The sequence below is a fragment of the Ascaphus truei genome, unplaced genomic scaffold (assembly GCF_040206685.1).
Source record: "Ascaphus truei isolate aAscTru1 unplaced genomic scaffold, aAscTru1.hap1 HAP1_SCAFFOLD_1603, whole genome shotgun sequence".
NCBI classification, from domain to species: domain Eukaryota; kingdom Metazoa; phylum Chordata; class Amphibia; order Anura; family Ascaphidae; genus Ascaphus; species Ascaphus truei.
The window spans coordinates 11,565-75,678 of NW_027454494.1; the positions used below are offsets into that span (position 1 = coordinate 11,565).

A 64,114-nucleotide genomic window follows, 5' to 3' on the forward strand; every position below is an offset into this window, starting at 1 on the left:
CTCTGCTACATCACACCGATTCACTCCCTCTGTTACATCACACCGATACACCCCCTCTGTAACATCACACCAATACACTCCTCTGTTACATCACACCGATACACTCCCTCTGCTACATCACACCGATTCACTCCCTCTGTTACATCACACCGATACACCCCCTCTGTAACATCACACCGATACACTCCCTCTGTTACATCACACCGATACACTCTCTCTGTTACATCACACCGATACACTCTCTCTGTTACATCACACCGATACAATCTCTCTGTTACATCACACCGATACACTCCCTCTGTTACATCACACCGATACACTCCCTCTGTTACATCACACCGATACACTCCCTCTGTTACATCACACAGATACACTCCCTCTGTTACATCACACCGATACACTCCCTCTGTTACATCACACCGATACACTCCCTCTGTTACATCACACCGATACAATGTCTCTGTTACATCACACCGATACACTCCCTCTGTTACATCACACCGATACACTCTCTCTGTTACATCACACCGATACACTCCCTCTGTTACATCACACCGATACACTCCCTCTGTTACATCACACCGATACAATCTCTCTGTTACATCACACCGATACACTCCCTCTGTTACATCACACCGATACAATCTCTCTGTTACATCACACCGATACACTCCCTCTGTTACATCACACCGATACACTCTCTCTGTTACATCACACCGATACACTCTCTCTGTTACATCACACCGATACACTCCCTCTGTTACATCACACCGATACACTCTCTCTGTTACATCACACTGATACACTCTCTCTGTTACATCACACCGATACACTCCCTCTGTTACATCACACCGATACACTCTCTCTGTTACATCACACCGATACACTCTCTCTGTTACATCACACCGATACACTCTCTCTGTTACATCACACCGATACACTCCCTCTGTTACATCACATCGATACACTCTCTCTGTTACATCACACCGATACACTCCCTCTGTTACATCACACCGATACACTCGCTCTGTTACATCACACCGATACACTCTCTCTGTTACATCACACCGATACACTCCCTCTGTTACATCACACCGATACACTCCCTCTGTTACATCACACCGATACACTCCCTCTGTTACATCACACCGATACACTCCCTCTGTTACATCACACCGATACACTCCCTCTGTTACATCACACCGATACACTCCCTCTGTTACATCACACCGATACACTCCCTCTGTTACATCACACCGATACACTCTCTCTGTTACATCACACCGATACACTCCCTCTGTTACATCACACCGATACACTCCCTCTGCTACATCACACCGATACACTCCCTCTGTTACATCACACCGATACACTCTCTCTGTTACATCACATCGATACACTCTCTCTGTTACATCACACTGATACAATCTCTCTGTTACATCACACCGATACACTCCCTCTGTTACATCACACCGATACACTCCCTCTGTTACATCACACCGATACACTCCCTCTGTTACATCACACCGATACACTCGCTCTGTTACATCACACCGATACACTCCCTCTGTTACATCACATCGATACACTCTCTCTGTTACATCACACTGATACAATCTCTCTGTTACATCACACCGATACACTCCCTCTGTTACATCACACCGATACACTCCCTCTGTTACATCACACCGATACACTCCCTCTGTTACATCACACCGATACACTCCCTCTGTTACATCACACCGATACACTCTCTCTGTTACATCACACCGATACACTCCCTCTGTTACATCCCACCGATACACTCCCTCTGCTACATCACACCGATACACTCTCTCTGTTACATCACACCGATACACTCTCTCTGTTACATCACACTGATACAATCTCTCTGTTACATCACACCGATACACTCTCTCTGTTACATCACACTGATACAATCTCTCTGTTACATCACACCGATACACTCTCTCTGTTACATCACACCGATACACTCCCTCTGTTACATCACACCGATACACTCTCTCTGTTACATCACACCGATACACTCCCTCTGTTACATCACACCGATACACTCCCTCTGTTACATCACACCGATACACTCCCTCTGTTACATCACACCGATACACTCCCTCTGTTACATCACACCGATACAATCTCTCTGTTACATCACACCGATACACTCCCTCTGTTACATCACACCGATACACTCCCTCTGTTACATCACACCGATACACTCTCTCTGTTACATCACACCGATACACTCCCTCTGTTACATCACACCGATACAATCTCTCTGTTACATCACACCGATACACTCTCTCTGTTACATCACACCGATACAGTCCCTCTGTTACATCACACCGTTACACTCCCTCTGTTACATCACACCGATACACTCTCTCTGTTACATCACACCGATACAATCTCTCTGTTACATCACATCGATACACTCTCTCTGTTACATCACACCGATACACTCTCTCTGTTACATCACACCGATACACTCCCTCTGTTACATCACACCGATACACTCCCTCTGTTACATCACACCGATACACTCTCTCTGTTACATCACACCGATACACTCTCTCTGTTACATCACACCGATACACTCTCTCTGTTACATCACACCGATACACTCCCTCTGTTACATCACACCGATACAATCTCTCTGTTACATCACACCGATACACTCCCTCTGTTACATCACACCGATACACTCCCTCTGTTACATCACACCGATACACTCCCTCTGTTACATCACACCGATACACTCCCTCTGTTACATCACACCGATACACTCCCTCTGTTACATCACACCGATACACTCCCTCTGTTACATCACACCGATACACTCCCTCTGTTACATCACACCGATACACTCTCTCTGTTACATCACACCGATACACTCCCTCTGTTACATCACACCGATACACTCTCTCTGTTACATCACACCGATACACTCTCTCTGTTACATCACACTGATACAATCTCTCTGTTACATCACACCGATACACTCTCTCTGTTACATCACACCGATACAATCTCTCTGTTACATCACACCGATACACTCTCTCTGTTACATCACACCGATACACTCTCTCTGTTACATCACACCGATACACTCTCTCTGTTACATCACACCGATACACTCCCTCTGTTACATCACACCGATACACTCCCTTTGTTACATCACACCGATACACTCCCTCTGTTACATCACACCGATACACTCCCTCTGTTACATCACACCGATACAATCTCTCTGTTACATCACACCGATACACTCCCTCTGTTACATCACACCGATACAATCTCTCTGTTACATCACATCGATACACTCTCTCTGTTACATCACACCGATACACTCCCTCTGTTACATCACACCGATACACTCTCTCTGTTACATCACACCGATACACTCTCTCTGTTACATCACACCGATACAATCTCTCTGTTACATCACACAGATACACTCCCTCTGTTACATCACACCGATACACTCCCTCTGTTACATCACACCGATACACTCCTCTGTTACATCACACCGATACACTCTCTCTGTTACATCACACCGATACACTCCCTCTGTTACATCACACCGATACACTCTCTCTGTTACATCACACCGATACACTCCTCTGTTACATCACACCGATACACTCTCTCTGTTACATCACACCGATACACTCCCTCTGTTACATCACACCGATACACTCTCTCTGTTACATCACATCGATACACTCTCTCTGTTACATCACACCGATACACTCCCTCTGTTACATCACACCGATACACTCCCTCTGTTACATCACACCGATACACTCCCTCTGTTACATCACACCGATACACTCCCTTTGTTACATCACACCGATACACTCCCTCTGTTACATCACACCGATACAATCTCTCTGTTACATCACACCGATACAATCTCTCTGTTACATCACACCGATACACTCCCTCTGTTACATCACACCGATACACTCCCTCTGTTACATCACACCGATACACTCTCTCTGTTACATCACACCGATACAATCTCTCTGTTACATCACACCGATACAATCTCTCTGTTACATCACACCGATACACTCTCTCTGTTACATCACACCGATTACACTCCCTCTGTTACATCACACCGATACACTCCTCTCTGTTACATCACACCGATACACTCTCTCTGTTACATCACACCGATACAATCTCTCTGTTACATCACATCGATACACTCCCTCTGTTACATCACACCGATACAATCTCTCTGTTACATCACACCGATACAATCTCTCTGTTACATCACACCGATACACTCTCTCTGTTACATCACATCGATACACTCTCTCTGTTACATCACACCGATACACTCCCTCTGTTACATCACACCGATACACTCTCTCTGTTACATCACACCGATACACTCCCTCTGTTACATCACACCGATACACTCCCTCTGTTACATCACATCGATACACTCTCTCTGTTACATCACACCGATACACTCTCTCTGTTACATCACACCGATAAACTCTCTCTGTTACATCACACCGATACACTCTCTCTGTTACATCACACCGATACACTCTCTCTGTTACATCACACCGATACACTCCCTCTGTTACATCACACCGATACACTCTCTCTGTTACATCACACCGATACACTCTCTCTGTTACATCACACCGATACACTCTCTCTGTTACATCACACCGATACACTCTCTCTGTTACATCACACCGATACAATCTCTCTGTTACATCACACCGATACACTCCCTCTGTTACATCACACGATACACTCTCTCTGTTACATCACACCGATACAATCTCTCTGTTACATCACACCGATACACTCTCTCTGTTACATCACACCGATACACTCCCTCTGTTACATCACACCGATACACTCCCTCTGTTACATCACACCGATACACTCCCTCTGTTACATCACACCGATACAATCTCTCTGTTACATCACACCGATACACTCTCTCTGTTACATCACACCGATACACTCCTCTGTTACATCACACCGATACACTCCTCTGTTACATCACACCGATACACTCTCTCTGTTACATCACACCGATACACTCTCTCTGTTACATCACACCGATACACTCTCTCTGTTACATCACACCGATACACTCTCTCTGTTACATCACACCGATACAATCTCTCTGTTACATCACACCGATACACTCTCTCTGTTACATCACACCGATACACTCTCTCTGTTACATCACACCGATACAATCTCTCTGTTACATCACACCGATACACTCTCTCTGTTACATCACACCGATACAATCTCTCTGTTACATCACACCGATACAATCTCTCTGTTACATCACACCGATACACTCCCTCTGTTACATCACACCGATACAATCTCTCTGTTACATCACACCGATACACTCCCTCTGTTACATCACACCGATACAATCTCTCTGTTACATCACACCGATACACTCCCTCTGTTACATCACACCGATACACTCCCTCTGTTACATCACACCGATACAATCTCTCTGTTACATCACACGATACACTCCCTCTGTTACATCACACCGATACAATCTCTCTGTTACATCACACCGATACACTCTCTCTGTTACATCACACCGATACACTCCCTCTGTTACATCACACCGATACATTCTCTCTGTTACATCACACCGATACAACACTCCCTCTGTTACATCACACCGATACACTCCCTCTGTTACATCACACCGATACAATCTCTCTGTTACATCACACCGATACACTCTCTCTGTTACATCCCACCGATACACTCCCTCTGTTACATCACACCGATACACTCCCTCTGTTACATCACACCGATACAATCTCTCTGTTACATCACACCGATACACTCCCTCTGTTACATCACACCGATACAATCTCTCTGTTACATCACATCGATACACTCCCTCTGTTACATCACACCGATACAATCTCTCTGTTACATCACACCGATACACTCCCTCTGTTACATCACACCGATACAATCTCTCTGTTACATCACATCGATACACTCCCTCTGTTACATCACACCGATACACTCCCTCTGTTACATCACACCGATACACTCTCTCTGTTACATCACACCGATACACTCTCTCTGTTACATCACACCGATACAATCTCTCTGTTACATCACACCGATACACTCTCTCTGCTACATCACACCGATACACTCCCTCTGTTACATCACACCGATACACTCCCTCTGTTACATCACACCGATACACTCTCTCTGTTACATCACATCGATACACTCTCTCTGTTACATCACACCGATACACTCCCTCTGTTACATCACACCGATACACTCTCTCTGTTACATCACACCGATACACTCCCTCTGTTACATCACACCGATACACTCTCTCTGTTACATCACACCGATACACTCTCTCTGTTACATCACACCGATACACTCTCTCTGTTACATCACACCGATACACTCTCTCTGTTACATCACACCGATACACTCTCTCTGTTACATCACACCGATACACTCTCTCTGTTACATCACACCGATACACTCTCTCTGTTACATCACACCGATACAATCTCTCTGTTACATCACACCGATACACTCCCTCTGTTACATCACACCGATACACTCTCTCTGTTACATCACATCGATACAATCTCTCTGTTACATCACACAGATACAATCTCTCTGTTACATCACACCGATACACTCCCTCTGTTACATCACACCGATACAATCTCTCTGTTACATCACACCGATACAATCTCTCTGTTACATCACACCGATACACTCTCTCTGTTACATCACACCGATACACTCTCTCTGTTACATCACACCGATACACTCTCTCTGTTACATCACACCGATACACTCTCTCTGTTACATCACACCGATACAATCTCTCTGTTACATCACACCGATACACTCCCTCTGTTACATCACACCGATACACTCTCTCTGTTACATCACACCGATACACTCCCTCTGTTACATCACACCGATACACTCTCTCTGTTACATCACACCGATACACTCCCTCTGTTACATCACACCGATACACTCTCTCTGTTACATCACACCGATACAATCTCTCTGTTACATCACACCGATACACTCCCCTCTGTTACATCACACCGATACACTCTCTCTGTTACATCACACCGATACAATCTCTCTGTTACATCACACCGATACACTCTCTCTGTTACATCACACCGATACAATCTCTCTGTTACATCACACCGATACACTCTCTCTGTTACATCACACCGATACAATCTCTCTGTTACATCACACCGATACACTCCCTCTGTTACATCACACCGATACACTCTCTCTGTTACATCACACCGATACAATCTCTCTGTTACATCACACCGATACACTCTCTCTGTTACATCACACCGATACACTCTCTCTGTTACATCACACCGATACAATCTCTCTGTTACATCACACCGATACACTCTCTCTGTTACATCACACCGATACAATCTCTCTGTTACATCACACCGATACACTCTCTCTGTTACATCACACCGATACAATCTCTCTGTTACATCACACCGATACAATCTCTCTGTTACATCACACCGATACACTCCCTCTGTTACATCACATCGATACAATCTCTCTGTTACATCACACCGATACACTCCCTCTGTTACATCACACCGATACACTCCCTCTGTTACATCACACCGATACAATCTCTCTGTTACATCACACCGATACAATCTCTCTGTTACATCACACCGATACACTCCCTCTGTTACATCACACCGATACACTCCCTCTGTTACATCACACCGATACAATCTCTCTGTTACATCACACCGATACACTCCCTCTGTTACATCACACCGATACACTCCCTCTGTTACATCACACCGATACACTCCCTCTGTTACATCACATCGATACAATCTCTCTGTTACATCCCACCGATACACTCCCTCTGTTACATCACACCGATACAATCTCTCTGTTACATCACACCGATACACTCCCTCTGCTACATCACACCGATACACTCCCTCTGTTACATCACACCGATACACTCCCTCTGTAACATCACACCGATACAATCTCTCTGTTACATCACACCGATACACTCCCTCTGTTACATCACACCGATACACTCCCTCTTTTACATCACACCGATACACTCCCTCTGTTACATCACACCGATACACTCTCTCTGTTACATCACACCGATACACTCTCTCTGTTACATCACACCGATACACTCCCTCTGTTACATCACACCGATACACTCCCTCTGTTACATCACACCGATACAATCTCTCTGTTACATCACACCGATACACTCCCTCTGTTACATCACACCGATACAATCTCTCTGTTACATCACATCGATACACTCCCTCTGTTACATCACACCGATACACTCCCTCTGTAACATCACACCGATACAATCTCTCTGTTACATCACACCGATACACTCCCTCTGTTACATCACACCGATACACTCCCTCTGTTACATCACACCGATACACTCTCTCTGTTACATCACACCGATACACTCTCTCTGTTACATCACACCGATACAATCTCTCTGTTACATCACACCGATACACTCCCTCTGTTACATCACACCGATACACTCTCTCTGTTACATCACACCGATACACTCCCTCTGTTACATCACACCGATACACTCCCTCTGTTACATCACACCGATACACTCTCTCTGTTACATCACACCGATACACTCTCTCTGTTACATCACACCGATACAATCTCTCTGTTACATCACACAGATACACTCCCTCTGTTACATCACACCGATACAATCTCTCTGTTACATCACACCGATACAATCTCTCTGTTACATCACACCGATACAATCTCTCTGTTACATCACACCGATACACTCCCTCTGTTACATCACACCGATACACTCCCTCTGTTACATCACACCGATACAATCTCTCTGTTACATCACACCGATACAATCTCTCTGTTACATCACACCGATACACTCTCTCTGTTACATCACACCGATACACTCTCTCTTTTACATCACACCGATACAATCTCTCTGTTACATCACACAGATACACTCCCTCTGTTACATCACACCGATACACTCCCTCTGTTACATCACACCGATACACTCCCTCTGTTACATCACACCGATACAATCTCTCTGTTACATCACACCGATACACTCCCTCTGTTACATCACACCGATACACTCCCTCTGTTACATCACACCGATACACTCTCTCTGTTACATCACACCGATACACTCTCTCTGTTACATCACACCGATACACTCTCTCTGTTACATCACACCGATACACTCTCTCTGTAACATCACACCGATACACTCCCTCTGTTACATCACACCGATACAATCTCTCTGTTACATCACATCGATACACTCTCTCTGCTACATCACACCGATACACTCCCTCTGTTACATCACACCGATACACATCCTCTGCTACATCACACCGATACACTCCCTCTGCTACATCACACCGATACACTCTCTCTGTTACATCACACCGATACACTCTCTCTGTTACATCACACCGATACACTCCCTCTGTTACATCACACCGATACACTCCCTCTGTTACATCACACCGATACAATCTCTCTGTTACATCACACCGATACACTCTCTCTGTTACATCACACCGATACACTCTCTCTGTTACATCACACCGATACACTCCCTCTGTTACATCACACCGATACACTCTCTCTGTTACATCACACCGATACACTCTCTCTGTTACATCACACCGATACACTCTCTCTGTTACATCACACCGATACACTCCCTCTGTTACATCACACCGATACACTCTCTCTGTTACATCACACCGATACACTCGCTCTGTTACATCACACCGATACACTCCCTCTGTTACATCACACCGATACACTCCCTCTGTTACATCACACCGATACACTCTCTCTGTTACATCACACCGATACACTCCCTCTGTTACATCACACCGATACAGTCCCTCTGTTACATCACACCGATACACTCCCTCTGTTACATCACACCGATACACTCTCTCTGTTACATCACACCGATACAATCTCTCTGTTACATCACACCGATACACTCCCTCTGTTACATCACACCGATACACTCCCTCTGTTACATCACACCGATACACTCCCTCTGTTACATCACACCGATACACTCCCTCTGTTACATCACACCGATACACTCCCTCTGTTACATCACACCGATACACTCCCTCTGTTACATCACACCGATACACTCCCTCTGCTACATCACACCGATACACTCCCTCTGTTACATCACACCGATACACTCCCTCTGCTACATCACACCGATACACTCCCTCTGTTACATCACACCGATACACTCTCTCTGTTACATCACACCGATACACTCCCTCTGTTACATCACACCGATACACTCCCTCTGTTACATCACACCGATACAATCTCTCTGTTACATCACACCGATACACTCCCTCTGTTACATCACACCGATACAATCTCTCTGTTACATCACACCGATACACTCTCTCTGTTACATCACACCGATACAATCTCTCTGTTACATCACACCGATACACTCCCTCTGTTACATCACACCGATACAATCTCTCTGTTACATCACACCGATACACTCCCTCTGTTACATCACACCGATACACTCTCTCTGTTACATCACACCGATACACTCGCTCTGTTACATCCCACCGATACACTCTCTCTGTTACATCACACCGATACACTCTCTCTGTTACATCACACCGATACACTCCCTCTGTTACATCACACCGATACACTCGCTCTGTTACATCACACCGATACAATCTCTCTGTTACATCACACCGATACACTCCCTCTGCTACATCACACCGATACACTCCCTCTGTTACATCACACCGATACACTCCCTCTGCTACATCACACCGATACACTCCCTCTGTTACATCACACCGATACACTCTCTCTGTTACATCACACCGATACACTCCCTCTGTTACATCACACCGATACACTCTCTCTGTTACATCACACCGATACACTCCCTCTGTTACATCACACCGATACACTCCCTCTGTTACAACACACCGTTACACTCTGTTACTGTACATCACACCCATACAATCCTTCTTTAACATCACCCTGACCCCTTTTAGGGTAATGATGGTACCCGATAAATCATACTCACTACAGAGGATCTGGGTCACACAGACTGGGACTATGGAAGGTTTTTTTGTCCTCATCTTGTTCAGGAGGTAGAATCACGTACTGCCTCCTCTGAGACCGTGAATCAGGCAGGATGCGGCTACCTGTAATAATTCTCTGTGGTTTTGATGGAACTAGGTCAGTGACTGGCTGGACACTACTTGTCATTTTACAGGAACTGTCTGCCCCCGTGATATATACATCCATCAGCCATCCTGTGGCCTCTACATATTCCTACGGTGCCCGTGTTCCCACCTTGGTTTGTAACTCTTCCTGTCTTCATGAGTCGGCCGCCACCAGATTCTGTTGCCCTCTAGTTGTCCTTTGCAAGGGAGGTCCAACAATGTTTTCTCAGGTGTTGCTCTTCACCTGTTTATTTTTATTCACTGACAAACCTTTCCATATACAGTATAAATATTAACAGATGTCCCTTTGTGTCATATGGCAAATAAGGACAATCTGACTCACAAATCTCTGTTACACCCGGGCACACAACGGGACGTTACCTAAAACAGGAGCGGGCGTGATGTCCCCTGTGGTTAACGTGTATCCTCAAAGCTTTGAGGGATACACTACTACCCCTATGCAGACCAGCTATGCGCCCATTTGAGATTTAAATAGTGGATCACCTTGTTCATAGGTTTTCAGTATCCACTATCCCTAGTTATAGTTGGAATTCCACTTCCCACTATACATATAAATTATGATCAACAAGTTAAGAGACCCCGGGCAATTTTTAAACTGATATTCGTCGATATATGTTCGAATCTATCATTGATATTTTAAGTATTACAAATAAAATGACAAAGTATTAACCTTCTCACTATGCATCCAGAGACACTAACGTTTGGGGATACCCGAGTGCTTATACGTCTGGGATTTTTCTCCTCTTTTGTTACAACGTTAATGGGTGGACATCAGGCAGGATGTGAGGTGTTAGGCACAGAGGGGGTTGCTACAGTATTATATATTGTGAGTTTCACCTTGTTCCGGGTATTCTTTTCAGCATACCACGTGGTAGAAGCCCCAGCCTCCCTCCCTGGGTTTGGGTATAATTTGAAGGGGGTTTATTTAGTTTCGTGGTGGTAAGTTTGTTGTGGAAACCTGGCCCGTTTTGCCCTTTTAGTGGAGGTCGGTGGACCTCTTGTGTTGTGGTCATGGGGGAGGCAGTTCCACACGTGGCTAATGTGGCAGGTATGCGAGTCACGTCCCGAAGTAAAGTGTATTTACAGTGTCATTAGGCTTGTGGCAACGGTGGCAGTTTGGGGTTCGAGCCACGGGTATCCCGTGGGCTTTGTGATTCGGTGTTAAGAGCAAACAGGTACAGTAGGTTCCCCGGGGAAGTGTTTAAATGATGATAAGTTATGTATTGGTTGTTATGTGGTAATAATAAATGCTGTGACAATTTATATTCACTACTTCTTCTGTTTGTTCAAGGTTGGGAAGTGGGGACAAAATCCGAGTGTCACGAGAGACCAGGACAATTGACCGGATCAAGGCACCAGACCGGACAAAGGAGTCAAATAAAGGATATTTATTCCGTCCGGACCCAGCACAATACACAAACAAAGCTATAACTCACCAAAACAGGGGTTACTGCTGGAATCTTAGCTAATTAGGTGCTGGGCGCTGCTTCTGTAGGCTTACCAAGGGGTACTTCCACCTCCGTAGGGGTCTCAGGTCTTCCAGACTTTGGGGATGCAGTTCCCAGAAAAGCACTTTTAAATCTCCCTGTAACAGGGACTTAGCCCTGTTTAAATAAAGCTGCCTCAGAGCTCTGAGTAATCCTGCAGGGAGCTGGTTAATTGCTGCCAGTCAATTAGCCAGTCTCCACCTGGCTAATCAGAGCAATAAAAAAGCCTTCGGTGGCAAACTGCAGGACAGAGAGACTCCTTAGCACACAACTGTGCTGACACAGGACAGAGAAACTTCTTAGCACACAAGGGTGCTGACACAGGAGAGCAGAGAATCCTGCAGAAAGACTCTTTAGCACAGAACCGTGCTGAGAAAGGAGAGCAAAGACAGAGGAGAGAGTCTTGAAGCACACACCAGGGCTCTGTGCTGACAAGAGACTTCCTGGGAGCAACAGGACTGACACGCCTGAATCTGGAGACGCCGGACCAGCACACTTAGATAAGACTTATATATGGCTCCCTGATAAATATCTTATATGTTTTTGGACTAGGAACTGGCTTATCCAGCCAGTCACAGATAGTTAGGGCATGTACTATCTATTTAGTCTCCAAAGTGGAGTAGGTATTTGTTTATTTTGTTTTTGTATGCTGTACAGAGTTTAAAGGAACAAGCTTAATAAAGCCATGTTTTAATTTCACCCAAACCAGTCTCCATTAGTGTACCTCTGCACACATCTCTTAGGCCGTGATTATACCAAAAAACGCCGGCCGCGACGCAGTGCAGCTCAAAAACAAAATGCGTAAATCCAATCAAAGTAAACATACCTGTAGCGGCGTGCGCACCGCCTGGAGCTGCAGGGCAGGGGACTGGTGAAGAGACAGAGGAATTTGTTATTGGCAGGCGACGGTCACGTCACGTGAGCGGTTCAACCAATGAGGGTGAACCACTCATGGCCACGCCTCCTTGCCTCATCTCCTGACTCCTTCACTGCCGAGGCTCCTTGATCAAGATGCTGCTCGGCGGCAGCGCAAGGTGACGTCACAGGATAGCGCTGCCGCCCTGCAGCTCTTGGTATAATCGAGGACTTTACACTCCCGCTCGCCAGCTTCAGTCTCAGTATCTTCGGCAAAGCTACACAGAGATAGCCAAGAAACCAAAAGTCCCAGTACGCAAAGCAAGTTTCAATTTCCCGCTCGGATCGGCACCAAGCCTCGTTCTGGGGTGTCTCCAGGAAAAACCTCGGAGCAGTCCGCTAAGTCAGCTTACATGTTGACTCCAGGATCCTGAAGCTCAGATCGGACCCCTTTACATAGTTTCCCTGTGTCTACAGAAAAGCATGGAAGATGGGGTTGCGACCAATCACAGCGCAGATGCTGTGTGGGGACCAATCACAGCACAAAGGCTTGCCTGTGTTGGCAGGGGTGTGACGGTTCAGCCAGGACGGTCCCCTTCTCAACTGGCGAGAACCTGAATCCCTTGGTGTGGTTAAGTGTATTACTAGCCTAGCACACCAAGGGAACAATGAAATACATTTTTACAGTGCACCAAACGTTACATGCAGAATGCAGGCATACATTGTAAAGGTTTTGGGGCCAGACCAGCAACAATAAAATAAATAACCCGACGGATAATGTCAATGGGTGGGCTTAATCTTTAAATATGCTAGCCATTTTGCCCCTATGGTCACAGCGAGGCTGGGTAAATTAAGATGTTTTTACATCCAAACAGAATAGTTTTATGTTAGAACTGGTGCTAAGTTTCCACCAACAAAAACCACAAACAGGCGGTCATGTCTTCCTCCAGTGTTATTTGGTTTCTGAGATGAGAAACATTCTTAACATACAAGGGGGGCTCCCCAGACCACTTTCCAACTTCCTGTGGGGTGAGCGTTCTGCTGCAGAGATCAATGCCTGCTGTTGTAAGTGGATTAAGCTCTTGACCCTTATACCCTCGACTATAGCCCAGTCTGTGCTATTCTTTGACCCCTTATACACAACTCTTGCCCATCCCTTTTGATAACCCACCCAAATAAATACAGACACATTGGTCGGGTACAAACGGTCACAGCCTTTTATTAATCATAAACTGATTGAGTGGGGGTCTTTTTATATGTATTGAGAGGTCTTTTTATATGTATTGGGGGAGTGGGGGTCTTTTTAATATGTATTGGGGGAAGTGGGGGTCTTTTTAATATGGAATGGGGGAGTAGGGGTATTTTTAATATGGAATGGGGGGGTTCGGTATGTATTTTGTGGTGGGGGATTGAGTGAGTGGGGTAATTGATGGAAGGTTGGGGCGAGTGAGAGGGGATGAGGGAGGGAGGGAGGAAAAGAGGGAGTGGCAGGGGAGATAAATACATGCAGATGGGAGGGGGGTGAGTGAGGAAGAGGGAGTGAGACGGAGGGGAGAGAAAGACATGGGAAGAGGGGATGAAATAGAGGGGGATCGTGAGGTGTGAAATGGGTGGGGGGAGGCTCGCACTACCACTGACTGTGGGGGGTGGGGCCTAGACGTGACTCTAGTCCTGGGCCCCGGAAAATCTGTCAGCGGCCTTGGTCGTACACCTCTACTTTCTCGTGATGGCGGTTTGTTACATATACTGTGGATTTTGATATATTGTTGAATAAATGTTCACATTGCATATGCGTGAACCGTAAACAAAGTTGGTCCCTTCCGTTAATACACTTTGGTCAGCAGAGACTGACCCTTAAACATGTCACTGCCAGCAGAGGACATCGAAATCCGCTGCCCCATGGCACTTGCATGTGGAGGCCGCCTCCTTTCTGCCGCCCTCCTCCTCCTTCCGATTCGCGGCATCAAATTATGCCGCGGATGTCACCAAAGTGATGTCACACTGCGTCTCGTTGCCATGGTAATCAAACAAGCCTCCTCAACGACGTCGTCCACCACCTGCTGCTCATCTGCTGGGCTGTCCTACTGCGTTCCACTCCTACTGGACTGCTGCTTCTTTACCGGTCCGGAAGGAAAAGAAGCAGCCCCCCCCCCTCCGTATAACATATCTCCCTTCCCCTGCCCTTTTAGTCACAACACAATCTGGTAAGAAACCAGCGTGGGAAGCCATGCTGCCTCTTCAGCTAATGTCTTGGGGCTTCTCGTTCTAGAAGACAAAGGAGAAGGGAAGGGGGAGAAGGGAAGAGAGAAGGCAGGGGTAGAAGGGAAGAGAGAAGGAAGGAGGAGAAGGGAAGAGAGAAAGAAGGGCGACCAGGTAAAGGTATTACGTTAGATGGGCTAACACCCCCCGTAAGGAGCGAGGAGGGAGGCGTGGGCGAGAGCAGGTGTGTATATGGCTGGGTCCAGGATTACAATAAAATTAATGTGGTTACAACAATATTGCTGGGGGTTGGTGAAAATATTAAATACACTTACACGGCCATGTGCAAGCGGACACGGTAATGTGGTTTCTTTAAGCAATTCCAGTCACTCCCAACAACAGGTAATGGTGGTTTAGAGGGTTTTGAAATAAATATATAAATATATCTGTACTCACACGGCCATGTGTGAGTCCTTGCAGGAAATTGGTAACTTTGGGGTTAAATTAACCCATCTGCATCTCCCCCCAGTGTAGACTCTTCTTTGTTTGCAACCAACGTGGGATTCTAACTCCAGTCTTGGGCATCAGATGGGGACTCTCCCCAGTGGTGGTAGTAGGGGGGGGAGTAGGTAGAGAAAGTGAGGCACGTTGTCAGTGGGGTTTAAAACACATTTATTAGTTTTAAAAGCAATTGGTACAACAAGACTCACATACATACATAGTGGTTGGACCCCTGGCCTCCTCGTGCAGTCCAGGATACAGTTTAAGCAGCCGTTATTGCCAATCACGCGTCCGTGATGCAGGAGGAAAAAAAACAAAACTTTTTCTCCTTATCTGCAATGGCTGCCTGGTTGATCCGGCTACGGGAGCCACGTTGGGCCAAATTCAGCAGGAACTTTAGAGCTACGCGTTTCGTCGAATCATCGACTTCCTCAGGCTCATATTCTGACGTGGAGGGGGTCTCTGAGTTTTATAAACCCCCTGTGTAATCAAAGTCTAATTGGGGCGGGCTGTGTTTAATAAAGCCCTAATTACAAAGTTTTTTTTTTTTTTTTTTTTTTTTTTTTTATGTTTTTTTTTTGTTTTTTTTTTTTATAAACGAGATTTACATAATTCATGTTCTGTAATCACACTGTCTTGCCTTTTAGAATTGGTTTAAGTTAAAACATTCTTGTATACTTAAATTAATATCCCTAACCATCAGGGGTTAATAGATGACTGCAATAAAATACATACTTGTTGATTATTTAATGAGATAATTTTATCAGAGTATTGTCAAATTTATTTGTAAACTTCACACACATTTAAACAATTTTATACAAATTCTACTAAAATTAAAATTCACAGGTATTTTGGTTTTAAGACCTCCAATGGGGTCCATCTAATCATATGTCAGAATTGGTCATCTGGTGATAATAGTTCAAAGTGTACTTGCTCCTTGAACCTCAACATTTAGATAAAAAATTCTTACCATGTAGATTTATAAACACATATAAATTAGTTAGAACATTTTGGCTATCAAAAGTGCCCAAATCCTTTAATATAAAAAGTAAATTACCCATCCCCGTCAGGGTTATACATTGGTTAAAAAACAATTATAAATGGATCATACGCAATATGTTCCATTTTAAAAATTAATCACTTTTGTAATAGTCGCACAAAATATTATTATCATTCTAAATCTAAAAGCTATGAACTAAAAATCTAAAAACAAGACTGACAACTAAAAACTAAAACTAAAAAGGGAACTGACGCTGGACAAAGAAAATCTAGGGAACTAAAGGGAGCTGTAACAGAATGGAACTGTAAATGAATGGAACTGTAAAAGAAGAAGGGGAGAGGGGAAATACAATCAAACCCACATCTAATCCAATTTTCTTATGGTTCTAGATAGGGGTAAAAAGTTCCTCCCTCATAACTCTATATAGTTTAATGAATGCCTCAGTAGCCCAGTAAAATTTAATTAAATTTATTCAATTGAAAGCGGCGATATCGAGGTCGACGTTGAGGCCTGAGGGGGACATGGATTTCAAACGGTATATCCAAAACGTCTCCCTCTGCCGTAAACGTCTCAATCTATCACCCCCCCTCCAATTCTCAGGGACCACTTCTAATCCCCTATAAAGTAGTCCTGAGGGGTCCCCCCCATGTTTCTGGATAAAATGAAGGGGCACACTATGGGTGGTCATTCCCCTTCTTATATTGCCCAAGTGTTCCAGTATGCGGGTCCTAAGACTTCTTATGGTCCGGCCCACATACTGGAGTCCACATGGGCATTGGAGCATATATACCACGTATTTGGTTTTGCATGTGATGAATTGTTTGGTCTTGAACCCTTCGTTTGTAACATTTGAGCTGAATTCTATTTTATCAGTCATCGCATGCTTACAGGCCTTGCATTCAAAACACTTAAAAAACCCCATCGGTTTAGGTAACCAGTTATTGTTTTTAATCTCAGTTTCCTTCCTGTATACGCTGGGCACTAATTTGTTTTTAATGTTCTCCGCCCTTCTGAAGATAACACGGGGTGTTTCTGGCAGATAGTCTTTTAATAGTGTATCTTTGCACAGCACGTGCCAATGTTTCATTAAAATCTTTTTAATATTATGGGCCTCGTTGTTATATCTTGTTATAAATGGAACGATGTTATTGGTGGTGTCTCTTTTTTGCTTGGGTACCATCAGTTCTTCTTTATTTAAATTCAGAGCTCTCATATGTGCTTCTGCAATTAAATCCTGTTTATACTGCCTTTCTTCGAATCTGGTTTCCAGAACTCCTGCTTGTTCTCTATATATCTCAACCTCTGAGCAGTTCCGTCTAATTCGTCTGAATTGTCCGAACGGAATATTCTTTAGCCATTTTTGATGGTGGCAACTGCTGTTTAGTAAAAAGTTATTAGCATCAACTTCCTTGAAATAGGTCTTGGTTTTGAGAATATTCTTCTCAATGTAGATGGTTAGGTCAAGGAAGTTGATGCTCTCTGTACTCATCTCTGATGTGAAACTCAGATTAACCTCATTGTTATTAATATAGGTCAAGAAGAGTTTAAGATTTTCCTCGCTCCCCTGCCAAATGATGAGCACATCATCGATGTATCTCTTCCAGAGGACCAGGTTTGCTCCGTATGGGTTTTCCGACCAGATGTTGGTCTCTTCCCAATGTGCCATGAAGGTGTTGGCATAGCTTGGAGCAAACCTGGTCCCCATAGCGGTCCCGCATTTTTGCAAGAACATGGACCCATCAAACCAAAATACTGCACCGACACACTTTATTCGAGCAAATACCCAGTATGTACCTGGCAGATACCTGGAATGTGCCGCTCCTCACCTCTGACAAGCCCTGTTGCGTTTGCCTTCCCAGCCTGGGTTCATGCCTGGCTGACGGGCGGCTGATCTGTTAAATGATAATGATTAGGATTTAATAGGCTGCAATGCTTCGCGTGTCTACCAGATGGCATAAATTCATGAATTGTAATGCAGTATATATATATATACTGTGCAGTATTGCAGCCAGCGGGAATAAAATGCTTCAATCCCTGCTTGGAAAATACCTCAATGCACTCGGGCAGAAAACAGTCACAAACCTCAATACACCCGGGTATACCCGAATTCGTGGGACTAGCCGAGCTCGAATAAAGTGTGTCGCCAGTGTAGGTTATGAGACAGAATAAACCTTATTCCATCTAGTAGAAAACATTTTTGTTCCTGTGGGACTGATGGGTCTTTCTCCAGCGCAAATGCCACCGCTGCACACCCATCCTCATGCCTTATTGATGTGTACAAAGACGTCACATCACAGGTCACTAATATGTAGTCTTCTTGCCACTTAATTGTTGATAGTATGTTTAGGACTTCTAAAGTGTCCTTTAGATAGGCTTTTGCGCTAGTCGCGTACTTCTGTAAGTATATGTCAACATATTCAGAGAAGTTCTGTGTCAGAGACCCGATACCCGATATAATGGGTCTACCTGGTGGTCTCTGACGGTTTTTGTGGATCTTGGGTAAAAAGTAGAACACTGGTTTTACTGGTTCAGATTTGAAAAGATAGTTGAACTCCTTTTCACCCAAGATCCCTACGTCCCTTGCTTCACTCAAAATCTGTTTTAGTTCCTCCTGGTATGCCTTTGAAGGATCTTGTGTCAACCTCTCGTAGGTTGTCTCATCACCTAGAATACGGAGACACTCAAAGAGGTAATAACTGGTGTCCATAATAACGACACCACCCCCTTTGTCTGCTGATTTAATTGTAATGCTAGTGTCTTCGCTGAGTGTTTTTAGAGCTTGCTTTTCCTCCTTTGTTAAATTTTCTCTATGCTTACCCTTTTTGGATGCAAGTTTTTCAAAATCGTCCATAACAAGTTTGTTAAACACCTCCAGATATTGCCCTTTGCAATGGGCTGGATAGAAGTTCGATTTATTCTTAAGGTTAGAGTGTATGAACACATCCTTGGGGGTAGCTACAATTTCTGATTCCTTCGTTGATTGATCTTGGCTACACCCTGGGGTACTTTTATTTATAAAAAATCTTTTTATCGTTAATTGCCGTAAATATTTTTGTGCATCGATAAAAAGATCGAAGCCACTAGGCCCCCGTGTAGGCGCAAAATTAAGTCCCTTCGCGAGTACCTGTGTTTGCACTTTGTCTAATGTTTTTGAACTTAAGTTAAAAACCCCTTTTAGCGTGCTGCTTTCTTGCTCCCTACATTTTCTTCTTCCTCTCTTCCCTCTCTGTCTCTTTTCCTTCCTTTCCCTTCCGGTGTCTCCGGTACCCCTGGGTCGTCCAGGCAAGAGAACCTGTTTTTTATCTCCACTGTTCCCTGTGGTGCCTGTTCTAAAAAAGAAACCCCAGCTCTGGGGCCTTCTGTGCGTTCCCAAATAGGGTTACTGGGTTCCTCATATTTGGTTCTCATTTCCCTGTGATCTCTTTCTTCTCTCCTATTCTCATACCTTTCCCTCGACAGTACCTCTCTGGAACGTCTTGGTGATCTTTCTCTCCTCGGTGAACGATCCCGCCTTACTGAACGGTCTCGCCTTGGGGAACGTTCCCATCTATAGCTACGGTCATCTCTGGTATACCTGTTATCTCTGTTATATGAATAATGGTCGCCTCCTCCCCTGCTATAGTAATTGGGATATCTTCTTTCTGTCCCCCCTGTGTGATCTTTATCATACCTTGAGGAACCCCCTTTTTTGTAGGTGTTCGCGGGATATTTCTCCCTCCGTCTATCTTCATGCTGATACCTAGACGTGGGTTTTTTATCATGAACATTCCCGCTACTATCTCCTGTTATGTCTTTTCTAGGTTTTATAGTTACAGGTTTGGCGGGACTTTTGTTAGTATCTAGAGGTTTAGGGGGTACTTTTTTGTCTCTACCTAACGTTGAGTTACTTCTATCCCTCTTATTCGGTTCCCTTGTCATCGATTTATCCCATTTTCTTTGCTTTCCCTCCTTGTAATCCTCCTCGTCCCTTGCAAATTTTTTATTTTTATTTATAAGGACACTTCTTTCTAATGAATCCAATTCTGCGGAGAGTTTACTATTCAGGGTATTGAAGCTGGGACAATTCATAAGGGGCTCCAAAACGGCCTTAATCTGATTTATTTCTTTGTCTAACCTTTCCAGAGTTAACTCATGATGGGATATGAGCAACTTCATTAACTCTATACTGCAAGTGTCTTGTATTTTCTCCCACATGCAGGCATACTCTATTTCTGTGAGTTCAAATGAGGAAGGTTTAGAGACTCTGAGACCTCTAGGGATCCTTGCAACCCTTAAATATTCTTCTAGATATGTTTTATCCAGAAGGATACGTACTTCTTTTTTCATTATTTTATCTAATTTCTCGAATTCAGCTTTAACTATGTCAGAGGTATTGATTTCTTCTTTGACGCTTAATTTGCTCTCTATATCATTAGATCTCAGTGCCCTTTTTACGAACACACTTTGTGTAATGACAATTGGTGTGCTGTCTATGGGGGTGGTTGATTCTTCCTCCACCTCCATATCAGCCATGTTCATAAATATTAAGCTATAAGGTGGCAGCCAACGGTGATGGATATAACAGAGAGACAATAGGAAAAAACCTGGCGCTTACCTTAAGCTTAATATATGAGGTGTGCTTACAATGTGGCAGTAAAAGGGTTCCGGATTAACCCTTCCCTGGGGTTGCAGCAGAGGGGAACTCCATGCTGGCTCAAAGCATCTGTCATAGAGCCGTGGTCTAACTTACTGCCACATTGTAAGCACACCTCATATATTAAGCTTAAGGTAAGCGCCAGGTTTTTTCCTATTGTCTCTCTGTTATATCCATCACCGTTGGCTGCCACCTTATAGCTTAATATTTATGAACATGGCTGATATGGAGGTGGAGGAAGAATCAACCACCCCCATAGACAGCACACCAATTGTCATTACACAAAGTGTGTTCGTAAAAAGGGCACTGAGATCTAATGATATAGAGAGCAAATTAAGCGTCAAAGAAGAAATCAATACCTCTGACATACTAAAGCTGAATTCGAGAAATTAGATAAAATAATGAAAAAAGAAGTACGTATCCTTCTGGATAAAACATATCTAGAAGAATATTTAAGGGTTGCAAGGATCCCTAGAGGTCTCAGAGTCTCTAAACCTTCCTCATTTGAACTCACAGAAATAGAGTATGCCTGCATGTGGGAGAAAATACAAGACACTTGCAGTATAGAGTTAATGAAGTTGCTCATATCCCATCATGAGTTAACTCTGGAAAGGTTAGACAAAGAAATAAATCAGATTAAGGCCGTTTTGGAGCCCCTTATGAATTGTCCCAGCTTTAATACCCTGAATAGTAAACTCTCCGCAGAATTGGATTCATTAGAAAGAAGTGTCCTTATAAATAAAAATAAAAAATTTGCAAGGGACGAGGAGGATTACAAGGAGGGAAAGCAAAGAAAATGGGATAAATCGATGACAAGGGAACCGAATAAGAGGGATAGAAGTAACTCAACGTTAGGTAGAGACAAAAAAGTACCCCCTAAACCTCTAGATACTAACAAAAGTCCCGCCAAACCTGTAACTATAAAACCTAGAAAAGACATAACAGGAGATAGTAGCGGGAATGTTCATGATAAAAAACCCACGTCTAGGTATCAGCATGAAGATAGACGGAGGGAGAAATATCCCGCGAACACCTACAAAAAAGGGGGTTCCTCAAGGTATGATAAAGATCACACAGGGGGGACAGAAAGAAGATATCCCAATTACTATAGCAGGGGAGGAGGCGACCATTATTCATATAACAGAGATAACAGGTATACCAGAGATGACCATAGCTATAGATGGGAACGTTCCCCAAGGCGAGACCGTTCAGTAAGGCGGGATCGTTCACCGAGGAGAGAAAGATCACCAAGACGTTCCAGAGAGGTACTGTCGAGGGAAAGGTATGAGAATAGGAGAGAAGAAAGAGATCACAGGGAAATGAGAACCAAATATGAGGAACCCAGTAACCCTATTTGGGAACGCACAGAAGGCCCCAGAGCTGGGGTTTCTTTTTTAGAACAGGCACCACAGGGAACAGTGGAGATAAAAAACAGGTTCTCTTGCCTGGACGACCCAGGGGTACCGGAGACACCGGAAGGGAAAGGAAGGAAAAGAGACAGAGAGGGAAGAGAGGAAGAAGAAAATGTAGGGAGCAAGAAAGCAGCACGCTAAAAGGGGTTTTTAACTTAAGTTCAAAAACATTAGACAAAGTGCAAACACAGGTACTCGCGAAGGGACTTAATTTTGCGCCTACACGGGGGCCTAGTGGCTTCGATCTTTTTATCGATGCACAAAAATATTTACGGCAATTAACGATAAAAAGATTTTTTATAAATAAAAGTACCCCAGGGTGTAGCCAAGATCAATCAACGAAGGAATCAGAAATTGTAGCTACCCCCAAGGATGTGTTCATACACTCTAACCTTAAGAATAAATCGAACTTCTATCCAGCCCATTGCAAAGGGCAATATCTGGAGGTGTTTAACAAACTTGTTATGGACGATTTTGAAAAACTTGCATCCAAAAAGGGTAAGCATAGAGAAAATTTAACAAAGGAGGAAAAGCAAGCTCTAAAAACACTCAGCGAAGACACTAGCATTACAATTAAACCAGCAGACAAAGGGGGTGGTGTCGTTATTATGGACACCAGTTATTACCTCTTTGAGTGTCTCCGTATTCTAGGTGATGAGACAACCTACGAGAGGTTGACACAAGATCCTTCAAAGGCATACCAGGAGGAACTAAAACAGATTTTGAGTGAAGCAAGGGACGTAGGGATCTTGGGTGAAAAGGAGTTCAACTATCTTTTCAACTATCTTTTCAAATCTGAACCAGTAAAACCAGTGTTCTACTTTTTACCCAAGATCCACAAAAACCGTCAGAGACCACCAGGTAGACCCATTATATCGGGTATCGGGTCTCTGACACAGAACTTCTCTGAATATGTTGACATATACTTACAGAAGTACGCGACTAGCGCAAAAGCCTATCTAAAGGACACTTTAGAAGTCCTAAACATACTATCAACAATTAAGTGGCAAGAAGACTACATATTAGTGACCTGTGATGTGACGTCTTTGTACACATCAATAAGGCATGAGGATGGGTGTGCAGCGGTGGCATTTGCGCTGGAGAAAGACCCATCAGTCCCACAGGAACAAAAATGTTTTCTACTAGATGGAATAAGGTTTATTCTGTCTCATAACCTATTTTGGTTTGATGGGTCCATGTTCTTGCAAAAATGCGGGACCGCTATGGGGACCAGGTTTGCTCCAAGCTATGCCAACACCTTCATGGCACATTGGGAAGAGACCAACATCTGGTCGGAAAACCCATACGGAGCAAACCTGGTCCTCTGGAAGAGATACATCGATGATGTGCTCATCATTTGGCAGGGGAGCGAGGAAAATCTTAAACTCTTCTTGACCTATATTAATAACAATGAGGTTAATCTGAGTTTCACATCAGAGATGAGTACAGAGAGCATCAACTTCCTTGACCTAACCATCTACATTGAGAAGAATATTCTCAAAACCAAGACCTATTTCAAGGAAGTTGATGCTAATAACTTTTTACTAAACAGCAGTTGCCACCATCAAAAATGGCTAAAGAATATTCCGTTCGGACAATTCAGACGAATTAGACGGAACTGCTCAGAGGTTGAGATATATAGAGAACAAGCAGGAGTTCTGGAAACCAGATTCGAAGAAAGGCAGTATAAACAGGATTTAATTGCAGAAGCACATATGAGAGCTCTGAATTTAAATAAAGAAGAACTGATGGTACCCAAGCAAAAAAGAGACACCACCAATAACATCGTTCCATTCATAACAAGATATAACAACGAGGCCCATAATATTAAAAAGATTTTAATGAAACATTGGCACGTGCTGTGCAAAGATACACTATTAAAAGACTATCTGCCAGAAACACCCCGTGTTATCTTCAGAAGGGCGGAGAACATTAAAAACAAATTAGTGCCCAGCGTATACAGGAAGGAAACTGAGATTAAAAACAATAACTGGTTACCTAAACCGATGGGGTTTTTTAAGTGTTTTGAATGCAAGGCCTGTAAGCATGCGATGACTGATAAAATAGAATTCAGCTCAAATGTTACAAACGAAGGGTTCAAGACCAAACAATTCATCACATGCAAAACCAAATACGTGGTATATATGCTCCAATGCCCATGTGGACTCCAGTATGTGGGCCGGACCATAAGAAGTCTTAGGACCCGCATACTGGAACACTTGGGCAATATAAGAAGGGGAATGACCACCCATAGTGTGCCCCTTCATTTTATCCAGAAACATGGGGGGGACCCCTCAGGACTACTTTATAGGGGATTAGAAGTGGTCCCTGAGAATTGGAGGGGGGGTGATAGATTGAGACGTTTACGGCAGAGGGAGACGTTTTGGATATACCGTTTGAAATCCATGTCCCCCTCAGGCCTCAACGTCGACCTCGATATCGCCGCTTTCAATTGAATAAATTTAATTAAATTTTACTGGGCTACTGAGGCATTCATTAAACTATATAGAGTTATGAGGGAGGAACTTTTTACCCCTATCTAGAACCATAAGAAAATTGGATTAGATGTGGGTTTGATTGTATTTCCCCTCTCCCCTTCTTCTTTTACAGTTCCATTCATTTACAGTTCCATTCTGTTACAGCTCCCTTTAGTTCCCTAGATTTTCTTTGTCCAGCGTCAGTTCCCTTTTTAGTTTTAGTTTTTAGTTGTCAGTCTTGTTTTTAGATTTTTAGTTCATAGCTTTTAGATTTAGAATGATAATAATATTTTGTGCGACTATTACAAAAGTGATTAATTTTTAAAATGGAACATATTGCGTATGATCCATTTATAATTGTTTTTTAACCAATGTATAACCCTGACGGGGATGGGTAATTTACTTTTTATATTAAAGGATTTGGGCACTTTTGATAGCCAAAATGTTCTAACTAATTTATATGTGTTTATAAATCTACATGGTAAGAATTTTTTATCTAAATGTTGAGGTTCAAGGAGCAAGTACACTTTGAACTATTATCACCAGATGACCAATTCTGACATATGATTAGATGGACCCCATTGGAGGTCTTAAAACCAAAATACCTGTGAATTTTAATTTTAGTAGAATTTGTATAAAATTGTTTAAATGTGTGTGAAGTTTACAAATAAATTTGACAATACTCTGATAAAATTATCTCATTAAATAATCAACAAGTATGTATTTTATTGCAGTCATCTATTAACCCCTGATGGTTAGGGATATTAATTTAAGTATACAAGAATGTTTTAACTTAAACCAATTCTAAAAGGCAAGACAGTGTGATTACAGAACATGAATTATGTAAATCTCGTTTATAAAAAAAAAAACAAAAAAAAAACATAAAAAAAAAAAAAAAAAAAAAAAAAAAAAACTTTGTAATTAGGGCTTTATTAAACACAGCCCGCCCCAATTAGACTTTGATTACACAGGGGGTTTATAAAACTCAGAGACCCCCTCCACGTCAGAATATGAGCCTGAGGAAGTCGATGATTCGACGAAACGCGTAGCTCTAAAGTTCCTGCTGAATTTGGCCCAACGTGGCTCCCGTAGCCGGATCAACCAGGCAGCCATTGCAGATAAGGAGAAAAAGTTTTGTTTTTTTTCCTCCTGCATCACGGACGCGTGATTGGCAATAACGGCTGCTTAAACTGTATCCTGGACTGCACGAGGAGGCCAGGGGTCCAACCACTATGTATGTATGTGAGTCTTGTTGTACCAATTGCTTTTAAAACTAATAAATGTGTTTTAAACCCCACTGACAACGTGCCTCACTTTCTCTACCTACTCCCCCCCCTACTACCACCACTGGGGAGAGTCCCCATCTGATGCCCAAGACTGGAGTTAGAATCCCACGTTGGTTGCAAACAAAGAAGAGTCTACACTGGGGGGAGATGCAGATGGGTTAATTTAACCCCAAAGTTACCAATTTCCTGCAAGGACTCACACATGGCCGTGTGAGTACAGATATATTTATATATTTATTTCAAAACCCTCTAAACCACCATTACCTGTTGTTGGGAGTGACTGGAATTGCTTAAAGAAACCACATTACCGTGTCCGCTTGCACATGGCCGTGTAAGTGTATTTAATATTTTCACCAACCCCCAGCAATATTGTTGTAACCACATTAATTTTATTGTATTTTATTGTTTTTTATTGTCAAATGTTTTTTTAATCCCACGCTCCCCCATTGCTTGTATGTCTCTATATCTTTAAAAGGGTTCCGGATTAACCCTTCCCTGGGGTTGCAGCAGAGGGGAACTCCATGCTGGCTCAAAGCATCTGTCATAGAGCCGTGGTCTAACTTACTGCCACATTGTAAGCACACCTCATATATTAAGCTTAAGGTAAGCGCCAGGTTTTTTCCTATTGGGTCCAGGATTAGGAGCAAGATCCCCAGCAGCAGGAAAGAGTAGTAATGAGAAAGGAGGTGAGGATAACTACTATTATTTGTATTATTTACACACGTATGGGTCCCCTTTCTTCTTAAAGAGATAGCTGTTTACTTTAATGAAATATTCAACTCATAAATATTGCCTTAAAGCAGCAATATGGTGTAATTAAAACAAAAAAGAGTATTTTTTTTAGGTGCTACTATAGTGTGAGGTCTACCCGGAAATCTGTGGTCTACTAAACTGTGGGTGTGGTCTACACTAGATGGTGCTCTGCTTCAGCTGGAAGCACACTAGATGGCCCTTACTCTAAAACCCCCTACCCTAAGCCCTTACCCTACAAACCCCTAAACTAACCCCTTACCCTAAAACCCTTTACCCTAAAACCTCCTAAACTAACCCCTTACCCTAAAAACCCCTACCCTAAAAAACCCTAAACTAACCCCTTACCCTAAAACCCTTTACCCTAAAACCTTCTAAACTAACACCTTACCCTATAACCCCATACTCTAAACCCTAACCCTAATCCCAGTAACCTAAGCCCCTACCCTAAAACCCCCTAACCTAAGCCCTTACCCTAAACACCCTACCCTCAGCCCTTACCCTAAACCCCCTAACCTAAGCCCTTACCCTACGCCCTGCCCTAAACCCCCTACCCTAAGCCCTTACCCTAAACCCCCTAACCTAAGCCCTTACCCTAAGCCCCTACCCTAAACCCCTACCCTAAACACTTACCCTAAAACCCCTACCCTAAACTCTTACCCTAAGCCCCTACCCTAAACCCCCTACCCTAAGCCCGTACCCTAAACCCCCTACCCAAAGCTCTTACCCTAAACCGCCTACCCTAAGCCCTTACCCTAAACACCCAACCCTAAGCTCTTACCCTAAAAAAAAAAAAAACCGTAACAACATATGATTCAAATAAAATAAAGTACAGTATGAATTATTATTTAGCTCACAATTTTGTTTTAATATTGTAGTTTCATATTTATATGGTTCAATTAATAAATTCATTTTGTTTTAATATTGTAGTTTCCTGGTAAACCTCACGCTATAGTGTATATTTATCCGGTAAACCTCACGCTATAGTGTATATTTATCCGGTAAACCTCACGCTATAGTGTATATTTTTCCGGTAAACCTCACGCTATAGTGTACATTTATACGGTAAACCTCACGCTATAGTGTATATTTATCCGGTAAACCTCACGCTATAGTGTATATTTATCCGGTAAACCTCACGCTATAGTGTACATTTATCCGGTAAACCTCACGCTATAGGGTATATTTATCCGGTAAACCTCACGCTATAGGGTATATTTATCCGGTAAACCTCACGCTATAGTGTACATTTATCCGGTAAACCTCACGCTATAGTGTACATTTATCCGGTAAACCGCACGCTATAGTGTATATTTATCCGGTAAACCTCACGCTATAGTGTATATTTATCCGATAAACCGAACGCTATAGTGTATATTTATCCGGTAAACCGAACGCTATAGTGTACATTTATCCGGTAAACCTCACGCTATAGTGTATATTTATCCGGTAAACATCACGCTATAGTGTATATTTATCCGGTAAACCGCACGCTATAGGGTACATTTATCCGGGAAACCTCACGCTATAGTGTACATTTATCCGGTAAACCGCACGCTATAGTGTATATTTATCCGGTAAACATCACGCTATAGTGTACATTTATCCGGTAAACCTCACGCTATAGTGTATATTTATCCGGTAAACCTCACGCTATAGTGTATATTTATCCGGTAAACCTCACGCTATAGTGTACATTTATCCGGTAAACCTCACGCTATAGTGTACATTTATCCGGTAAACCTCACGCTATAGTGTACATTTATCCGGTAAACCTCACGCTATAGTGTACATTTATCCGGTAAACCGCACGATATACAGTAGGGTATATTTATCCGGTAAACCTCACGCTATAGTGTACATTTATCCGGTAAACCGCACGCTATAGTGTATATTTATCCGGTAAACCTCACGCTATAGTGTACATTTATCCGGTAAACCTCACGCTATAATGTATATTTATCCGGTAAACCTCACGCTCTAGTGTACATTTATCCGGTAAACCTCACGCTCTAGTGTACATTTATCCGGTAAACCTCACGCTATAGTGTACCTTTATCCGGTAAACCTCACGCTATAGTGTATATTTATCCGGTAAACCTCACGCTATAGTGTACATTTATCCGGTAAACCTCAGGCTATAGTGTACATTTATCCGGTAAACCTCACGCTATAGTGTACATTTATCCGGTAAACCTCACGCTATGGTGTACATTTATCCGGTACACCTCACGCTATAGTGTACATTTATCCGGTAAACCTCACGCTATAGTGTACATTTATCCGGTACACCTCACGCTATAGTGTACATTTATCCGGTAAACCTCACGCTATAGTGTACATTTATCCGGTAAACCTCACGCTATAGTGTACATTTATCCGGTAAACCTCACGCTATAGTGTACATTTATCCGGTAAACCTCACGCTATAGTGTATATTTATCCGGTAAACCTCACGCTATAGTGTATATTTATCCGGTAAACCTCACGCTATAGTGTACATTTATCCGGTAAACCTCACGCTATAGTGTACATTTATCCGGTAAACCTCACGCTATAGTGTATATTTATCCGGTAAACCTCACGCTATAGTGTATATTTATCCGGTAAACCTCACGCTATAGTGTATATTTATCTGGTAAACCTCACGCTATGGTGTACATTTATCCGGTAAACCTCACGCTATAGCGTATATTTATCCGGTAAACCTCACGCTATAGTGTATATTTATCCGGTAAACCTCACGCTATGGTGTACATTTATCCGGTAAACCTCACGCTATAGTGTACATTTATCCGGTAAACCTCACGCTATAGTGTACATTTATCCGGTAAACCTCACGCTATAGTGTACATTTATCCGGTAAACCTCACGCTATAGTGTATATTTATCCGGTAAACCTCACGCTATAGTGTATATTTATCCGGTAAACCTCACGCTATAGTGTACATTTATCCGGTAAACCTCACGCTATAGTGTACATTTATCCGGTAAACCTCACGCTATAGTGTACATTTATCCGGTAAACCTCACGCTATAGTGTACATTTATCTGGTAAACCTCACGCTATAGTGTACATTTATCCGGTAAACCTCACGCTATAGTGTATATTTATCCGGTAAACCTCACGCTATAGTGTATATTTATCCGGTAAACCTCACGCTATAGTGTACATTTATCCGGTAAACCTCACGCTATAGTGTACATTTATCCGGTAAACCTCACGCTATAGTGTACATTTATCCGGTAAACCGCACGATATACAGTAGGGTATATTTATCCGGTAAACCTCACGCTATAGTGTACATTTATCCGGTAAACCGCACGCTATAGTGTATATTTATCCGGTAAACCTCACGCTATAGTGTACATTTATCCGGTAAACCTCACGCTATAATGTATATTTATCCGGTAAACCTCACGCTCTAGTGTACATTTATCCGGTAAACCTCACGCTCTAGTGTACATTTATCCGGTAAACCTCACGCTATAGTGTACCTTTATCCGGTAAACCTCACGCTATAGTGTATATTTATCCGGTAAACCTCACGCTATAGTGTACATTTATCCGGTAAACCTCAGGCTATAGTGTACATTTATCCGGTAAACCTCACGCTATAGTGTACATTTATCCGGTAAACCTCACGCTATGGTGTACATTTATCCGGTACACCTCACGCTATAGTGTACATTTATCCGGTAAACCTCACGCTATAGTGTACATTTATCCGGTACACCTCACGCTATAGTGTACATTTATCCGGTAAACCTCACGCTATAGTGTACATTTATCCGGTAAACCTCACGCTATAGTGTACATTTATCCGGTAAACCTCACGCTATAGTGTACATTTATCCGGTAAACCTCACGCTATAGTGTATATTTATCCGGTAAACCTCACGCTATAGTGTACATTTATCCGGTAAACCTCACGCTATAGTGTACATTTATCCGGTAAACCTCACGCTATAGTGTACATTTATCCGGTAAACCTCACGCTATAGTGTATATTTATCCGGTAAACCTCACGCTATAGTGTATATTTATCCGGTAAACCTCACGCTATAGTGTATATTTATCTGGTAAACCTCACGCTATGGTGTACATTTATCCGGTAAACCTCACGCTATAGCGTATATTTATCCGGTAAACCTCACGCTATAGTGTATATTTATCCGGTAAACCTCACGCTATGGTGTACATTTATCCGGTAAACCTCACGCTATAGTGTACATTTATCCGGTAAACCTCACGCTATAGTGTACATTTATCCGGTAAACCTCACGCTATAGTGTACATTTATCCGGTAAACCTCACGCTATAGTGTATATTTATCCGGTAAACCTCACGCTATAGTGTATATTTATCCGGTAAACCTCACGCTATAGTGTACATTTATCCGGTAAACCTCACGCTATAGTGTACATTTATCCGGTAAACCTCACGCTATAGTGTACATTTATCCGGTAAACCTCACGCTATAGTGTACATTTATCTGGTAAACCTCACGCTATAGTGTACATTTATCCGGTAAACCTCACGCTATAGTGTATATTTATCCGGTAAACCTCACGCTATAGTGTATATTTATCCGGTAAACCTCACGCTATAGTGTACATTTATCCGGTAAACCTCACGCTATAGCGTATATTTATCCGGTAAACCTCACGCTATAGTGTACATTTATCCGGTAAACCTCACGCTATAGTAGCACCTTTTTTTAATTACAGGTTTGACGCGGGGTCTCGGGAGCTGAACCCCGTTAATTTCAGCTCCGGTCCCCGCTGCTTCCAGAGATACTTACCTCCGTAGTGGAGTGGAGCAGGGGGTCCCCGGAGCTTAAATTAATGGGGTTCAAACCCCCGCTTCAAACCTGTAATAAAAAATAAATATATATATATATATATATATATATATTTAAAGTTAACCCGTATTGCTGCTTTAACAGGAGGTCCAGAACCAATGTTTAATAGGTGGTTTCCTAAGCGCAGAAAGTGTCACAGTTTTCATACCTGTACACACTAAGGGTACACAGGTACCTACATACCTGTACACAGGTACCTACATACCTGTACACAGGTACCTACATACCTGTACACACTAAGGGTACACAGGTACCTACATACCTGTACACACTAAGGGTACACAGGTACCTACATACCTGTACACACTAAGGGTACACAGGCACCTACATACCTGTACACACTAAGGGCCGTGAGATTATATACCTCCCCCATACTGGAATAGCAAAGACAAACTCATGAGTATATTGTTGGATACATGGAAGATGAGCAGATACACTCATGGGATTCTTATCTGTACTGTAACCGGTGAGGTAAAGAGATTGTATCACACTGTTACCCATCTCATCCATAGATCCTCCCTCTCTCCTCCCCTAGATCATTCCTCTCTCCTCCCTCTCTCCTCTCTCTTCATCCTCCCTCTCTCTTCCACCTCTCCTCTAGATCCCCCCCTCTCCTCCTCTAGATCCCCCTCCCCTAGATCCTCCCTCTATCCTCCCCTAGATCCTCCCTCTCTTCTCCCCTAGATCCTCCCTCTATCCTCCCCTAGGGCCTAGATCCCCCCTCTCCTCCTCTAGATCCTCCCTCTCTCCTCCTCTAGATCCTCCCTCTCTCCCCTAGATCCTCCCTCTATCCTCCCCTAGATCCTCCCTCTATCCTCCCCTAGATTCTCACTCGCTTCTCCCCTAGATCCTCCCTCTCTCCTCTCTCTTCATCCTCCCTCTCTCTTCCACCTCTCCTCTAGATCCTCCCTCTCTTTTCCTCTAGATCCCCTCTCTCCTCCCCCTCTCCTCCTCTAGATCCCCCCTCTCCTCCCATAGATCCTCCTCCGGCTCTAGATCCCCCTTTCTCCTCCCATAGATCCTCCTCCGGCTCTAGATCCCCCTCTCCTCCCCCTAGATCCTCCCCCTCCCCCTCGATCCTCCCCCTCCCCCTCCCCCTAGATCCTCCCCCTCCCCTAGATCCTCCCCCTCCCCCTAGATCCTCCCTCTCCCCCTAGATCCTCCCCCTTCCCTCCCCTAGATCCTCCCCCTCCCCTCCCCTCGATCCTCCCCCTCCCCTCCCCTCGATCCTCCCCCTCTCCCCCCGGAAGCAGTTTTACCCTCCCAGGCAGCAGTCACAATGAGAAGGTTGGTGCTGAGTATTGTAGAATATTAATGTACCTGAGTTGGATATAACCTGTACAGCGCAGAGTCAGTGAGTCCCTGTATTACACACATTAGAATGTCAGCTCCTTCGATCAGTAATTCCCTGTCTGTATTACACACATTAGAATATCAGCTCCAAGTGTCAGTGAGTCCCTGTGCCTGTATTAGACACATTAGAATGTCAGATCCTGGGGTCAGTGAGTCCCTGTGCCTGTATTAGACACATTAGAATGTCAGATCCTGGGGTCAGTGAGTCCTGTATTAGACACCGAGTGTCAGCTCTTGTTGTCAGTGAGTCCCTGTGCCTGTATTAGACACATTAGAATGTCAGCTCCTGGGGTCAGTGAGTACTGTATTAGACACCGAGTGTCAGCTCTTGGGGTCAGTGAGTCCCTGTGTCTGTATTACATACAGAGTGTTAGCTCTTGGGGTCAGTGAGGTCATGTGTCTGTATTACATACATTAGAATGTCAGCTCCTGGGGTGAGTGAGCCCTGTATTACACACAATGTGTCAGACCCTGGGTTCAGTGAGGTCATGTCTGTATTACATACATTACAATGTCAGCTCCTGGGGTCAGTGAGTCCTGTATTAGACACCGAGTGTCAGCTCTTGGGGTCAGTGAGTCCCTGTGTCTGTATTACATACATTAGAGTGTTAGCTCTTGGGGTCAGTGAGGTCATGTGTCTGTATTACATACATTAGAATGTCAGCTCCTGGGGTGAGTGCGTCCTGTATTGCACACAGAGTGTGAGCTCCTGGGTTCAGTGAGGTCATGTCTGTATTACAAAGATTAGAGTGTTAGCCCTTCGGGTCAGGGTGCAGGGTGACCACCTCCTCTCTCACCCGCACAGGGCGACTGCGGAGCCCCTGGAACCCCAGGATCTGGAGACCGAGGGTGAGAGGCAGCTCAGAGCCCTGCTCCAGAACCAACTGGACACCAGAGCATCACTGCAGGGGTGAGAGAGATACTCTTTACCACTATACACCATGGCATCTTCATTTTCGGTGTATAGATATACTCAGCATAATTATACAGTGCGGTGTATTCATAATCAGTGTATAGAAACTAGGCATACAGTAACTATATTGCGCGGCATGGTCATTATCAGTATATAGAGATACCCAGCATAACTACATAGCACATCATGTTCATTATCAGTGTACTGGTACTCAACACCATTATATAGCGCAGCATGTTCATTATCAGTGTATAGATACCCGTCATCATTATACAGCGCAGCGTGTTCATTCTTGGTGTATAGACTCTTGGCATCATAGTTACATAGTAGATGAGGTTGAAAAAAAAAAATATGTCCATCACGTTCAACCTTATGCTACATTTAGACGAGAGATACTTTATCCGATATCCGTACTTACAGTTATCATCCAATGATATCTCATAAGGGGAAATAAATTCCTTCCTAACTCCAAATAATGGAATCAGATTTCTACCTGGATCATCATCCTTCAAATGTGAAGGATAATGCTGCACTCCCCAAAAGAAAATAAGGCAATACAAATACCGGTCCGGGAATGTCTGCGTGGTACCCCCAATATCATGGCATAATGCTACTTGCTTTTGAGAAAGGCCCTTGGAGGCCGACACGTCAACTACTGGCTATTATTAAAGCACGTTTCTAGCAGAAATCCGTCGTGCCTCGGTCTTTCCTTACATACATGGATCAACACCCTTCCCATGATTACTTATTTGGTATATCCCTGTATACCTTTCCTTTCTAAAAAGATGTCCAACCTTTTTTTGAAGATACCTAGTGTATCTGCCATCACAGTCACTATGGGTAATGAATGCCACATTGTAACTGCCCTTACTGTAAAGAACCCTTTCCTTTGTTGCTGGTGAAATCTCCTTTACTCCAACCTTAAGGGATGACCCCGTGTCCTTTGTATTGCCCTTTGAATTAATAGTTCTTTTGAAAGCTTCTTGTGTTGTCCCTGAATATATTTGTATATAGTTATCATATCCCCTCTTAGACGCCTCTTTTCTAATGTAAATAAGTCTGATTATCGATCCCCTTTATTAATTTAGTGGATCTTCTCTGCACTTTTTCTTGTTCCGTAATGTCTTTTTTAGGGAGTGATGCTTTATAATGGGGCATAATTATGTTTACTTCCCTTCCATCCATTCCCCTGATTAATGCGAGGTAAGATCTTGTTTGCCTTTGCAGCTACTGTCTAAAACCGGGCACTATTGCTAAAGCTGCTGTCTACCAGCACTCCTAAATCCTTCTCCATCAAGGAGTCTTCTGATTTATCCCCATCTAATTTGTAAGTCGCCTATTAATTCTTGTTTCCCAAATGCATAACCTTACATTTATCTGTATTGAACCTCACCTGCCATTTACCTGCCCAAGTTTCCAGTGTCTCCAAGTCCTTCTGGAGAGAAATTACATCCTGCTCTGATTCTACTACCTTACACAATTTAGTATCATCAGCAAAGAGGGAGACTTTGCTCTCTATGTGAACCTCAAGGTCATTAATAAACAAGTTAAAAGCAGGGGTCCCAGTACCGATCCCTGAGGCACTCACAACTTTAACCCAACCTGAAAAGTTTCAATTAACGACAACTTTCCTATCCTTCTACCGTATCCTATCCGTCCATCCTTCAACCAGTTTTCAATCCAGGTGCATATATTATTACCGAGTCCAATTTTCTTTATTTTGTACACCAACCTCTTGTGTGAACCCGTATCAAAAGCCTTTGCAAAATCTAAGTAGACCACATCAACTGCATTACCCTGGTCTAAATTCCTACTTACCTCCTCAAAGAAACAAATAAGGTTACTTTGGCATGATCTATCCTTCATAAATCCATGCTGACTATTACTAATACATTTTGTTTTCCGTTAGGTATTTATGAATATTATCCCGTATTAAACCTTCAAGTAGCTTCGCCACTATTGATGTCAGACTTACAGGTCTGTAATTCCCCGGTTGTGATCTAGCTCCCTTTTTAAAAATAGGCACCTCATCTGCTTTACACCAATCTTGTGTTACTGAGTCTGTGGAAATGGAGTCCTTGAATATTAAATGTAATGCTTTGGCTATTACTGAATTTCGCTCATTATACAGCTTGGCGTGTTCATTCAGTGTATAGATACTCCGCGTCATTATACAGCGCACCATGTTTACTATCAATGTATAGATGCTCACCATCATTATATACAGCGCACCATGTTCATTATCAGTTTATAGATAATCTGCTTCATTATAACATTAGTTATAAATAATATGACACTAATCATTGATATTTGCTAACTGTAATTTATAAATAATATTTGCACATAATTCTGTTTTAATTTAAATTGTGTAATTAAGGTTTTCAGCATGACTGGAATCCGTCCAAATGAATAGATCACGTAACGCCCTTAATACTGCGCAGTGTATAAATGAAAATATGGTTGAATAGGGCACGTTGGCGCATAATTAAAGAACAGACAGTAATCCATGAAGCTGTTACATGTCCGCTTGTGTACGCCCAAGCTGTGCTCATTTAAATAAATTGGGTATAGGCGCACCTCGTCTGCGCCTGTCGGCTTGTTAGTTATTGAGCCCCATGCAAAAAGGGCAGCATGTCTGTTATTAGGGCTTGACCCAAGAGCTGATGCTCTCTCCCGTGTATTAGCTGTGTCTCTAAGCGCGCCCGATTTGCGCCCGGAGTCGTGTACCAGCCGTTTGGGGAACGGGCGGCCGGCACGCTGACACTATACCAGTTCCGTGATCTGCAGGAGAGAGAAGGCGAGAGAGACGCCTTGCGGGAACTGGGGCTCAGTGACCCCGAAATCCAGCTATGGAGAGACCCGGAGTCTGCAGGCAAGGTGAGGGGGAACGTAAAGTATGGTGTAGGATAACTGGGGCCGCTCCCTCTAACAGTAATTAAAATGAATGTGCCTAATGAACAAAATGTTAAAATATGTGTACAGAAAAAAGGGCAAATGATATAATTCTGGCCCAATTGTTTGGTGCTGCTCAACCCCAAGTGGATCTTCCCGCGATCCTCGTAACACAATAGAAAACAGAGGGAGGGGAGCGGAAGAGAAAGAAAATTAGAGATGCCCAGTGATGCCAGTAACAGTTTTGCACTAATGCAATGAAATGAGAGAAGCTTTCTCAGGGTGATGTGGCTATATAATAAAACTGAATTCTCTGTACTCACAAGGCCATGTGTGATGCTCGATCACAAAATGGGTTCTCTGTATGTTGGAATGACTCCTTCCCTCAGCTAACGACTTGTCCTGTTCGTTGTTAGTTTTATATAAACCCCAACACCCGGCGTCCTCCACTCACGATTGGCCCCATACAAATATTAAGGATGGCAGCCGCAGAGGCAGTGTAAAAATACAATTTATTGGTTTAAATTAACAAGTTACTCAAGTGAAAAACGCCTCCGGTACACGCAGTCGTCTCCAGCACTTAGACACCGTGCGCTCCTGGTCCTGCGTCCGGTCGACAGGACTGGGTCCAAAGTGCTCGGAGGAACTATGGTGGCCGTCTGTGATCAAAAAGCTCAACCTCCTAGCTTGCACTACGCGTTTCGCATATTGTAATGCTTTGTCAGGTTCTGACAAAGGGTTATATCTACCCTGGTTTTCTGGAGCATTGAACTACTGATGTAAGAGTGATATAGGGAATTATTCCAGACCCTAAATTTGAAACTATCAGCAAGCGCTATTAGTTATAGGTTTTAACATTGTTTCTATTGTTTCTACATAATTAATAAACGCTTAATATTATTTTGATTAGTGGTGATGGACATCCATCTCTTACTAGTTTTATAATTATATTTCCAATCACTAGAGGTTGAGTGCTTGCAATATAGGGATCTTTTCCTCCTTTGAGTACTTATCTTATCCCAGTTTTGCACCCCTCAGCGATAATAAGGCTGAGCAGAGGCCGATTTTCTTCTTGCTCAATTTGTGTGAGAGGCTGCTACTGTGTGTGTGTGTGTGTGTGTGTGTGTGTGTGTGTGTGTGTGTGTGTGTGTGTGTGAGGCTGCTGCTGTGTGTGTGTGTGTGTGTATGTGAGAGAGAGGGAGGCTGCTGCTGTGTGTGTATGTGAGAGAGAGGGAGGCTGCTGCTGTGTGTGTGTGTATGTGAGAGAGCGGGAGGCTGCTGCTGTTTGTGTGTGTTTGTGTGTGTTTGTGTGTGTTTGTGTGTGTGTGTGTGTGTGTGTGTGTGTGTGTGAGAGAGGGAGGCTGCTGCTGCTGTGTGTGTGTGAGAGAGAGGGAGGCTGCTGCTGCTGTGTGTGTGTGAGAGAGAGAGGGAGGCTGCTGCTGCTGTGTGTGTGTGAGAGAGAGGGAGGCTGCTGGTGTGTGTGCGTGTGTGTGTGTGTGTGTGTGTGTGTGTGTGTGTGTGTGTGTGTGTGTGTGTGTGTGTGTGAGAGAGGAAGGTCGGCGCTGCCTGTGTGTGTGTTGGGAAGGCCGCCGCTGTGTGTGAGGGGGAGGGAGTATGCCGTTGTGTGTGTGAGAGAGAGAGAGAGGAAGGTCGGCGCTGCCTGTGCGTGTGGGAGGCCTCTGTGCGTGGTTGATGTGCTCTGCAGTGTGTTACTCTCCCACGCAGGCCGCCCCGGACGCTGTTTGCCGTCGCCTCGCCGCTCTGCAGGAGAAGGTTGCGGAGCGTCGGCGGGTCCTAGCTCTGCCTCAGCGCTTCGCAGGCAGCAAACGGCTCAACCGCCGGCAGATGGAGATAGAGCGCGCTCTGTTCCAGGGCACCGACCGGCACGGCTTCCTACGAGCGCTCTATCACCAAGGTAACGCCCGCCGCGGGCTGCGCGGGACAGAGGCACGGCGGCGGGAAACGGTCACCAACGGAGTGTCTCTCTTCCAGGTGAGGAGGGCAGCCTGGCGCCGACGCTGCCTGCAGGCACAGAGGAGGGGAACTTGGCGCATATGCTGCCAACGGGCACAGAGGAGTGGAGTCCGATACATACGGTGGCCATAGGAGAGGAGACCCTGGCACAGACGTTGCCACTGAACACAAATGAGGGCAGCTTGGCACAGACGCTGTCCGCAAGCATGGAGAAGAGGAGACTGGCACAGGTGGTGCCAGCAACCACAGAGAGAAGCCTGGCACAGGCGCCTGCAGGCACAGAAGAGGGGAGGCTGGCAGAGACGCCCACAGGCATAAAGGATGGGAGCCTGGCACAGACGCTGTCTGCCCTGGAGAAGAGGAGCCGTGTGCTGCCCTACCAGGAAGAACGGCTGTGTCTCACTCTGCCCGCAGGCCGCACCCTGGCATCACTGGGCAGCGGAGGGCGGGTGGGGTCAGTGAGGGAGGCAGTAGTGTCTGTCTCAGAGGAAGAGATCTTGCAGAATCGGGCGTCACTGGAGGAGATTCGCAGCCTGGCGCGGTGCAGGGATTACAGAGCGGGGGAGCCCAGTGCGGTGAGACATCCGCACACTCCCCTCTCACAGCCACCTCCTGTTTCCTGTTTGCCCCCCTTCCGTCTCTCCCCCGCCCTTCCGTCTCTCCCCCGCCCTTCCGTCTCTCCCCCGCCCTTCCGTCTCTCCCCCGCCCTTCCGTCTCTCCCCCGCCCTTCCGTCTCTCCCCCGCCCTTCCGTCTCTCCCCCGCCCTTCCGTCTCTCCCCCGCCCTTCCGTCTGTCCCCCGCCCTTCCGTCTGTCCCCCGCCCTTCCGTCTGTCCCCCCGCCCTTCCGTCTCTCCCCCGCCCTTCCGTCTCTCCCCCGCCCTTCCGTCTCTCCCCCGCCCTTCCGTCTCTCCTCCCCCCTGCCACTCTCTCCTCCTCCCCCCCGCCTCTCTATCTCGCCTCTCTCTCGCTTTCTCACTTCCACCTCTCTCTTTCAGGTGCTCCGTGTCAGTAATCTCTCCCCGCGGGTGTCTCTAGGTGACCTGGTCGCTCTCTTCTCTCGGTTCCAGCCCACCCCCCCTACTCCCCCAATCCAGTACAGAATTTTAACCGGCCGGCTCAGGGGGCAGGCATTCATCACCCTGCACGGTGAGGGAGCTAACTGCCCCATGGGGCTATAAATAATGCTGCCAACTGCCCCCGTGTGGGGGTATATATAATGTTGCTAACTGCGCAATGGGGCTATAAATAATGCTGCTAACTGCCCCTGCGTGGGGGTATATGTAACTGCACAGCTTGGGGTATTATGCTACGACTGCACTGGGGTATTTAATGCCACTAATTCCCATTCATTGGGGTGTATATAATGCAACTAGCTGCCCTGACAATGGGATAACCACTTACCCAAACCTCATCCTCAGTGCTCGGCCCTCACACAGCTCTCAACACTAAACATGCACTCCCACCCCTGCCAGGCCTCATCTACTATTTATATTTGCTCTGACCTCTTTTCTTTCCAAACTACACGTTTCTTTCTACCAGCCTCATTATTCCTGTGACTCTATTCATATATCTCCATCGCCCTTCCTGTTCTACTCCTCAGTTCACATGAACTCCTTTCCTATCTGCGCCCTTAGATACTACTCTGATACTACTCCCCCTGCACTAAAACACACCCCTACAAATCCTTGCACATTTTCTTTCTATCCATGCTTCTCCTTCTTGCTGCTGCGATCTCTCTCCCAATCCTGCTCACTGCCGTATTTCTACATGCTCTCGTCCTCGTCTCCCACGTTCAACTTGTCCTCCTTGTGGTGTAGACCCATCCCGTCAACCTCTCTCTTTCTCCTCTGCCTTTTGGGATGCTCGCTCCCTCTCTAACAAGTTCCTCTCTGTGCATGACTTCTTTCTCTCTCACTCTCTGCTCCTATTTGCTATAACTGAGACCTGGCTCACTCAGTCTGACTCTGCTCTGGAAGCTGCCCTCTCTTATGGTGGCCTTTCTTTCTCCCACACTCCGTGCCCTGATGGCAGGGGTGGAGGCGTGGGGCTCTCCTCTCCTCAATCTGCCGGTACCGAACCCTTCCTATACCTCCCTCTCCTACTTTTCCTTGCTTTGAGCCTCACACTGTCCAGCTTTTTTTCTCCTCTCCTTCTCCACGTGCTGGTCATCTATCGCCCACCTACCTCTACTCATCCCCCTTCTGTCTTTCTCTCTGACCTTGAATTCTGGCTCTCCTTCTTTCTGTCCTCCGACGGCTGGGTCGCGTGACCGGTTCGTCCAATGAGGCTATTCATTCTTCTGCTCCTCCTTACATCTCAGCCCTAATTTCTCGCTATGCACCATCCCAACTCTTGCGTTCTGCTCAAGGATGTCTTCTGTTTACCCCCTTTGTATCTAAAGCCCTCTCCCGCCTTAAACCTTTCTCACTGACTGCCCCGCACCTCTGGAATGCCCTTCCCCTCAATACCCGACTAGCACCTTCTCTATCCACCATCTGAAAACACCTCTTTACCGAAGAGTATGAGTAGCTCCGTGGCTGATACTATACATCTCATACACTGACCGTGGCCCTTGCAGCCGCAGTTACCAGAACGCCCTCCTCCTGTCTCTAAGTTCTCCCTATTTACCACTTAGATTATAAGCTCTTCGGACAGGGGCTCCTTTTTCTAATGTTTACTTTTACAGTGCGTATGAAGCACTTATTCCCATTATGTTTGTATGTTCGGATGTATTCCTGCTGTAAAGCGCTATGTACATGGGAGGCCCTACATAAACATGTACATACATACTCGCAACAATTGCCCCATTGGGTCTGTTATGATGAGAACTGCCCATTTGGGGTTGCTTAATGCCAAGAACTGCCCCCAATAGAAGGTTGAAAATGTCCCCCAGTGGGATTCTGAGAATACGCTGGATAATGGATGTGGTTTTGGGGTGGTATTTGGGTAAATTGTGGGTGGAAGTGGGGAAAATGTGAAGGTACTAGGGTCAGTTTGGGGTGAAAGTGGGACAATGGGAGGGTGTATTAAGGGAGATGCTGGGCTCTCAGGTTGAGTTGGGGTGTGATGGGCATGTCTCTTTGCATTGGGTGTGACGGGGGTGTCTGGGTGATTTGGGGATGTGACAGGTGTGTGTGAGATTTTGGGGTGTAACGGGCGTGTGTGCATGATTTGGGGTATATGTGGTGTGGTGTGATGGGTGTGTCTGGAGTGTGACGAGCGTGTCTCTGGGGGATTTTGTAATGTGATGAGCGAGTCTGGGTGATTTTGGTGTGACGGGTGAGTCTGGTTGATTTTAGGGTATAACTGGCACGTATCAGATCAATTTTTGGTGACGAGCGTGTCTCTGGGGGATTTTGTGGTGTGATGGGCGTCTGGATGATCTTCAGGTGCCATGGGCCTGTCTCTGGGTGATTTGGGGGTGGTGTTTGTGTTTATATTGGTCTCAATGTCATTTTGGGGTGTGACGGGCATCCCTGTTTCTCTCAGACACCCAGCTCGCCCGCTCCGCTCTCCAGCTCCTCTTGGGGTTCCGGCTCCAGGGCCGCCCACTGGTCATCGAGTTCGCAAGACGCCCGCCGGAGGCAGAAGGAAGACCCAGCATCCCCCAGCCCTGTGAGACACCCATCTCTCACGGACACGTGGCCCAGTCCTCTCCAGGGTCACATCTCACCCACAGCTGAGAGTGAGGGGCAGAGAATAAAGGTGTGTGTGTGTGTGTGTGTGTGTGTGTGTGTGTACGATGTATGTATGATATGTATAATCTATCTATATATATATATGTATATAAAATGCTTTGTTGCCAATCAAATAAATGATACCATTTTATACTGTATAATACATTTCTACTGCTCTTTTTATGTAGGATAATATCAATGATTTACCCACTAAACAAGTCCCTGTCATTAGGTCCCTTTGCTCCTACATGGGACTGACCCTTGAACCCACTAAACACATCACTGTCGGGTGAGGTGCGAGGTGCGTGGCCCGCAGCAGACAAGATGGCTGCCTAAAGCTAGAGCTCTGTGCAGGCAGGGGATAAAAGATAGACTTACAAAGCTTAAAACCACAATGCATCCCAAAAACAAGCATAGCTTAAAACCCCAAAGTTACCCAGGATGCCCAGAAAGAAAATAAAAATCACATAGCTACCATAGTTCTAACGGCGATCAAAGATGAGACCGCCGCGATGGGGAGCGGACGGGTCGCGAGCGCCATCTTGTTCCCCCAGGGACAGGCAGAAATTGCAGAAGATCAGGCAGAGTCCGCCACAGAGGCCGACATGGCTAATCTGTCTACTGAAGACGACGTTAAAAATCTAATGGACATTAAGCAAATGGTCAAACAAGTAGTGTCCGAAATTAAAAAAGATGTAGGCTCGCACGCTGGGGGAGTGGATGAATTGCAGATGGAGGCGAGAACAACATCAGAGGCCCAGGAGTATGTGTCCCACAAAACAAAAGAACGAGGAGACTATGCAGAACATGCTCCATCAGATTGAAGACCCTGATAACGGGGAGCTAGAACCCTAACTGCAGAAGATGTTCTCCCAGGTGACAAACCCACTGCATACTTGTGGAGGATGGACAGAGCGCACAGGGCCCTCAGACCAAGATCAAAACCAACAGAACCCCCCCCCCCTCCACCCCCCCCCCGAGAGACGCGGTAATAAAGCTGCACCTCTCCACAGACCAAGTACTAATCGTGCAAAAAGCTAGAAATGCCAACAGTATAGAGCATGATGGAGTGGGGATACAGCTATGCAATGAACTTTCCACACTGTACGAAGGCGCAGGGAGCGGAAAGAAGTTGCCATATGTCTGCAGAAAGCGGGTATGTGATGAAAGTGGGGATTCTCTGCCAAACTAACTGAAAAAATCCTATATTCAGCCCACACTGCCTGTGTAAGGCTGCGCTTCTACAGCTGGCGACGCGACCGATGACGTCGCCATTGCGATGAGTTGTGTTTGAAGTTTAGGCGACGTCGCTGGCTGACGTCGTAAAAGGGGAAGGCAGAGGGGCGGAGAAGCTCCTGATTGGCCGCAAGGGGAGACCGTCGCCGAAAGAATCAAATATCAGTGACTACCAGATTTCTGGTAGCGTCGCTTTCGTGTGCACTGTAAGCGCCGGCGACAATGCATTTGTTTTGCCGCGATGTTGCGTCGCCGGCACTACAAGCGCAGCCTAAGGCCTGTATTATAGTTAGCGCTTGCGCGCATGACGTTGCGCGTGCACGTGGCGCAAGCGTTGTGTATATAGGCCAAACGATGATGCGCGTGACTAGGAGGCGTGGCCATGGTATCACAAGGCTGGTTTTTTTTTACCTGTCTCACTGTGATTGGCTCACAGTGTCACGTGGCACGGCAGCCACTCGTAAAGACACATTTCTTTATCTTTCCACACGGCTGCCGCGCCAACGCTCTCTGCCGCGCCAACGCCCTCTTCCGTGCCAACGCTCTCTGCCGCGCCAACGCCCTCTTCCGTGCCAACGCTCTCTGCCGTGCGCGCACCTGCACTAGATACACTGTCATAGGGAGGCGGGTATGTGTCATTGACGCACGTGCGCACGCGCTTACTATAATACAGACCTAATTAATTCCAGCAGTGTCTGATTGTGTCAGTGGCTCAATAGGAGGCAGACTCTGCCCAAAGTGATGAATGGCAAGATAGTAACTTAGTTAAGACTCAACTTTTAGATACTGTATATAATTGTTAAAGCTAATGGGCAATACAGTAACTTGGTCAGAACACTCCTGATCGCACCCCTGATGAAGCCACTAGGTGGCAAATCATGCATGTTGGGTATTCAGTAGTCAGACGTCACTACCGATGGTCGCATCTGTGAGAGTGCAGGAGATCTGGGGCAGCATTCTTTCCCGGAACTCCTAGGGAAACAGCTGATGTAGCGATCTTGTTGTAGGAACAGATTGAATGTTATCAGGATCCCTGTCCTTCCCTGGGGGGGTATTTATTTCTGCATTGGTTGAGTGGCATATTTCAGCAAGTGACTAATCAGGCTGTACCAGTAATATTGATATTGCAATTGATATAGGCTTTTTTTTTTGCAGTTGATCACACTCATTTAACCCTCATGGTTACTATTAGTAATCATTTCCAATTACAACAATCAGGTTGCTACAAGGAATGAATTCAGATTGCCTAAATACACACCATTGGCATCCATTCTCCTTTAAATCTATAAAAATGATACGAACTTTAATTATATTCCAATCATAGCTACAATCGAGAGAAAGCTCTGCGTGGATGAAATGACCACTATCGTTGTCGGGAAGAGTTGCTTTAATTAAAATTATTTATTTCCACAGACTTCCTTATTTAATACAAACACTACCCCTGGCTCTACGGAAGAAGGGTATTTCCAAAGTACATAGATATTTCACAAATGTTATTAGGCATAACCGGAACCACAAAGCTCATATTGCCAGAACACAATCACTTGGAGAAGAAGGAGGTCTTGGACTTCCCAGATGTGGGGGTATTTCATCTTGTTGCGCTGGCCAGAGACTGGATATTTGTAAACTCGGATTTTGTTAATTTGGACATTAAGAGCCAGCTGATCTGCTTTTGTTCTATGGACTTTTTTTCGATTGACGTACCGAAGAGGTAGAGCCGGCGAAAGATTTTTCCGGGGCTCAGGACTAGCGTTTTGACCGTGGCCTCCCCACGTGTCAGTGGCCTTGCGAAACCCCCCCCCCCCTTCACAGCTCCTCACGAGCCACCGCCTCTATTCCCCCCTCTCCCGATGTATTTCTCTCACTCTCCCCCTCCTACCTCCTTCCAACCCCATCTCTCTGCTTATTCACTTAATTACCCCCTCTCACACAATCCCGCTTCCTCAACACCCCCTCCTCACACTTATTCCTCCCTCTCCCCATACACACACACTCCCCCCGATACCCATACAAATCCCCCCCCCAATACCCACACAATCCCCCCCCCCCCTCACACACAAAATGCAACACACACACACCCACAACATGAAACACACAAACACCCATTAAACAGGTCTCTGTCAGCAGGGTGTACTGTCCACACTCCCCGGTGCTGACCTTTTATCGTGGTTGTATCCCCAGTGACATGTGATGTCCCAGATGTGTCCCTGATAAGGTATAATGTAATAGCATCAGTATATGACTTTAGTACAATACTCTCAGATAAGAAGCATGTCTTCCGGGATAGTATCCCGCTCTGACCTCAGCACGCAGGCACTGAAACACATCACAATGTATGCATATCTATATCTATCTGTGTATATATACACACAGAGCCCTGCAGACTATCTCCTCTCCGAGCAGTTGTTTTTTTGTGCCGACGGGCCCTGCCCTGGTCAGGGTCCCGGGGTTAATTGTGTGCGCTGGGGCTGGTGGGATAATTACAGAGATTGATTATATGGTTATATAAGTTTATTATAGGATAATGAGAGCGCCGTGAGGTAATCGCAGGTACATCTGGCACAGTCAGGGGGGCACCGTGCCAAATAAAAAGTACCCTACATTAGATATAAATCCAGGACTGTGTGAGCCTGCCCCTGATAATCTGCAGTCAGGAGGTTATCCTACATTAAATAGAAACCCAAGAGTGTGTGTCCCCCATCCCTGATACTCTGTAGTCAGTATTAGAGGTGAGCCTCGCTGAGAGGGGGCGTGCCGGTGCTCCCACCAGGGGTTCAGTATCGGGATGGGATATTTGTCCGCACCAACACCTCGCCGCAGTGAAACTCGCCACCTGACTTCGACGCGCAAGAGTGATGTCCTGTGCTCCCGGTGCGCCCAAAATGTCCCGCGATGCTGAAATGTCTCGCTGCTTCTGATGCACCATCTTTAAATGTCCCCCGCACCCCTCGGAGTGGCAGGCACACTGGACATTTAAAGATGACGCGTCGGAGTGGCGGGATGTTTAAAAATAGTGCGAGGAGCAAGACATTTGGCCACGCCGGTGCGCCCGCAGCGAAATGTCAAGCTGCAAGGCGCCCTGAAGCGAGGTGTTGTGGCGGCGCAGTGCCGGCCGCGGTTTGCTTGTGGGAACACGTCCTGTTTTAAATGTGGCTCCTGAAATTTTTTCTCCTCGGGTTGTGACAAAGTCAGATGCAGCCTATCCAAGGATGTGGTTCAGCACCGCAGCAATAGTATCGGGTGCAATTTCTGTGCTAAGTTAGGACATTCATATAGAATGCATCCTAAAGCCCAGCACAATCGGCTCCTGGTGGCTGAGGACGGTCCACACGAACCTTCAGAAGAGAAGGAAGAAAGACCTGTAAATTTGAAAAAGCAACTGGGCGACGTGACTCACGGGGCTCGCCCTATTGAGGAAATCTTGCAATCCATTTAACAAACTGTGCTCAGTATTTCACTCCCTTAGTCTCTCAGATTAGGAATGGTCAGTACATTAAAAAAATGTTATGGAAAGAACATCAGATCATCAGCCTGGGACCTCAGGCCTATCAAAGCAGATTCACCCTACATAAGAGCAGCAGCAGCTCATCTTGAGACAAACCCAGGAACAAAGCACTTTAGACCAAAATGCTGGGAACAAGAATCTATCCCTACATGGAACCCAGCATGAAAGGGGAAGGAGGACCAGGCGGTAATGTTTCTTAGGAAATCTGCAAGGCAAAGAATAGGAAACATAAAAAATAACGGATAAATCTAACGCTAAGAACATTAATGCTGTCATTGATAGACGCCAAATCAAAAAAGGGTTTTCAACCACTTCAACAAACCTGGGTGGAGATCACGGAGAATGAGGAAAAGCACACGGTCTCTTGGAATGTTATCTGTGTATATCCCTCTCCTGTGTGTAGATGCGATTTATGGCTTGAGGTGTTAAATGGTCCCTGAATGTTAGTGATGTAAGAGTGAGTGTGTGTGTGTATGTATGTATGTAAATATAAATGAATGAAGAGCCCACAATATAAATATATCTACTATATATTTCTCAAAGTGTCCTATGTGTCGTTGCCTGTCTGTCTGTCTGTATGTGTCTCCCTGTGTCCCTCCCTGTGTCCCTAGCGGCAATCCCATTGGACTTGGCCCGCCCGCCCCCGCACACCTCTCATTGGCCTGAGGCGGAGTGACGACACACACACACCCACACACACACACACACACACACACACACACCGCTCATCGGGACCCGCGCGCACCTCCTCCTCTCCCCGGGTCTCCCGCTTTCCCGCGCTTTCCCCTCCCCCCCCCCAGCGCCGCTACAGTCAGCGAGGGAGCGGAGCGAGCGCCCGGGACACAGCGGGGGACTCTCACCTCCCCACGGCTCTCACCACCCATAGGCCACTCCCTCACCCGGCGCTCACCCCCCCACCCCCCGCTCACCCCCCCCCCGCTCACCCCCCCCGCTCACCTCTCCCACCCCCGCTCACCCCCCCCCCCCCCACACACACAGAGCACGCGGCTCTCCTCTCACCCGGCGCTCCCGCCCCGGTGCTCCCCCCCCGGCGCTCCCCCCCCCACACACACACAGAGCACGCGGCGCTCCCCTCACACAGGCCGCTCCCCGTCCCAGAGGCCTCTCCTCCGGCTGTCTCCGCCTCTCCTCCGGCTGTCTCCGCCTCTCCCCGCGGGAGGCGCAGCACCTCCTCACCGGAGCGTCTCAGCCTCTCCGCGGAGGAGCCCGAGGATGAAGAGGAGCGCGGCCGTGTGCAAGGTGAGGAAACGCAGGGGAATGGGTTATTTAACGCATCCCTGACTCACCCTGCCCTTTGCCCCCCTGCCCTTTGCCCCCCCTGCCCTCCCTCCCCCTGCCCTCCCTCCCCCTGCCCTTTGCCCCCCCTGCCCTCCCTCCCCCTGCCCTTTGCCACCACTGCCCTCCCTCCCAATTCCCTTTGCCCCCCCTGCCCTCCCTCCTAATGCCCTTTGCCCCCCCTGCCCTTTGCCCCCTGCCCTCCCTCCCCCTGCCCTCCCCTGCCCTTTGCCCCCTGCCCTCCCTCCCAATGCCCTTTGCCCCCTGCCCTCCCTCCCAATGCCCTTTGCCCCCCCTGCCCTCCCTCCTAATGCCCTTTGCCCCCCTGCCCTCCCTCCCCTGCCCTTTGCCCCCTGCCCTCCCTCCCAATGCCCTTTGCCCCCCCTGCCCTCCCTCCCCTGCCCTTTGCCCCCTGCCCTTCCTCCCAATGCCCTTTGCCCCCCCTGCCCTCCCTCCTAATGCCCGTTGCCTCCCCTGCCCTCCCTCCAAATGCCATTTGCCCCCTGCCCTCCCTCCTAATGCCCTTTGCCCCCTGCCCTCCCTCCCCCCTGCCCTCCCTCCCAATGCCCTTTGCCCCCTGCCCTCCCCCTGCCCTTTGCCCCCTGCCCTCCCTCCCCCTGCCCTCCCTCCCCCTGTCCTCCCTCCCCCTGCCCTTTGACCCCTGCCCTCCCTGCCCTTTGCCACCCTGCCCTTTGCCCCCCCTGCCCTTTGCCCCCCTGCCCTTTGGCCTCTTGCCCCCCTCCCTCCCTGCCCTCTTGCCCCGCTCCCTCCCTGCCCTCTTGCCCCCCTGCCCTTTGCCCCCCCTCCCTGCCCTCTTGCCCCCCTCCCTCCCTGCTCTCTTGCCCCCTCCCTCCCTGCCCTCTTGCCTCCCCTGCCCTCTTGCCTCCCCTGCCCTCTTGCCCCCCTCCCTCCCTCCCTGCCCCCCTCCCTCCCTCCCTGCCCCCCTCCCTCCCTGCCTCCCTCCCTGCCCCCCTCTGCCCTCTTGCCCCCCTGCCCTCTTGCCTCCCTGCCCCCCGCCCTCTTGCCCCTCCTTGCCCTTAGCCCCCCCGCCCCTCCCTGCCCTTTGGCCCCCCAGCCCCTCCCTGCCCTTTGGCCCCCCCAGCCCCTCCCTGCCCTTTGGCCCCCCCAGCCCCTCCCTGCCTTTTGCCCCCCCCCCCGCCCCTCCCTGCCCTTTGGCCCCCCCGCCCCTCCCTGCCCATTGGCCTCTTGCCCCCCTCCCTCCCTGCCCTCTTGCCCCCTCCCTACCCTCTTGCCCCCTCCCTACCCTCTTGCCCCCCCTGCCATTTGCCCCCTCCCTCCCTGCCCTCTTGCCCCCCCTGCCCTTTGTCCCCCTCCCTCCCTGCCCTCTTGCCCCCCCTGCCCTTTGCCCCCCTCCCTCCCTGCCCCCCTCGCTCCCTGCCCCCGTCCCTCCCCTCTTGCCCCCCTGCCCTTAGCCCCCTGCCCCTCCCTGCCCTTAGACCCCCCCGCCCCTCCCTGCCCTTAGACCGCCCTGCCCCTCCCTGCCCTTTGGCCCCCCCGCCCCTCCCTGCCCTTTGGCCCCCCCGCCCCTCCCTGCCCTTTGGCCCCCCTGCCCTGCCCTTTGGCCCCCCTGCCCCTCTCTGCCCTTTGGCCCCCCCCCACCCCTCCCTGCCCTTTGGCCCCCCTGCCCCTGCCTGCCTTTTGGCCCCCCCTGCCCCTCCATGCCCTTTGGCCCCCCCTGCCCTTTGGCCCCCCTGCCCCTCCCTGCCCTTTGGCCCCCTGCCCCTCCCTGCCCTTTGGACACCCGCCCCTCCCTGCCCTTTGGCCCCCCCGCCCCTCCCTGCCCTTTGGCCTCCCTGCCCTTTGGCCCCCCCGCCCCCCTCCCTGCCCTTTGGCACCCCCGTCCCTCCCTGCCTTTTGGCACCCCTGCCCTTCCCTGCCCTTTGGCACCCCGCCCCTCCCTGCCCTTTGGCACCCCCGCCCCTCCCTGCCCTTTGGCACCCCCGCCCCTCCCTGCCCTTTGGCACCCCTGCCCCTCCCTGCCCTTTGCCCCCCCCACCCCTCCGTACCCTTTGCCCCCCTGCCCTTTGCCCTCCCCGCCCTTCCACGCCCCTTTGCCCCCCTGCCCTTTGCCCTCCCCGCCCTTCCACGCCCCTTGGCCCCCCCCGCCCTTCCACTCCATGCCCCCTGCCCTTCCACGCCCGGGCAACACCGGGTATATCAGCTAGTGTATATATATATATATGTGTGTGTGTCAAAAGAAGTGCTACTGAGTGTGGCCAAATGTAAACAACAAAAGACAAAACTACCCAATGCTACATCCAATGTGACAGAATACACAGTTAAATACTTCACTGTTCGTATTCTCATGAGTAAGGGTCATTTAGTTAAACCCTTTGGCCAAAGCGTTATAAGCCTGCAGCCATGTCACGGCATGACCAGTGTGCAGGTCCTAACACTACCTGTGAACATTCTCATTTGCCGCTGCAGTGGAGGGAGAATGGTCTTAATAGACCTGTCCTGTTTTTTTCAGGCATCCAATCAAATAAACTGCCACCCCAAGAATATATCTCAATGCTAAAGACTGAAATACGGGAAATGCAATATAATCATTTGCGATCCCTTATGCATGGTAATAATTGTGACTCCATAGACAGCTATAGCACTAATCCCTTTAAACACTAAGGTTGGGCAAGACACCTGAGTATGGGACAGGGGGTTTGCAAGCTGCTCCTATTCAATGGGGTACAGCCGCTGCCATGTCCCAGATTCGTAACCTCGGCATCCTCTCTGACCAGAGTCTCAACATGCGAGCCCAAGGATACTCCGTTGTTAAGACTCAGGTTCTTATCTGAGGCTTCTTCAGAGTTTGCGTCCACTCCTGTCGTCTATAGACTTTGAGTCACTGCCCCATGCCTTTGTGTTGGCGCGGTTGGATGATGGGAATGCCTTATATGCAAGACAACTGATGTATCTAATGTGGAGGCTCCAGCTTGTGCAGAACGCTGCTGCTCGGATGCTGAGGTGTTTCTCGCTTGTGAGCATATTAATCCCATCCTGCCCGATCTGCTCCGGTTTCCAGTGATCTTCCGGGTTTGTTTCATGTTGGCCGTAAGGGCCTTTAATACCTTGCAAGGCCAGGGGCCTGCCTATCTCCTGTCTCGTTTAATGCCTCAGGGAGGTACTGGCCATAATCTCGGGTCCTCAAGTGGGGTCTGCCTCTCTGCATCCTGCGCTGGGTGGTCGTGCCTTCTCATGTGCAGCTTCAGAGGTCTGGAACTCACCAGGGCTCAGGCGTATATCAACGTTCCCACTGTTTCTTGCTCGGTGTAAGACTCATTATTTCCTTCTGGCTTTTCTTGTCTATCAAATTAATTGCATATAATTTTACTTTGTTCTTAAACTGACTGTAAAGTATTGCGTATCCCCTTAAGAGGAGGCGTGCTTTTACTTAAAAAAATAAATGATGATAAGAAGAAAAGACAGAATAGGCTCATCTCAGAAGTTCAGAGATAGGAAGGAGAGAGAGTTAAAGAACCCTCCAAATTTCTAACCGCCTTTAATGTTTTTTTTTTAATTAACACCCTTGGTGAAGATGCGGAGGACCTCATAGGTGGTTTCCTGAGACAGTTCCTCAGTTAGAAATAAATGAGCAAGAAGCTCTCACCTCTCCCACCTCCGTCATAAATAGCGGCAGCCATTAAGTCGATGGCCCCAAATAAGACACCCGGCTCTGATGGACTTACGGCAGAATTTTTCAAGATAACTGATATTTTAATCCCCCTTTTTTTTTAACACGGAATAGCCTCTTAATTAGAATAAGGCCATTCTAATACTTGAAGACTTTCTATTGAGCCTCCGCTTGGGAAAATCGGTGCCTGAGGAGAGGAAGAAGGACCGAGACCCGACTGCAGCGCAGACGTCACGGACAGACGTGTCTCACACCGAAACTGGGACTCCAGCCTCCAGAGACCAGACACAATGCCTGGAATGGTTTCTTCATGCGAGACCCGCTGTGGTCTATCTGCGCATGCCCTTTGGGCTAATTGTGAGTGTAACTTGTACAGCTTCCGGTTTTCATGTAATCCAGTTTGACACTACGCCTTTTCCTTGTATTTTGACTTTTCATGCGCTGTCTGTGAATGAGTATCTGCCAGACATCCTCATGCCATTCCAAGTTGACTTTAGGACTCATATTGTCTTTGAATCTTACCCACTTCTTGTGAGTAGGATTTTTTATTTCATTATATTGTGCACCTAATTTATATATTTTTTGCCCCCTTTACCCTCTGTTAGTTGTATTCCATGAGCTGCATAAGGACCCTTAGGGACGATATATACATTTTACATGTTCACCTTCTATGTTTTATTTCACATATTTGACTATTTGACGATTTGATTATTTTGATACAGTATATTGAATATACAGTGCACAATTTGCACTCTTTTTTTATTTCACTTATATCTCTCCAGGTGGACGGAGTCTTCTTTCTTGGCTTCACAAACTGTCAAGTTTCAAAGGAGAACAGGGACGCTCATTGGTAGCTGGAACCAGGAGACCAAATTCGCGGTGCGATGTAGGCAGAGAGTTCAAGAAGGAGCAGGCCGATTGTTTACTCAGGCGATCCCAGGTCAGGGTAGGTGGTAAACAGAAGATTGGTAGATCAAGTGAACAGTCAGAGCAGGGAGTAAGCAGCAGAGTAATAGGACAAGCCGGAATCGATGCAAGCATTTCGCAAGAGCCAGCAGCAAGTCTGGGTATCTTCCAAGCAGCAGTGAAACAGAGAACCTACCACAAGGGTAGCAAGCTTGTTGTGAAGCACTTGAGGACATGATGTGCCTTTCTATAGGCCGTGGGACGTCAGGTGGTGTAGTCAGTATAGCTGTCTACCGAGGGCCTGCATAGAATGACGCAGTCCCTACGTGTGGGTCCTTACACTGGGAGAGGCACGAAGAAGTTTGAACGACTCCAAGAGTGCCTTAAAATGAGAGCCACAAAATGGTTTGCTTTCTCTGTTGTATGTGCGGAAAAGTGTCCAGCATAAGAATATAAGTGACAGAAGCCGCACTAGACCAGGGTGTAGCGGTCTAATAGAAACCATGCTACATCTCTTAGTGGGAGTACCCCTTTAGTATTACTGTAGTGTCCCCTCTTTCACGGTTCCAGAATTCTAATACAATTCTCAAAATAATAAGCAGGGCACCTTCACCATAATTCCTAAAGGAGAGTCTGGAGGAAAACGTAGTACAACGTGGCAATTTAAACAATTTATTGACAGCTCCTTACAGTTATGTCAATTTATACATCTCTCTATCCGAGTCCCCTGCCTAACTCCCTCTTCTCCTACAACTTCCACCTTCAAATCCCGAATGTCATCCATAAGCCCCGGCGCTGGCAGCTCCTCCGAAGGTCCCATGAGCAGCCGCTCAGCTCTTGCAAAGTTTTTGGCTCTTTTAGGACATTACATTTTGCCCCTCTTAAAAAAAAACACGCACGTTCTCACGCATACTCGTTATTTGTTTACCAGTTGCAGCACCTTATCATAAACTACATTGCAACTCATTAAACTTATACAGCAGGTATAAACATAAAGTAATTATTAATCTTTTATTCTGACAACATCATCAAACATGTAACAGTTTATTGCTAGGTTTATAACGATATACTTTAAATAAATGTTTTTTTGTGTCCGCTATAAGTCAATATAACAGGTTGGCCTCTGCAGGGGCTCGGTTGGTAGGGAGTAGGGATGGGTGGAACTGTCGAATTCAGTTTTTCAGAATTTCCCGGGCTTTCCCTGCAAAATCCTTCTACGGATTTTTGCAACTTCGATCCGTGCCAATTTATTTGAAATCCCCCTATACTGTATGGCTCGGTTGTGTGGCTTTAAATTAACCCCCCGTTGTGGTAAATCCATTCCGTGGGTTGTCTCTGTTTCTAATGCATCATTGTATGAACAAAGGACAAAGGATTAATCCGCAGTAGGAATTTTTTTCAAACCCCCAGCGGAGTAATCTGTCATTAAAAATCACACCTAACTGAAATTACAGCATGCCACGTGACGCTGCCACGTGACGCTGCCACGCCCCCAGCGATCTGAGAGAGGGTGAGACACGGAGCTGGCTGCAGTGCAGAGAGTGAGAGAGACAGAGAGCGAGACACACACAGTCACTCAGATCACACACACACAATATATATGTATATATATATATTTATAACTAATTTATTCTGCACTATCGCAACTGGACTAACAATGGCTATTTCCGTTTTGTGTGTATATATATATATGTATATATATATATTTGTCAATATTATTTTCGATGTTCCATTCATTTTTATTTGTTTTAATAATGAGTGGTGGCAGCCAGGCAGGAGGGGCTCTGCCCGTGCCCATCCTGTAAGACTGAGCAGGTCATCTATTTTAGGCTCAGTAGGCAGTGCGAGCGGAAGAGCATTAGCAGTGGTTGATGTTCCTGCTGGTATCAGGTGCCGGAGTATGCCAAGTACTGGGCCTGCTTTATTCCCGGTTGAAAGCGTGCATGAGGAACGGTCTGCTCCTGTTCAGTTTGTTTCAGGGGAACAGGTTGTTGTGAAAAGTAGCCCTGTTTTAAAGGAAGCAGGTAGTAGCGTTAATTTGTTTTTCTTGGCGACTCTTTGCTTAAAACTCTGATGTCAGTGTCACCTTTGTCCCCTGCTATTTCCTCATTGCCATCCTTGACCTCACCTGATTCCATCTCAACAGTGACAAAGACTGTTGAGGCTTCCTGCACACAGGACCACCTGTTGCTTGAACAGGTGTGTGGAGCAGATGGATCCAGACATCATGTGTGCGCTTGTAGGGCAGGCTGGGGTCAGGGTTGCCGGAGCTGGGTCCATGTCTAATCTGGTGTGGACCACCATAACAGATTTTGACACAGTGGCCCTGGATCTGGTTTCAGCTGCACCCCCTGAGTCTGCTATGCCAAGCACCTCTAAGGCTGCTTTTGCTTCTCTAGCTTTTGTGGTGGATGCTTCAACAGGTGGGTAGATGGGGATTCAGGAGGTAGAACCGCTGGCAGCAGGAGTTGGTAGGGTAGCAGAGTGCTTTAAGTGGTCACGAGGTCACAACAGCTGTAAGCCCGTCAGGTCCAGGGTGTTCCCCAGTGGAACTTGGAGAAGCTGAGGGTGACATTGGCCATGTTGATGGTGACTTCCAATGAGCTTATCAAGGAGTCTTGTCCTGGAGAAGGTTAGGCAGAGGAACGTGGACATGCCTCTCATCAAAGTCATGGTGTAAGTCCCCAGACTTCCCGTCTTGGCATTCCAGACTCCTCCCCGAGGTCGCAGGCAGCATAGGGCTACAGTTGCCTGCCAAGAGGAGCCACGAGTATGGTGTGGACACACTTCAGCTTGCCCCGTCATGGATCGTTGAGCTCTTCTGAAGTGCTGAAGTGCATAATTTGTCATGCAGCAGTGCTTAGGGGCAAGAGTGGAGGATGCCCGGGAAAGGAGTGGTCTTTTGCAACATTTTCAGAAAAGCACCATGATGTTTTGGAGATGCTGCATGAGCCACACTCTGCGTCACGTCTCTCCAGACGTGATGATGATCTAGTTCCGGGTCACCAACTTCCTCTCCTTCACCAGGGCACACCAGGCCTAGTTGGGATCCACAGTCCACCCCTGCTGTGAGAAGTGACTCTGTTGTTTCTACATCCATTTCCCCGCTTTTGGAAACTCCTTCTTTTCCCTAACATCCACCACCATCCCAAAGACAACGGAGACGGGGAGTGACAGAGAGAGGAAGTAGGCTTCAGAGTGGGGACAGGGTCAGGTGCCACAGATCAAACATTGTTTCGCTTGGCTTGGCTTGGTGTGAGAGTGCAATGTGTGTAGTGTGGGCAGTTTGTTATTAGGGGTGAATCACTTTTTAAGATGCTGACATGGACCATTGGCGAGTATATAAGTCTAACCCACCCGAGGAATTCCGCTTTTTGGAGTAGGTTGGGCTGAATGGCAGTTGATGCCCCTCATCCTGAACTGGCTCAGTTCTAATTTAGAATTGAAAAATAAATTCCTCAGGACTACTGTTACTTCTGTTACTGCTTGACATCATCCTTTTTCTATCAGGGTCTGTCACTACAGAGCAGTGAATCATTGAGCCTGTCGACAGTGTTTTCCCACTTTTCTTGATTAAGCAACCCTACAATTATATTATGATTGCCCTGTTTTTCCATGACCAGTAAATAATCTTTTTATGGGATAAGCACTCTCCTTTCTACTTTTTTAATACCTACAGTAGTGCTCTTTCAGTTTTTCTCCTTCTCTACTAGCCTACCCCTTGGACGGATGCACACCTGGGGACCCCTCACCTGTGGACGGAAGCACACCTGGGGACCCCTTGGACGGAATCACACCTGGGGACCCCTCACCTTTGGATCGCATGGACTGTGCAGCACTCAGAGTGAGTCAATCGCTTGCTACATGTTTTCCTGTTCAGGACTTTATTTAGACAATTGGTACGTTATAGGGTGTTATTATGCTCAATCTTCCTGGTGTTATTGTTTACAACAGCGTCACTTATCAGTGAGCTTATCATCCGGGACTGCAACCCAGTACCTGTCTTCTATCAAGTTTATGTTTAGGGGTCCCCCCTACAAGTATCTGGTTATTCATTCATTCATTCATTTATCCTACTGTTGGGGTCTTTAGCATTACGCAGTCACATGGTCTGCTAATACAAGTGGCCCTGACTGATGGCCCTGATATAAACACACTCTCTGTCACATACGGTTAGGCAATATCGTCTTATTATGTTGGAGTCTCACATTAGAATCCTCAATCATGATTGATCACCTTCTAGCCACTAACTAGCCATTTAGAAAACTCTTTATACAGAGACTTTCACAGGCATCCAGGCTTGGTTATTAAAGTAGGAATGGTTTGGCCAAGTAAAAAAAGGTATCACCTCATATTGAAGTACTTATTTATCCTGCACTATCGCAACAGGACTAACACGTATATGTCTATTTCATTCATAAAGTAGGAATGCAACGGAGTAGAAAATTGTTGCCAGAAAACTATGGGGTCATCGGTGACATCAGAATGGGAGGGTGTGGCTAAGTTGCAGCTGCGCCATTTGCCTGGAGTAGTTATCACTCATTGGTCAAAATACTGTCTGCCTTTAGCTGGCTAGGCAGCTGAAAACAGCATTGTGAGGTCACGTGAGCTCATCGGGACATCATAATACACTTGAATGTTGGTGGGCTATAAATGCTGAAGCCAAGAGGAGTTATTCATCCGCATGGAGCAAAGGAGGAGGCAGGTTTCCTTGTAACAGCATCAATAACATCCTGATGGCCAATGGAGACACAGGGGCCTATGCAGAGAGCAGCGCTATTTCGAAATTCGCCATTTTTTGGAGAAAATCGCGCAGAAAGCAGCAGAAAATGGCGAGTTCCGAAAAACGCGCCAATTTTTCTTTTCTATTTGTAAAACTCGCCTCGCGGCTGGCGAGAACCTCAATCTCGCCAGTTTTAAAAATATCCGTATGCAGAGAGGCGCGAACGGCATCTAGCGGCTGTTCGCGCCAATAAAATGGCGCGATTGTCTCCTTTTTGCCTCGCCAGAAAAAACTGGCAAGAAGCTGCCGCTCGCGGCCATTGCAAAGGGAAAAAAAAGGCGCAAATTTGTTTTTACACGTTTCTGAAGCGCGCATCTCGCCAATTTAAACTCGCCACACGCATCCATGTTAAACATAGCAGAATTCGCACTTTTCTGCATATGGAGAATAAAACTCTCCAAAAAAGCTACTTTTTAATAAATTCGCCAATTTTAAAATTCGCTGCTCTCTGCATAGGCCCCACAGAGAGATGTGAGTGCAGCTTATTCTAACAAGGACCAGTTGGGGTAAGTGATGGGGAGGCCTACTCTGGTGCAGCAATAAGCTTGCGAGAAAACAGCATCTGATCCATAGGAGCCGGGTGTGGGAGGCAGCTGCTAGGACAGGCAGACTCCATAGAGAAGGAGCTCACTCAAGCAGAGTCAGAAAGTGCTGCAGAGATGTTATTGTTACAAATAAAATTGTAATCCTTAGAAATGTATGGAAAGCTTCCTATTAAATACCTTAAAGCAGGAGTGCACAAACTTTTTTCTGTTTGCGCCCCCCTTTCTGCTCACTCTCCCTGCTTGTACCCCCCCCTTACCTTCTATCTGTCATTTGACCCCACGACATCATTTGACTCCACGTTGTCATGGCGACGCGGCGCCAGAAGCCGCTGGAGAACAGGTAGGAGGGAGTTACAGAGGCCTTTGCGCGCTGTCCCAGCATTTTATTTAAATGTTGTGGGGACATCACGTCACGTGACCCCGCCGCGTCATTTGACCCCGCTGCGTTACCATGGCGACGCGTCGCCGAAGACCTGACCGACACCAGGTAAGGGAGTTACAGAGGCCTCACGCCTCCCCCGGCATTTAATTTAAATGCCGTGGGGAAGAGTGCGGGGCCCCTGTAACCGGCGCGCCCTCCCTAGAAATTCTCCTGCCCCCCCCTGGGTGGTGCCCCCCCCCCCCCAGTTTGCACACCACCGCTGCATTAGCTGCTCCTGGAAAAAAGGTAAATCAACACGATTGATCTTTTCCTGTATGTATATGTTATGTTATAGTTGTGCAACATGTGTTTCAGTTCATAGACTCAAGGTCATCAGCAACAAAAGTAAACACAGGGTACCATGCCCAGCGCACTGCGGGAGAGAGAAATATATATATACACACAGGCAGCTGGAGAAACGCAAGTATATCATCACACCCGTCAAATAAAACGTACATGCAAGTAGTTTCTTGGAATGTCAAAGGGATACATTTTCCAAGTAAGAGAAGCAAAATTCAGAGGCGCCTAAAACGCTGGAAGGGGAATAATGCTTTAACCCGGGGAACCTACTTGAATGGCGAAGAAAGCAAAAAGCTCGGGAGACTTGGTGGGAGAATATATTTATTCTCCAGCTGTGGGGAAAAAGGGGGGTGTAGCAATACTAATCAATAGAACCTTTCCCTTGGGGGGGGCAAAGAGAGGGGTGGGGGGGGCAAAGAGAGGGGTGGGGGGGGCAAAGAGAGGGGTGGGGGGGGCAAAGAGAGTGGTGGGGGCAAAGAGAGTGGTGGGGGGGGCAAAGAGAGTGGTGGGGGGGGGAAAAAGAGAGTGGTGGGGGGGGGCAAAGAGAGTGGTGGGGGGGGCAAAGAGAGTGGTGGGGGGGGGCAAAGAGAGTGGTGGGGGGGGCAAAGAGAGTGGTGGGGGGGGCAAAGAGAGTGGTGGGGGGGGGCAAAGAGAGGGGTGGGGGTGAAAGCTGTTCCACGTTGAGCATGTTGTGATTTGTGCAGTAAACTGATTTCGTGTGTGCATGATTGCTGACAGTGGGGAGTGGTCTTTTTGTGATGGGCCGCGGCGGCATGTGGAGTGGCGAGAGGGGGTTGGGGGTGTGAGCGGCTGCTCGGTCTGGCCCGCGGCGGCATGCGGAGTGGCGAGAGGGGTTGGGGGTGTGAGCGGCTGCTCGGTCTGGCCCGCGGCGGCATGCGGAGTGGCGATAGGGGGTTGGGGGTGTGAGCGGCTGCTCGGTCTGGCCCAGCCTTTGAGGAGGGCCAGAGGGGTGATAGTGGGGGGGGGGAGTGTTGTACTTACTTTTGGTGTCCTGGTGAGCGTCTCGTCAGCGTCTCTAGAGTTGAGCGGGCGTGTGTGTATGTGTGTCTCTCTCCTTTGGCCCGTCACTCCGCCTCAGGCCAATGAGAGGTGTGCGGGGGCGGGCGGGCCAAGGGACCAATGAGATTTCCCCTAGGGACACAGGACATCCAGACAGGCATACAGTGCTTTCACAAATATAGTATAAGATATTCTATAAAATGTTAAGGGAATAAATAGGGCTCCACTCAAGGAGTGGGACAACTCTCCCGGGGGGTGTTAACAGATAGTCCTGTATGAGTCACAAGCTGTTCTCTGAAGTGATGGCCCAATCGTAGGGCAGGATAGGGAATGTCCGTGTTCTATGTAGAAGAACCGCTGATAGGGAAGGCACCCGCCCTGGGCTTACGAAGATGGACAGTCAGACTCCAAGCGTGGTAGAAGGCAAGCCCGGTCCCAGGTGGAACCACACCTCCGATCGTCACTCCTGCCACAACCTCTGCTGCCCGTTGGATATGGATCAGGTCCGGTTAGGGATTGCACCCGCTACTGGTCCTCAGTGCTGAGCTCCACGTGACAGCGTCCAAAATGTGGGGGGGGGGGGGGGGCTGAATCACCCGAATAGCCACGCAGCTGTGCTTGGCGAACATGAGCCAACCTCGCTTTCTTAGAGAGTCCAATAGTATGTTATTGAAATCGCCGCATAGGCAATATAGAACCATAAAACGCTAACTACAGCATAGAGTAAAAATAGAAGAAATAGCACACAATCTAGATTGTAGACACGGACATTCTCTATCCTGCCCTACGATTAGGCAAACACTTCAAAGAACAGCTTGTGACTCACACGGGACTATCTGGTTACACTGTGTCGTTTCATATTTGCATTGTTGCTTTTTATTAACAACATCATTATATGTTTTTCTTCGTTTAGCGCGGTGTTTGATCTAAGTGCTTTTTCATTGTATGTTCAATTGATATCCACATATCTATATATTAGACTAAAAGATTTTTATTATGTGACTTTTTGCGCCTGTATTTTCTTTATTATCTCTCTCTAGTGTTGATACCTTGAGCCATCATCCCATACTAGCTGCATTTTCTCACATATATTTTTAAGTGCAATAGTGTTTAGATACTAACAGACGTAGGCACTGCCAGCTCTGAGCACACCTTTATTTTATTTTCATAGGCTATAAGGACACAGAAAGAAACAGGAATAAGTGTCCGAATTGCCAGCAACCTAAAGCAAACTTGAAGCACGGCTTATTGGGACTGCCCTTCGATCTCGGATTTCTGGGACCAAGTGTTGGAGTATATGCAGCTGAATGTGAACGTAGCTACAGCTAAGGATTCAGTATCTTTGATATTTGGATGAATAGAAGCTATTATATGGGAGAAGATATAACATTTGTTGAGAAAACGTGACTGCCTTCTAGAAAAACCATAATGTTACGAAGAATTAAAGATCTTCCCCCTACTTTATAGATGCGAAATTAATACTTAATACAATTATTTATGCTAGATAAACTGGAAACAGAAAGAAATATAAAAACAAAGACAGAAACATTAAAAAATAATGGGATCCCTTTATTGCAATGTTGCCAGACAGAGAAGCAGACGTCCTGGTGTATATATATATATATATATATATATATTTATATAGCGCCATTAATGTACAAGTACATAGAGCTTACAGCAGTAATGCACGTGACATAATAATATAAATAACACATAATACAAATAACACATGATGGGAAGAAGTGCTTCAGACATAAAAGTAACATTTAGGAAGAGGAGTCCCTGCTCCAAAGAGCATACAGTCTAATTGGTAGGTAGGAAGAACGTACAGAGACAATAGGAGGGTGTTCTGGTACGTGCGTCTGCAGGGGCCCAGGTTTATGTACAGTATGAGAAGTCAGGTACAAGATAGTCGCAGAGGACTGAGGTGGGAACATAATAAAAATACCTATTATTAATAGATAAGTCATCATAGCAAGAGGAAAAGGGGGGGGCGTGAATGTGATGGGTAGAGGTTACATAGGGGGGGGTGTAAAGGGGCGTTTTGAGGTTCTGCACAGTAGTTGCGGTGATCAGGTGGAAGAAGACTCGGGCAGCGAGTCTTTCCCCAGGGGATCTTCTGGAGCTCAGCGAGGAGGGAAGCCGGTCACCCTACCAGGGCCTTCCGAAAAAATGGGGCTCGAAAGGGACAATGCTGGGGAATGAATAGAAGAAACTTGCCAGTTAAAACGTGAACCATTCTAATGGCCTCTAAAATCCACTCGCTGAATGTGAACAGCGTTAAAGTTAATCACCAACTTCAGCTCTTTAATCAGCAGTTGTCAAATGAGGGCTCTGATGTATGTATACTACAGGAAACAAGACTTGTACAGTAAATAACACTGACGTTTTTGTTTTTTTCGGCTAAAATCTGCGTCGCCACAAAGGCGGACAGCCTTTGGCGCAGCCGAAAGGCAGCTAAAGGGTGTGAGACGTTTTCTGCAGTTCACTGCTGTTTGGTGATGTTAAAGCTGCTCTATTTCAATCTGAAACTCACCAGCCCTTTTATCCCCTGTTCCCCAATTTTCCAACGCTGTCCAGTTAAATGTCTGTGAATTGACTGTATAATCCTGTTCTTTTAATGTAACCATGTATTATTTGTTTTACTCTGTGCCCAGGACATACTTGAAAACGAGAGGTAACTCTCAATGTATTACTTCCTGGTAAAACATTTTATTAAATCATAGAATAAAAGAGAATAATATTGATTTGATGCTGTTTATTTGTTTGTATATATTGTAAATAATGATATAGATATTATTTTA

General features: G+C 46.5%; 1 protein-coding gene across 5 annotated transcripts; it reads left to right on the forward strand.

Moving 5' to 3' along the window:
* The first annotated feature begins 33,996 nt into the window (after nucleotides 1-33,996).
* Nucleotides 33,997-60,641, forward strand: RBM41 (RNA binding motif protein 41). 5 transcript variants are annotated; one of them, XR_012791671.1, is made up of 9 exons: nucleotides 33,997-34,127; nucleotides 34,999-35,103; nucleotides 37,791-37,983; nucleotides 39,724-39,913; nucleotides 39,991-40,547; nucleotides 40,968-41,118; nucleotides 43,462-43,677; nucleotides 53,450-53,692; nucleotides 54,118-60,641. XR_012791671.1 is itself a non-coding variant. In XM_075581806.1 (8 exons), exons 1-7 carry the CDS (start codon nucleotides 34,120-34,122, stop codon nucleotides 43,653-43,655), a joined length of 1,398 nt encoding a protein of 465 aa, XP_075437921.1. In that variant the 5' UTR covers nucleotides 33,997-34,119; the 3' UTR covers nucleotides 43,656-43,677; nucleotides 53,450-54,050. The 5 variants fall into 5 exon arrangements, 4 of the variants coding, with proteins under 4 accessions (XP_075437921.1, XP_075437923.1, XP_075437920.1 ...); XM_075581806.1 differs by lacking the exon at nucleotides 54,118-60,641 and having other exon boundaries at nucleotides 53,450-54,050; XM_075581808.1 differs by lacking the exons at nucleotides 53,450-53,692; nucleotides 54,118-60,641 and adding an exon at nucleotides 46,299-48,998.
* Nucleotides 60,642-64,114: the final 3,473 nt, after the last annotated feature.

What these genes read in the sequence shown, in the direction of transcription:
- RBM41 (XM_075581806.1), top strand. An exon ending in ACCCGGAGTCTGCAGGCAAG is followed by an intron (nt 37,984 to 39,723) that starts GTGAGGGGGAAC and finishes TCTCCCACGCAG; the next exon opens with GCCGCCCCGGACGCTGTTTG. An exon ending in GGCATTCATCACCCTGCACG is followed by an intron (nt 41,119 to 43,461) that starts GTGAGGGAGCTA and finishes TGTTTCTCTCAG; the next exon opens with ACACCCAGCTCGCCCGCTCC.